Here is a 72,089-nt window from a genome sequence, read left to right as displayed (position 1 = left end):
GGTCAAAGTAATTACATGTAAATGTGTCATACATGTTATAACACCCTACAGAAACCAGTCAGGACTCTTGAAGGCCAAACTGATGAGGACTTTGTAGGGAACTGGAAGAAGGTCCATCAGAACCTTTATAACCTGGCTGTCACCTGCAGACAATTCCCTTGGAGACCTGCAGGGTTTCAGGCTGCTGAGAGGATCCTGAGAAAACAGAAAACCCCTGTTCTGAAAAATATTTTGTGTTTCTCGCCAGCTTCAGTAATGAGATTAAATTAAAGAAAATTTTAAATTGAATACCCAGGGCAAGAAACCAACTTCCTGGTACTCTGATGTATTGAGCAACGTAATCTCCCAGAGGAAGCAGCAGAGCCCAGATTGCTCAGAGCCAAACAGGGCCAAACAATTAGTTCCCTTGTCCTGAGACAGACAATTTCTCACCTGCAAATGGGCATTTTTCCAGCAGACAAGCTCAGCCTTTAACAAGATAGGATTTTTTTCCCCTTTGTACACGTACAAAGATGAAAAGGCACAGCCAGTGGAATGGAGACAGGGCCGCCAGCAAGGATCCCAAGAGCTTTCCCAGCACACCCACCCCAGCCCTTAGCAGGAGCAGGTGGATTCACACACTGGGAGGTGGGACAAACTGGTCAATAACAGAATTGACTAAAGAAGTAAAGGAAATCCACATAACCTTAAGTGAAAAATATCATCTGTTAGCTGCCTCTGTGACTGCATGCACATAGCCAAGCGAGATTATTCTACACAACTTTTATTTACTATTCTTGCCAGATTTAATTAAAAATGCTTTTATTCATCCAGTTTCATTAAACTATCCATTACCTAAGAAAGGCCAGTTTAGACTTACATTTCAGTTTGAAAGCACAGAAATCTATTTGTGATCTGCTAGAGCAAGCAAACCAGTGGAAAAAAGTTTCAAAATCAGAAGGAAAAACTCCCCAGTGCTGCTTATTCTCACTCCTGACAAACCCAATATATTTAAAACACGTGCAGAAATTCAGAACTACTCACAAAGTGGGTTTGAGCTGATGCTGGTGAATATCAAATGAACAATGAATGGTTTTGCAATATGTAAAAGACATAGTGGGAGACTGGTACGATCTGCCAAAACCAGCCTTAGTAAAGTGATCTCAAGAATCTCAGGGACCCAGCTGCAGCACTAAACCCCACAGAGCAGTGTGGGTCCTGTTACACCCAGCTGAGAGGTTGGGGCTTCAGATGTTTGGTCTTGTACAAGGTTTTAGAAACCTGAAAGAATTTCTCAGATGCTTTTTCCAACAAGAGTTTTCACTGGAAAGGAAAAGAAGGGAAAGCAATTTACATGATGCTACTTGGTTGTTTGTTTGAACTTAAAAACAGTCCTTGTGCATTATTTTCCACCACCTTTTAATCAAGTTTTGTCACACCCCTTAGTCCCAAGCCACAAGGACCCTTGCAGCAAAGGAAGCCTTTGCTGGAGAAGCATGCATTGCCTGCACTCCCACGTGCAAGCTCCTGCAGAGGTGAGTCTTGTTTGGGGACTGAAAGGAGAGGAAACGGTGCAATAAGACCAACTGTGAGACTTAGAATAATTTTCTACCATGTTATTCTTGGTCATATTCCACTGATTACCTAGTCAATCACTCTTTTACTTTAAAAAAAAAATCACTGTTAAACGGCAAGAAAGTTCAGAAACTAAAGCTCAGAATTGCAGAACATCCTGTGTTGTTGGTGTCCAGCCTGACTGGCAGGTCCTCCAGTCTGCTGCCAGAAAATATCACCTTTTCCTCTGGCTAAACAACACTGACTACATAAAGCCAAATAAAACGTGGAACCAGAACCTGTGACTACAAATAACTTTAGTCAGACCAGGAAGGGGAACCATTGGGTTTGGCAACACAGACTATAAACATGTCCTTCACATGCAGGCTGTCTAAAAATGGCAGGTTGCAGCAACAGGTCTAGTGGCACTGGGGACACCTAAGTGCAGTAAATTCTCAAGGGAGGATTCAAGCAAATTCTCTCTCCCTCATTGTGTTCTCATGAGACCCCACCCAAAGCACTGTGTCCAGCTTCGAGACCCACAGCATAAGAAGGATGTGGACTTGTTGGAGTGAGTCCAGATGAGGGTCATGAAGATGAGCAGAGGGGTGGAGCAGACCTGTGAGAGAGCTGTGACTTCTCTGGAGCAGAGACAGCTCTGGGGAAACCTTATAGCATCTTCCAGTACCTAAACGGGCTCCAAGAGAGCTGGAGAGGGTCTTTAGGCAAGGGCCTGGAGTGATGGAACAAGAAGGAATGGCTCCAAACTGACAGAGGGCAGGGTTAAATTAGATATGAGGAAATATGTAGAAGGTGCCCATGGGCAGGGGGAGTCAGAACTAGATGGTCTTTGAGGTGTCTTCCAACCCAAACCATTCTAGGACTACTCATGAGCTGCTCAAAGTTGAAGACTTAAGCTGGATCATCAGCCCAAACGGTCATATTGTCTCTTTTCCCCCATGGGCACCTAAACCACTCCCAAATCCAGCAGACAGGGCTCTGAAATTCCTTCCCATACTTTTTCACCTGCCTGCCAACAGGCTACATCCATGGTGTTTGCACAAAGGCCAGGGACAAGGAGGTGCAGCTCTTCTTGTAGCACAGTCCTGTCTCAGCCATCCCCCCTCATGGTGGCACCTGCAGCTTCTCCTGTGCTTGTCCATGGGCTGCGCCTGAGGCACAGGGTGCTGCAGCATCAGGGTTATAAATGCAGCCCAGCTGAAGGTACCTTATCCTAATTCAGACTTTTCTCCTCCAGAGAGCTCAGCACATGTATCCAGATGCTCCAGCTTCACTTTTCCATGGAGCTCACTGCAGGGTTTATACCTATCCAACAAGCTATGGGTTAAAAAATCCCCACGCCTCCTTCCTTTCCCCAACCCCAAAACAAACCAACATCAGAAGGTGATTCTGCATGGCTTCAGCAGGTAACCCAGATGCAAAAGTCCATCCAAGCCCTCCTTGCAGTTTGCCAAGACTTCATCCATTTCATTGCCTTAAACCAGGCTGGTTACATGATTTCAGCTTTTTCCAAGTTCAGCAACAAATGTGTAATGTTTCTGTCTATCAAGCATTCCTTTGCTGTATTGTGTCTGATGGGTCAAACCCCTAGTAAATCAAGCTCATCGTAAAGCAATACTACCACACATAAATTTAAGCCTTTTAGTGCAGGCCTTTCATCAAGTCATAATGCTGTCCATGCAGGAAAATCTAGACACTTTGGAAAGCCTAACTGCAAGTTCAGACTATGAAATGCTCATTTTTCTCTTTAAACCTCTTTTTATCACCACTTCTTGTTGCCCTATGGTGTATATTGATTATATATATTATACAGCAAGAGAGATAATTGTGTGAAAAGAGCTGTGTGTCATTTGAGAAAAAGGAAAATAAATAAGTCTATTTGGCAAGACTGTGAGACACTCAGGGTGAGTAGATGTCACTCTTCCTACAAAAACACACAGTGGTTGCAGGCGCTGCTGTAACCTAAATTGTAACAATTACAAAAGTAATTGTTAAATTACAAAAAAGACATCAAAGTCGCAGACCTCCCAGGGACCCTGTGCATTTGGCCATCCTCAACAGTAAAACGAAAGGTGGGTGTCCCCTTTGTCACTATATCATGAAAACTGGACCAGGTGGCTAATCCTCCTCAGGGAACTCGAACCTTGGCAAAGCATCTACCAGAGGCTGAACAGATGCTTAGGCACTCATTAACCAATCCATTTCATCGTCACGCACACAAATGGGAGTGTAACACTGAGAGCCTCAGAACTCTGCTTCCACCCCCCCAACTGAGACCCAAAACCTGCCCCTCGCTCATTTAATGCGGCCCAGGTCAGTAACATGAGTTTAACTTTTCCAACTGCCTGGGAACATGTAGGTCAGCAACGCAACGCAGCAGGAACCCAATTTCAGAGATTTTTGAGCAGTTGGATGTAAGTTTTTGAATTATTTTGGGGACTAGCTTCCATATTTATAACAAAGCAGTAGCAAAGCCCTTGGGTCCCAGCCTGCAAGCACTGTTAGATGAGCTGCCACTGCCACAGCACTGGTAGGGTCATTGCTGCAAGCAGGACACCTGACAGCTCCCATCCCTACGGCACTGGCAGGCTCATGGATGTTAGCAGGAAACCTGGCAGCAGCCTCAGAATCGGGTCCTAAAGACTGCAGAAAACTTGAGGACGACTTGAAAGTTCACATTACAGTGGCAGGGTGGCTCTAATACCACTAGCAACTAACTGAGGATGGGATTATTAAAAAGAAAAAACCAACCAAACAAAAAAGCCCAAACAACACAAGAAGAAGAAGAAACCTCCCCCCATCAAAAAAAAAAAAAAAAAAAAGCAAACAACTTTCAAGACATTCAATGAAAGCCTTAGGAGATATTCAAAGATCTAAAATACTGCAGGGGTGTGTATATACAATATAATTTCAGTAATATAAATACAACAGGGGATATGAGCAACAAGTCACAAAAAGCAAAGCAGATTTTTTCTGAGAGTAGTTTTAGAAGTTTATGCCATTAAGAAATGAGGCAATATCTAAAAGGGACAGAGAAAAGAAGTTAACCCTGCCTCAACACAGTTTTAAACAAAAATGTAGAAAAACTCTCTTGTCCAGCTACTTCCTTTTCATGCTAGACAATAACCGAAAGAAGAGCGTCAGTATCAGCAGAAGCAACAATGTAAGGAGAAACAACAAGAAGGACTCCTGTACACAGCCATACTTTAATTTCAGGTCATTTGCTTTCTCCTAGCATAGCATCAACAGAGAACTGCTCCATTACCTGTGGAGCTGAAGGGAACAGCATCACAGAAATGCCAGGCAATACAATACCTTGGTAAAGTCAACAAGCAATCAGAGAGTCATTCAGTCAGGGCTACAGGAAAACTTGCAGCAGTGCCCAGATATTTTTGCAGGTAAATCTGATTTTTCACACTAGGTTCACTAGTCTAAACAACAGAAACATCCATCAGTACAACGCTGGATGTTTGGTCAGTTAGGTGTCTTCAAAAATCTTGGCTATGACCAATACCACACATTTGCCTCTGGGACTTACAGCTGCTTTAAAGAGGTTAGTCTGAGTTCATATTAAAAACCATACATTGAACATTATTTGCTGAAAAAATTATCTTAATTGGTGAAATGTAATGAAATGTGCTAAAACTAAACCCTGCCTTAGGCATCAGGAGCTGTCAGAATGGCCAAAGCTGGACCAGAAGAAGATCCCAGGGAAAACTTTTGTTTCATCTCTGCCTGTCTACCTCTTTCCTGCCTGCCAGAGAGCTCAGAGCACACTGTCGTACTCACCAGGCAGCAGTCAAGGCTACGGAGAGCCTTAGAAGTAACTTTAATGGCCTTTGGCAGGATAAACCTTCTCTAAAGTTTGTATTTTTAGTCCATTTTCTAAGGTAGAAGTTAGTGATGGCGTAGCTTGTAACATGCCTCTGAAGAGGAAATGCTGGTGGATTTTGGAGCCAAAAAGGGAATTTTATCCTCAAAGGACAAGAAACCAGCAAAGGTCTGAGACTCCCTTTGTGTGCTTTACAGCACTGGGCACAGGGGGTACAGAGACTGGAAGAAGAGATGCCCAAGAACAAAAATGCAGCAGAAGGGAGAAACGCCTTTCCAGCTGCCAATCTCCAGGCAACTAAAGCCCACAGCCCCCCTCCTTCCCCATCCTCAGGGAGAGAGAGACCAACTGCTGCAGGACTTACAGGAACTGATCCTGGCAATGACAGACAAGACCCAAGCCTCAACAACCTTAGGAAAGAGCAGCTTTGCAGATGCACACTTAAAAAAAAAAAAAAATCTCGTCCCAGGCTAGAGTAGAGACTTCTTAGACCCCAGATCACTGACACAACAGTCAGCAGTGGTGCTACTGTCATGTCAGTGCAGCTGTTGGCTCATCCACAGGAGAGGCTCAGCACAGATTTTAGATGCCAGGACAGAAAGCTCAGTCCAGGTGCAGCTCATCCTGCTGCGAGTCAGGGCTGCTGGCAGGACCCCGGCTCTATTCCCAGCTCTTCTAATTGCATCAAAGGGAGGCAGAGCAGGAAAATGCCACAATTCTATTTACAAAAGTAAGAGCTGATGAGGATTATTTACACACAGCAGTAATTCACAGTTACATCAAACCCTTGGGTACCTTAATTCTGTGCATCACACACAGAGCACAAAGGGTTTCTAATTGCAAGTCGCTGGTAGCCAGGAAAAAGCCCTGGGAGTTGGATCAAAGTAGGTGGGATACAAGCACCTAGGGAAGCTCAGAGATACCCCACAAGCTTTCACTGTCCTCAAAAAAATGCTCCTTCCTATACTTTGAGCCCAAATTCATAAACCTGTTAGAGGAAAGCTAATTTACTCAGAATTTTTCACCTGCTCAGGAAACACACAAAACTGAAGCTCCTGATCCTTGGGACCATTACTGTACCCCAGCAGGTCATCCACAAGAGAGGTCTGCCTTCATTACCCTATCCTTGCCCATAATCATTCTGCACTCACCTGAAAAAGTCACACAGGTTTTGGTGACTGCAGCCAGGTACCTGCCAGGTCACTCCCCATTACACAGCTCCATTGGTGGTTCATCAGTGCTTCACTAAAGTTCAAGCAACTTCAACTAAAACCAGACACTGAGAGGAACCTTCAGCCAACAGGTCAAAATTATTTCTGAAAGCCAGGCTGAAGAAAGAGCACTGTACTTTTGAAACAACCTAGGGAAGCCCTTTCCTCACAAGCTTCCCCCATGGTAGGGGCCCAGGGTGTGCTGCCAGGTACCGCTTTATGCCCCCAGGTTGTGGGCAGGTGTGCTGGGGATGAGTGTGTACCCCGGGGGAGAGGCTCAGGGCTGGCCAGGGCTGATGGCAGAAGCTCCAGCATCTCTGCTGGCGCAGCTTCACCCCTGGGGCCCCTTGTTCTGTAACGATTATTTGAAACATGGCAGTAAAAAGACTTAAAATTTCAGAACCAGAGACACTCTTACAGGTTTTGATACCGTTTGCCAAGTTTTAGCGTCATGCAAAATCGTTTGTTTGCTGGGTTTTTTGGAGGGAGGGAGCAAAAATAAACTTTCTCTGCAGAGTGACCTGCAGCAGAAAAAAGTGCCAGCGAAGCAGGAGAGCAGCAGCTGGGGCACTGCTGCCTGTGCTGGATGTGGCACTGTGCAGTCCCTGCTTGCTTCTCCCAAGAAACAGGCTGTCCTGGGCTAGTGCCACCTAGACAGCACATCCTTGCTACGCGTTCAGCTCGAACACGAACTCTATCCTGCAAGCAGGTGCCAACTGGAACAAAAGCATCCTCAAAAACAAGTATTCCATCCCTCTGCCTGATTGTCCTATTTCTGGGAAACAAATCAGTGCTTTAAGAAGGCCAAAGCATGCCTTGACCAAACACAGCTTTTTTTTCTATTTAGAAGATACACAAGTGCCTTCAAGCTTTCCTCCTTCCCCTGCCATTCCAGGGGGAAAAACCCCAGCAAAACAGAAAAGAAATGAAGTCAAATATGCTTTATTACTTACTAGTTGGTAATGTAATACTTGTGACAAGCTGAACAGTTGTAGTAGGTGACTAGTGGAAGTCACTACACTGTTTAGAATGAAAACAGGAATGAGAGACAGCTCTGAAAGGGAGATTTTAAGCACAGCTCAGCCATCCTACCGTGCCCAAACCAAGTACTGTTATCCAGTTAATTTAGTGAATGAATCCCTCAGGGTCTCCAGCCATCTACCACTACAGCTCATTAGAGCCCAATATCCGACTTTTCATGTTGTATCACTGAAAGCACTTATGCTTAAAATGTAATTAAACTTAAAACAAACAAGGCCTTGTTTCCCCCCTCGGCTGCCCTGGGACGTGCCCCAGCCCTGCCTGCACGGCCAAAGGCACCCACCTCTGCTGTGTTATTCGGGAAAACGCCGCGTGCTCCCCACACCGACGGCTGACATTCGCCTGGCTGTTCATCCTGTGAGCAATTAGAAATCTAAATACTGGGTGTAATGCCTGGCTATTGGGATTTAGACTCTTACAAACGAGTAATGCAGTAAGACTTGCTGTCCAACGAGGTGTCTTATTGAAATATCCCAGGCTGGTTTGCTTGTCACAGCTGTCGTTTCAGCCATTTGCACTTACACTGTATTGCTTTCATTACAAAAATAGAAATTTGTGTCCTAAGTGCTGTTACATTACTAATGCTAAATATTTAATTCCCCGGGGTTCTAATTATGGTTGAGCACTGGCAACACTGATTCTACTTTTTAATAACAACTGTAAAAGCAATTTGAGCATTTTTCAATTAATTAAATACATAGTGTACGAGTAACCTCTTGTCATTTTGCCCTCCAGGACCTGAGCTAATTTGCGTGGAATAAAATGTTTTGAAAATTAACTGATATACTGGTCTGATCATTGTTGTTCTATTAAATTATAGTCTGCCAAATGAGTGGTGTATAATAGTTACATACTGTACTGTTCCCTTATTTATGATGGCGTGGTGGTTTTTTGAAAAAACTTCTCCAGCACATTTCTAGAGAGCATACTGGAGAGGACTAATTAGCAAGCAGGAGATGGTCTGTGTACCACGGGCATCAGCAGACTTACAGTGCAGGGAGACTTCAGCGATGAAAAATAAAGCCTCTCTCCACTCTCCAGACCTCATTTTGAGCTTCTTTCATAGCTGAAATTAAAAGTGTTAATTAAATGACTGCATAAACTTCTATGGATTAGTTCGTAGTTTACACTTTAACATATGGGAATTGACTCAGAATATTAAGACACATGAGCAGTTTAGAAATGTTTTTGTCTTCAAATTGCAGAACCCAATAGGAAAAGCTTTGTCCATAAAATGAGTTTGTTGCACTACAAAGACAGTTAAAAATACCTATCCTGCTCATGAAGACAACCAGGCATAAAACTAACTTGTACTGCATGCCTAACACAGTACTAAAATTATAAAGTGCATTTTCCATTTACACAGTCCTAGAAGTTTAGAACACTGACACACAAGAGCACCTTATGCATCCTGGTAAGGGAAACTAACTTCTTTTCCAAGTCCCACATTAAAGACAATACAAAATCAACTGGGAAGAATTTAGCAAAAAACCCTAAAATTTTGAAAATCATTTTTCCACATGTTTATTCATAGCTGATGAATAATGTTCTTTCAGCATGTATTTTAATATTGTATTTTATTTTACAGCACGCAATAATGGTAAGTCAAACATATTGCTTGAAAAGTGCTTAAGGTCTAAATACTACAAAATACACAGGTGAAAGTTTGCTAGTTTTAGCCAAGTAATTTAACAGTAAGGACAACATTTTACTCTGAAGTCATATGAAATATGAATGATAGATAAGCAAGCCTATTTTTTCACAACTTGCAAAAGTATCACACATGTGGAACATTGCACTCATCATACTAGTTAAAATGAAACCCAGCCTCAGTTTAAGCTGAGTAAGATTTCTTGCTTGCTACCACGACACTCACGCACTAAGAGCTGCAATTCAAACTAAGCAGGATTGTATTTCAGTTAAAAAAAATAAATTAATTAAAAACTCCCACAATATACTGCAGATTTCTTTTGGTACCAAGCAAATTAATATTCTCAGTCAGCATTAGAACACTATTCTTTGCCAAATAAATACTAAATAGAATATACAATCACTGTCAAATAAAAGTGCTCAGGTCAAGCATTTGTGTGTAGGTGTATAAGTACATACATAAAACACATACATGGACAAAATATGAACACGAGCAATGTATTGCAATAACAGCTCTCTTCTTAAAGACAGATTTATGTAACAGCATAAAACTTGGAAGTTATCTTTACAACTATTAAAAGCTCTCCAGTATCTCTAGACGTCTGCCTTCAATAAATCCTGGAAACATTCTGCTCACATACTGAGTTTTAAGGAATGTGAAGCATATGTCAGCTTCAATAAAAGCAGTACAGTTCTTTAATTACTCCATTCACCCAGCAGCTGCTTTAATGAAGTATTTTTCTGAACATGTAAAAATGTAAAATACCCAAAAAACCAGTCATCTATGTTCAATGACTACTCAGCATCTAACAATAATGGATATACTGGAGGACAAAAACGTGAGTTGTGCCAAGTCCATAATTCTCAGTGACTGACTGTAAAGCACTTAGAGTCAGCATTAAGCTTTTAAAACTCTAACCCTAATCAATCGTAAACAAAGAAATAAAGATCTCACAGTTATTTTTAAAATCTTTAACACTACCACATAACTTTAAATAATTTTTCTGCTTTTTCTGATTTGCAAAGCATTCTTCCCAAGTCAGTATGGACTTCTGCATGAAAACAGGCTTGTACATACAAGTTGAAAAATAACACTACCTATTTAAACACATGAGCTAATTATACCTAGCATTTTGGACTTTGGTGGGAATATATTGATTGCCTCAGAGCAGAACACATCCCTGTTAGCCAAAACCAAAGGTGCACAAGATTCAGAAATCTATGTGGAGACAACCTTTGCCCTTCTCCAAACACTTCTGCCCACAAGTCTTTTCACGGTACAGGACAGCAAACACCATCTCCCCAGGCTGTAGGGAACTTGGAAAAGTATGACTTGCTCACATTTATTTCAACCTTGGTGACAGCACAGCAACAAAAAGCCCATTAAAAAGAAAAAAGGCAGATAACTGGATACAATCAACTTGCAATAATTTTCTTGCAACATGTTAGTGAATGGGTGCCAGCTGACTAATCTTAGTAGAGAACAAACCTAATTTACCCATAGCAGGATGTTGTCAGATTATTTTCAATCTAATAATTATTTCTAGCAGAAAGGCAACATTACACTTTGTAGAAGTAGACACTCTGTAGAAGACATTTGCTATGAAAAAATATGTTCATGTGCTGTCTGATTAATGTGGGTAGGAGCAGGATGGATGAACCAGAGAAACCCACCTAAGCCAACGAAACACCCTACAGAAGCAAGCAGTCAGGTGAAAGAGGATCTTTGAAAAAGGCATGGCATTAGGAGACAGGAACACTATCAACGTCCCTCCCAATCCTTTTTGAAGAGAAGCTTAAATAACTCTGAGTAACTTTTCAATTGAAGCTGCTATTCTATGAAGGTATTTGCTACGCTGAGACTTCTCGCTCCCTTCCAAACCAGAAGGATGTCTAAGATGACCCAGTCTGACCCCAAGTGTTGCAAAAGCCACAGAAGCCTGTGAAGAATTCCTCTACCACACCCAGCCATTTGTTCAAGCATATACCTCTATAAAAATATTTCATCCTCATTCAAAAGATAGAAAATCTAATATTCCCTTCCTTATAATTTCTAATGAATCATTGCTCTTATTAAAAGTTTGCTCCTTAGTTCATCATTAACTGATTTTTATCTCTGTATATTGTCAACACATATTGCCTTAAAAATGTTGTGCTATGTCTGGACTATGAAAAGAGTCATATAAAATCAAGTGTCCCATTACAGATGTAAAGATTATTTTCAGGAATGCATCTTTTATTCAATCAAGTTAGAACTGAAATTAAAGAAGTTAGAAAGTAACCATATCGTACCAGTTAAGAAGGTAACTATGTTTTATCCAACATATTTGTGGAGAACATATATAGAAATCATGTGTTTATAATAATAAACACACCATTATGAGTGGGATTCCTGATAGATTCAGACTAATGCAGCAATCACTGAAGAGCCAGGAAGTCTACTTGAAACCAACCTATTATTTGGAATATTTATAAGAAGAAAATCTACCTTCCCTGAAGTTTTATTTTGTTGTCTTTTTAGCACTACATAAACAGTATGGCAGTCTTAACTGTAGTATTTGTTCATTTTAAGTGCTTGGATGCAAAATTTTATTTATCAGTTTAACATCCATGACAGAGCTCTACGCAAGATGTTATTTTGCAGTACTTGTTTACCACTTAGGCAGGTAAAAAAGATTCCTCGGCAATCACAAGCATTTCATGAAATATTTCAGTCCCACTACTACAATAGTCCATTTTAAGATAAAAAGAGTTATATGAATTATGGGCTGTCTCAGAGAGCTGTGGAGACTCATTTGCACTTAGTTCATGGTCAGGGAAGACATGTGACAGTCATTTGGAGGAGGCACATCACTTCTGAAGCTAGGACTGAGAGCTCAGCCATGGCTTGACACTGGGCTGCTGGAACAGGGCACAGCTCTCACACCTGGAGCTGCACCCACCTTCACTGTGGAGCTCAGACATTGGATCAGGGCAAGCTGAGGATCTTGGAAACTATGTGGCTGGCACTTTGCCTCCTTGACCTATGCACACATCAAGCACTTCACTGCAAGTACAGGCTAACAAGGGTAAGAAGGAGTTTGACTGAGGAGCCCAACATTTTCTCAGCATACTGCAATACAGAGCCAAGTCAACTCAAAACTTGACAGAAGAGCAATAGCTTTCCCACTATGTCTTATCATAACTACTTTGTTTTCACACAGAATTATAAAATATTAGCAAAGTCTAAGTTTGTGCACATTCCCAAATGTCTCTTTAAACCTTAGTCCTGGGACCCACCCTGCCTCATCCCTTCACATTACTATTCACATTACTATTTTTCAGACCCACAGTTCAGGGAACAGCCGATACGGGCCCTGATCTGAAGACACTGTGACAAGGTAGTGCTGCCAAGGATAAACAGCCAGGGCAAGCAGTCCTGTACAGTGCCTTCTGTACAGTATGGCCACTGCATATTTCCTCATCCTTTATCATAAGGCCAAATAAAAGACAATGGATGCCACACAAACTGAGCTGGAAGTTCAGTCCTTTCTGTGACTGAGCTGTGTTCTTTTCACCTGGCAGTGCCCCGACAAGAGATGTCAGCAGAATTGCTGCTCTCAGGTTTCTGACAGATCAGAAGGCCTCTTGCTCTTTGTATGCCCAAGCCAGCTATAGGAAGGCACCTACAGTCCACAGCCTTCACACAAGGGTCAGTGCTGAAGGAGCTGTTTAGCGCACTGTTTTTCCTCAGTATGTCTTTCAGTACTAAAGATTATCCATACCATTCTCATTTTGGCACAGGGAATATCAAGAGCTTGGATGCCTCACCAGACTCCAGCATCTACTGATTCAACAATGTAGAGAAGCAACAGCAGCCACTCCTGCTGGAGGTGTTCTCCCTTCTCCAATCAAGGCAGCCCATGTGTCAAAAGCAGTTCTCCCGAGGCATGTGTTGGCTGAGGCAGCCTCGTTGATGAGTGAAGTAAACAGTGTGTTCTCTAGGTAATGGAAACGCTTGTACCATTCCCACACCTTGACCAGATACATTTTCCTGAAGTAGGTGTCTGTCATGCACACACACTCACACCAGGTCTCTCCCCTCATACTGGCACACACAAGGAGTAAGTCAAACAGCACAGGTTTATTTTGCATTATCCAGGATGACCCTGAAATGTGAATATTATGTGTGACAGATCTGCACAGCTTTCTAACACATCCAATTTTTACCACATCCGAGAGATGTAACTGCACCTGCTGAAAAGGCGACACACCAGGGCCAGTCCTCAACAACCCTCTTGTCAACACACCACCCTTCCCAGACATGATGTCTGCACAGCTGGTCCCTGTATGCCCTGTCCTTTCATCAGAGTGACCCAGGGTGCTGGATAACTAATATTTGATAACACGATTAACTTTCGCTGAAATAAGTCTGGGTGTGCTCAGGGAAACAGTTCAGTTCGCTTCCCTAGCAGGGGCTATAACCTTCGGGAGAGAAGGAGCAAGCAAGCGTGTACGAAGCCTCCTTCCTTAACCAGCACAGCTGCTGACAAAGGAGCCTGTATCTCTCGCCTTCTCTGAAGTTAATCCCAGCAGTTTAAAGCTGACTTGTGAAAAAAACATGAATCTGAAGTTACTCTGAAATGCTACTCCAAGGACACATTAGTTCCACTAGAGTCAAAGTATACACCAGACGCAATAGGTCGAGCTCTAGTCGAAGAGATTGAACAGAAAGTAAGAGCTAATAATTCTTAATTTGGCATAACATGACATTCCCAACAGCTTCTCTCTCTCCTTCCAGTAATTGTATCTTGGCAGTATACATATTAAAAAAATCATTGCACAAAAGATGTGCTGTTGGGGGAAAAAAAAAACCAAAAACCAAAGCACCTTTCTTTGTGTTGTGTCATTCCAAAACCTGAAGACACTTTCACTGAAAGGCAAAATATGCTGATCAAACCACAAAGGGTACAAAACCTCATTCGTTCCTTATTTGTTTAAGAATTACTAAAAAGAAACATTTTTGCAGGAGGCTAAGGCAACAGTAATTTAGACAATAATAAATTGAGCATTGTAAGAATAACTAGTCCATTGAATAAAAGAACACTGGCAAGAAACTTTTCACATGGCATTCAACAGACATTCAAATAAATTAATGAAGCATGCAAGTTAAATTACTTCAAAAATAAAGACTTTCCAGCAGTTTACCATAATGACAACGTTCTATAGCAAGATACAATAGCTCTTTGTAGCCTAAAAATTGTCAGTTTTATTTTACAAAGATGACTTCCAAAAGCATCTTGTCATGACAATTGAGTTTTTAGGAAAAAACAACCTGTCATTTGATAAATAGATGAAATTAACTGTCATTAAAACCACTTAAGCACTCCTCCTTCCTGTTATCCTTCTCATCTCGGCAGTAACTGATAAGAAGATTTCAGGGAGGCTCAGTCATTGATGGCAGGATCTAGAAAAGAAACAATTTTGCATACAGTTATCATTCTCATTCACAGCTTCTAGTTATTGTATTTCACTAACGTGCACTTAATTGGCTTCCTTCTGCCCCTGGCATGAGTACAGTGAACCAGGTACTTCCCACAAATCACTGCTCACTGTTAACACCTTACACCATGAAAATATTGAGGTGGTTGCAATCCTACGGTGTTAATATTACATATAAAGGTAACAGTAACAAAATCCTAGTAACAGAGTCCCATTATCCACCAACTGTGAGTTGCTAATACCAGCCAGTGCTTTAGCCAGTAGGGACCAGACATTACTCATTATCATGCAGTTCATTACTTATGGGACATGGTTGAACTTGAGCCTGTAACTTCTGGAAAATGTACCACTCGTGCACAGGAACACACCAATGAAATAAATGAAGGACCAGATGCAACAGTTACAGCAGAATTAGTGAAGAGGCAAACTACAACTGCACACTTCCCCCCTGTTCCCCTCCCAAAAACATTATCCAAGATTTTGTCTGACTAAGCAAGCAGCTTCAAGAGGAAAGGAGGACGTGGACTGGGTAAAGAAAAAGCTCTGAGCCTTGCATATCCAGACTAACTCTCGTGCAACCCCAGGAGGTTGTGTGCATGGCAACCCCACTTCCAACATACAGAGTAATTAATTGTATTCCCACACTAAAGCTACCATGGCACACCTCCACCTTGGCAGATTTCTAGCTGGCTTGAATCCTTTCCACCTTCCACATGCCAGGTTCCTCACACCAACTGGCCCTCAGTGACAGCTGAGTTTTTAATGCCATACAATACCTTGATGCAAATGGGTTTTGCCCTTTTTCCCACCTTTTGCTAGACTACACTGCCACTTAGTCACTGCACTGACATAACAACTCCACCTTCTCTACTGCAGCGCAGCTGTACATCCACTGACGTGACAATGGGAAGTGAGGGGCTTCATCCCTACAGGAGCAGAGCTGCCTTTCAGTTTGCAACCTGCATCATTTTCATGCCGAGGACAGAGCATATGGTCCTTCGAAGGGACATCAAAATAAATATGACAGGTCAGTGCAATCATCATACTGAATGAATTCAAATGATGCCATATCTAAAATGAAATGTGTGCACATAATAAAGATTCAAATGACAAAAAAATTCCCCTACCCTTTATCCCTCTCTGAATTATTTATGAATTCTGCAACTCCAGCTGTTGCCACCAGCCCAAGGACATTACTTCATTTTGGGAATGACACTTCATATTAAAAGATAAGTTAACAAAAGAAAACAAAAAAAGAAAGGAAAAAAAGGACACTGTGGGCTTTTAAAGACCACAGAAAAGCACAATACATCTTTTCCCAGCTTTTACAAAGGAAAATAATCAACAATCAATTCTGTTCATGTTTCTCAACTTGTTTCCATAATTCCAGACACAGATTTCAACACTCATGCAAGTCAGCCATGCCTTTTTAACCACTGCAGTTAAGCAAGACCCTCAAAGCATCTTGGATCCCTCACATATTTTTATAGGGTTATCTCAGTCTTACAGTTCACCATAAACCATATGCCAACACACCAAAGACTGTGATACTATCAGCACTACTGACAGCTTTTAGTACATAAAATGGTCCTTCCAAAATAATGGAATATTTGCATATATGGAATAGCTTTTGAGAAAAGCAATAATTTGTTCACAAATTTAAACAAAAAGGAACAACACCTTCAAAGTGTAGTTTAGGGCTCAAGTAATCATGACATTTAGATGATCAAATTCTACATAGGGCCATCTGCCCACTTGTAGACTGCTCTGATTTGGGTTCTATCACATATTAGTTCTTAGATTTCAAATAAGTAATTTGGCAATGGGAAGGAAGCAGCATGGAGAAGGCTTAGCCAGTAAGCCCAATTTCCATCACCTCTATCAACATGCTCTCCTCCTTTACTTTAAACTATGAACTTGTTTTAGTTGGCTGGTCTGTAGAGCAGATAGATAACACAGAAGCTGAGTAAATAGGAAAAAAAAAAAAAATCCACCATTGGTTTTGGTTGCTACTTTATTCATAATGGAATCGAGATCTGAATTGTTACACAAAACCACCCACTACAAGAACATACTGATGCACTGTGTTCCCATCAGGTTTGAAATTAACTGAAATGAGTCAAAATTTGCAAGTTGCCAAGTGCTGAAGGACATACAGCCCTTAAATATTAACCCTTAATGACTGACCAATAGCCTCATCTCAGCCACAAAGGATATTATTCTGTTCTCTACCCATGATCTTAATTTCACAGCGTTTTCTACTTTTGCCTAACTGAACAGCAACTGAGCTTGTTCTAGTCCTGGGAGATCCCAAATGCCACAAGAACTTTTAACCAATTAGTGATTTAGGATTGTTTTTTGTCTGAGGCTTTTATTCTCCTCCATAATCACCTGAAAGTGGACTAACAATTGTCACAGTTCTAACACCAAGAGATGTGTGAACAACAGAGCTTCCAAGGTAACATCATCAGACATCTCCACTATCACCCAAAAAGCCTCAAAGCCAAGAATGCACCATTTGCCTTTAGTGCCAAGCACACAGTTCAGGCCTGAGCTGGAATGCCAGATATTCAATAAACAAACTCATCTTTGGGAAAGGCAGCAAAGCAAGAGCTGTTACCTGGCTTGCAAGTGAAAAACGCCAATGGCTTGAAAGCAGAGCCCACTTCGGTTTCACTTCCAGCAGTACCTCCAGCAGTATCTGCTGTTACTCAGTTTGGTACCATGAGCTCATGCAGTGTTATTCAGGAAAAGGAGATGTTGTTAAAACAAACATTTATTTGCCCTTCAGTCTGCACCAGAGCTGGCACCCAGCCCTGAACAGTCTCCCTCTTCCTCGCTACTGTGGGAAAGCTACCAAACAAGAATCCTCCCCTTCCATCTCCTGCTGTTGGCCAAAAAACATAAAGGTACAGAAACAAAGAGAACAGGAAGAGAATTTGAGGTGTGTAAAATGCCACTGAGCAGGAAATTAAGGTTCAACATTGTAACATTTGTAGATTTCTTGTAACATTTAACAAGAGACCCAAATTCTCCTGTTGCCACGGCTATATATTTCAGTTTATTACTGCCTCACCATTAATAATTCTCCAATATTTTGGAAATCCCAGGTGCTATGCACAAACCCTCTCAAAACTACAATTATTTACAGTTGCAACCCACTCAAATGTACATCACTTTTTTTTTCTGAAAACTAACAAATTAAAAACAGGAACATACCTCACATTCCAGGGTTGCCATTTAACTCTCAATGCCACAGGTTCTCAAGTGCTTCCTGAAATAGTTTCTAGCTGTGCTAAAGGAATGACATTTGGAAAAAATCACCTGTGTGCTGATAGGAAAACATCCTTCTGAAGATTTTCACAAGCTAGTTGCATGCAATTGAAGTTAGTCCTCAGAAAATAAGGAAAAGTCGCCTTCATGCCCAAACATGCTCACTAAATGCTTCTGGCTATGACATTATTTTCTAATTGACATATTATACACAACACCTCAAGAAAATATCTTTTTGTCTATGTCTGGATTACATGGCTATTTATACCCAGTGCTTCTGCAGAGCCTTCCCAATGTTGCACAATACTCTTGAATACAAATGACCAATTGATCCTTTCACATGATAGGGTGGGGGTTTTTTTTAGCGTTCAATACTTTTAATGTTAAAAAAAATTGTACCTCAACATGGTCTTTAATCGAATCCTTACCCTGAACAACTGAAGTACATTCGTATTAATCTATTAGATGCTTTTCCACACCACACCTATGGCACTGCATAAATTACTGTAATTTAAATGAATTACTGCTTGAGAATTCTCATTTGGTAAAAAACATGCGGTGTTACATGTTATGGAAAGAAAAACATGCATTAGGGTAACTAAGTTTTATAACACAGTTTATCTAGGTGCTCATAAACCAGCCATTCTAAACTGTTGAAGGACAAGAACATTAGCTGATCACACAGAAAACACATCAGTATGTCAAGAAGTCAATAATATGAAATTAAATCTACAGTTTATTTAGATATATTTCCATGCTCATATTCAGAATCCACATTAAAAATGCCATTAGGCAAGCCAGAGAATATTACTGCAAAAGACATTTACACCAATAGTAATTCTATCTCTGCCCTGGATAACTTGAATTTTCCTCTTTAAGCGTTTGATCTACTGAAACATATTGAAGAAAAAGAACTTGGAGGAAAAACAAAAAGAAAAACATAAAAATCCACTGAAGTTCTTTTGTTACGTTATTCCACATATTACTAATGTTTAAGGATGATTTGTTTAAGACTGCACATTTCAACTACCTAACAGTAAAGAATGAAAAGCTTCTTGCTACAAGCTAAAAAGAAAGTCTTTACCATGCTCCTTGAAGAGCTCATTTTCACATTACTCAGGCTTCATTATGCTGAATCAATATTCGTTTAGTCACTGGGTTATTGACATATTTTAAAATAAAAGTATACCCTTCAGCTACTGCACTCATTACGGGTAATTTGTCTTGTCAGGGAGCAGGGAATATTATCCCAGTCTTTCAGGGGCTGACAGCCCATGGAAATACCTCCCCTTGGTTACAACTGTAAATAATTTTAAGGTAAAATATTGAAAAATCAATGACTGTTTCCTGCAATCTGTCACAAACAAATCAATCATAATCTGCACAGCCAGAGAGTATGATTTGAAGGAGATGAGAGCAGATGTAATTCTTGGCTGGAATCTCTCATTTCAAAATCACTTCACATAATGGTATCATCATTTAAACACTTAGCAGTCACTGCAACTGCCACTCATAACATCTAGTTGGACAAAACCACAAGGAAGAGGAGGAGAAATGCCACTGCTGTTATGTAAACAAACACTTTATTTCAATGGCTGCAACATTAGCGAATTTCACAGATATAACAACAAGGCTTGCCCCTCCACTAACGTCCCAGGTGCTTTTCCTTCCCAGTGGAAGACTGCCTATAAATTAGCCTCTCAAAATGCAAAGCATTACAAATTTTAAAACCAAACTATGCTTCACGAAAGGTGAGAAATAATATCTGGTACTAATACTACTTCTAAAAATATTTTTCATTCACTCCAAATCACGCATAACAGAATTACGTATCAAATTCTTAAGAGATTAAGAAAGGAGAATTATCTGAGGTACCTTTGTCTTTTTAAGAGCAATAAGGATTTCAATGCTTCTTTGTCTTCTACATATTATATTTCACATCTAATTTTCATTAAGCACACACCGACTCAACTTTAGGGTAGGAACCACTGCAAAGTACATGGGAAAGAAAGTCATAACCTACATAAATTAATTGCTAAAATATTTTCAACTTGCATTCAAAGATTAAATGTTGTATATGGAATTACATCAGTATAAAGGATCAATTTATACATAACGAATTAACTACTGCATTCAGAATGCTATAAACTGACCTTTGTACATGCGAATAAATTGTGTAAAACTAATCTATTTTTATGGAGTAACACTAACACTTAGACTAAAATTATTTCCTCATTTGTCCCCCCAACTCACTACATTTTCACCACAACACTACAGTGTTTAAAAGAATTCTCTGCAGATAAAACAGGATAAAACTGTTGTGTAACTGCAACCATAGGCCTAAGCCTGCATTTCTTGCACAAACAAAATTTAGAAATGCTCATGGAGTGTTTCCCTCTGGAGTCTGTAATTTGAGCTCTTAATCTTTAATGTGCAGAGCCCGTTATCACATACTAATTTTAATCACATTAACCTTAGCAACTCCTAATTCTGAATATTTATCTTACAACTGTGAGACTAAGAAAAAATTGCAATCAAAAACATTAAATTATTTTCTCTTTTCTTGAAAAAAATCCCTTAATGCTGTTCGTAAAAATGAAAGAATAGGGCATATTGTACATCTAAGTAAACCTCTCCCAGGTTTGCCTTCCTTTAAAGCAAGCTTTAAGTCTCTTTATCTTCTACATGGAAAACACACATCTCTAACTCTTTATTGATACACATCAAAACCATTATTGTTTGTAACAGCTGGACAGATTCTCTTTCTTAGCAAAATAAATTATTTAAAAAAAAAGAAACTGAAGTCTTAGGCCAGAAGAAGCAGTTAGTGCCTTAGAGGCTAACTAAGTGTAAGTGTAAATATCAGCCATGAAGAGAATCAGCTTATTGTGGGGAAAGGCCACTCCACAGCGAAAGGAAGCGGGAGGAGGCAGTGGGTGAGGAATTGCTAAGAAACAGAGTAGCTCCTAGAAACGAGTTGCAGCTCCCCACTTTTTACCTGGATGAGATCTATAATGAAGCAATCCAATAGACAGCTTCAGGCTCCTCAGCCCTTTCAAATCTCCTCCCTGGCCCAGTGACACTCACAGAGGGAAGCCCTGCTCACTACACTAAGCCATTGTGTGAGGGAGAACAGCAGCGTGTACGGAACGCGTCGGCAGCTTCCGCCTGTGCCATTCCCCTGAGCCAGGTTCTCATTTCTTGTGACAATCACCTAATTAGGTGGGTCAAGAATTGCAGAAGATAGAAGAGATTCATTCTTCCTACATGCCAGTTCTCCTATTTGTAAAAATGAAGGCAATGGCTCTTCCACTCCATTGTAAGGCACTTAATAAATGTTAATAACAATTAAGTCAGTCACATCTCCCAGACAACACTGTCAGATCTTTTTTTGCAGTATTTCAGAACTATTGGGCTCAGGAGGGAGCTCCCACAAGCTCCAGACAGAAAAGGACTCACGAATTCCATCCTTCAGTGCAAGAGGTCACAGAGGGCTGTGCCACAGCAGACATTTCACAAGCCCTGAGGAGCAAGAGTAGCACATGCCGCTGCACTGCAGATGTTTATGGGTCAGCACTGTGAGTGCAATTTCCTGCTGGACAAAGCATTAAGATGCTCTAACAGCTAGTAGGACCGTGAAGTCTTTCTGGTTAAGAAGTTGAACTACATTCAATCTTTTGAATGAAAACATATTTTTCTTTATTCCATCTTTATCAAGAAACAAAACAACTACTGGTTACGGAAAGAGCTGTAAAAAAAAAGACACTGGCTTAAAGAAAGCTACTAACATTTCTTCTAGTACCCACCTTCTCCATTTACTGCTCTCACTCATAATGTTCATTTAAGTCACTGGCATATGTTCATTTACTTAATGAAGCTCCACACAGTCACCAAACAATATAGCAATGCCATATTACACCATGCAACATTACTGATATTACACTATTAGCAATACTCTACCTAATGAAGTTTATAAAGTCTTCACGTTTGGGCATTACGGAAAGATGAAGAATCCTGCTTCGAAATAGCTCCTGCCTTCCAATTCTGCTCTTCCCTTCTTCAGCATTGCTGAGACCATCTCACTGAGCTCATCTGGGGAGGACAAAAATAGAAAGAAAAGAACATACTTATTACAGTTCTTGTCACCTGCACTGCGTGACTTTCTCAACAGGAACGGGAATAAAGCTGACGTATCTGGAAACATTAATTCTGCATTTTGTAAGTGACTGAACCCAGCACCACAAAGGAAAGTGCCCCTACTGTAATGCTTTGCTTAATGAATCATATCATACTCACAGCAGATTACTTACCATTAACTCTGAACAGGACTTAATATGGTTAAAAAGACTGCAAGCCTATATGCATTCCAGCTTTGTACTAGGTCTCTTCCCATATTCAGGCAGGCACAAGACAGGATGGACTGCTAGGTTCATTGTCCCTACAGTGGGCCTCACTGCTTCTCTCTTGGATGCAATCTATAAAAATTAAAAAAAGGGACATATGGAGAATGAGGGATGGAACAAAAATACAGTATTTGTCACTAATTCAGACAGCATGTTTCTCTGACAAACAAGGATTACAGACTGAGCAATGCAAGGGTTTCTTCACCCATTGATCCAGCACGTTTGTTAAATCCCACAGACACTGTGTTAGTATCACATCCCACTGGATGATGTTCAACCATGCATGTTCCAAGAGGCACACCACAAACAGGTGCCTATGGAAATCAAAGATCTGAGGAATGTGAAAGTTTAATGGCATTTTGCTAATGAACCAGTAACAGCATTAATAACCTGCTCTTGGTCAAAAGCACAACAGTCTAAAAATTATACAAGCACGAACACTGTTTTACATCTGAACATTTCTGAGACAAGCAGAGCTCCTGTTAGGTAAACTGAGGCTGAGGTTACATGAACAAACCTAGGTCATAGGATGTGCCAGAAATGCAAGAAGAAAACAAACTCAGGTCTAGCCCCTTGCCTGCTACCAAGTTTTCCCATCCCTTCTCAGCCAGTCTAAAAGTCTCTCCACCCTTCTGCAGCCTCCACCCTCTCAAAGAACTACCTGGATGACCTCAGCTTAAGTTTTACTTAGGGACACAGCAACACAGTGTATACTACAGGAAATATCAGCAGAATTTTAACTAAAACAATAAATCAAATACTGAAATAAACTTAAGAAAAAGCATAAAGGAAAAAAATACCTTTAAAATTACTTTTGAAACTTAGGCTCTACAGAGCTGTCCTCTTCCCAAGAGACATTCATGGAACTTAATGCCTAGAGGAGCTGGGAGACAGCAAGGTCCTTCCTAGATAAAAGCCAGAAAGCCAGCACAAACAAAGTAATTCTTGCACTGCCAATATCATAAAGAAGTTGTAGGCACCTCTTTATAATGACAGAGTGTTCTTAATAAAAGCTTCAAGCAGGTTTTACAGCTGCATATTATCCAATGAAACCAGTAATAAACAGCACTGTAGAATTATTTAGTGCAACTCCAATACGCTGAGAGTCTCAACCTCGGTTTTATTTATCACACAGGCTAAAATGTTAGTTCTTGTCTTTAGAGTAGCAGCCAAGCCTGTAGCTATCTTTTATCCCAGCACACTGCCATCTGGATATTGATACTTTGCTCTGGGATATGAAAGAAGAGCATAGTTACCTAACACAGCTTGATTGAAAACACAGGACCTACATATTATACCATGCATTATTCTACACAAAATTAAATCTGAAGGGCAGGAAAATTTCTGTAGATGTCATCAGAGAATATTTCAGAAGTAAATACTGTGTTCTTGATCCGCACTAGAAATGCTAAGAAATACTGTGAAAAAATATGTGCTTACGAAAAGAAAAAGCTCGTTTTTGCTCTGTTGGGGAAAAAAGAAATTGCTCAGGAAGGTGCATCTCCTTCTGGAAGAGCAGGAGAGTCATCAGTCACATGTTCATTAGTACAGTAAACTCTGTTATGGTGATCCATATTCACCCTGAAAGGTCCATCCGGTTTGTTTTTCTCCTCAAGCAGTGATTTATATAATAATAAAAAAAAAATGCTAGTTCTACAAATACATTCACATTAATCTGCAAAAATCAGCTTCAAGAATCATCTACATCTGCATTACCGACATTAAGGAATACAGACTAAAAAGCTCTAATATTAATAAAACCCTGGAAATGATAAAGAATTCCTTGGGTGTAAGGCCAGAAAGGCTACCTGGCTTTATGCTTCAGAGAGGTACTGCTGAGCTCTTGCAAACACTGGTCATAAAGACTGCAAATATATGTAAGTAAAGCAGATAAAGAACAAAATCTTTGGAACACAACACTGCTATTAAGTCACCCACCTCTAACACCCACACCGAAGGCCAGGTTACAGCTACAGGAGCTCCCACCATGCTGCAGCACCTGCAGGCAAAAGAGAATTTGCCACCATGAGGGAAGCTATGGGCTCATGTACATCCCATAAAACGGCACAGGGAGCCACAGCCATCCTTCCCACTGAGCTGCTCCTCATTTGCTGTAGGAGCCAACTAACAGTAGATGTGGCTTGCTTTAAGTGAAAAACTTGTTTCAGACATGAAAGAGAGCAGTTTTTTTATTTTTTACTCAGGGTCTATTTTCTGCATATGTCCATGGAACTGTAAGTAAAATAAACCCTAAAGACATTCTTAACTTAGTCCATACTATGCCAACAAATTCAAGCAAATAATGGCATTTAAGTTAATTACAGGAAACTTCAAGGAAACTGAAATACAGTTTCAGGTTCTCCCATGATACTGTCAAGATCTTTGGAGTTACATGCTCAATACAATAACTAGGTGCTTGAAAGGCTTGTCAGCTGCACTTCCGTATTTCATTCCACACACCAAAAAGGTTTGCTGAAGCAATTTAAAAAAAAAAGACTGGAACTGATAATCAGGTTTTCTTTTAGCAGACAAGAAGAGATTTAACATAGACAGGCTTGGAGAGAAAAACAAAACTCTAAGCTACCTAATACCCAAATGCTAGGGACGGAAGAGTTGTTCTTGGTGTTCACGAGTTTACACCTCGCTCTCAGACCACAAACACAGAGAGTGTGAACAAGGAGCATCTCAGGCAAACGAAGCGCAGGCAGAAAAAACAACAGAGCATCTGAGGGTGTCTTGCCCAGAGAGCTCCTTCAGAGACCCCTCACCCAGGCTGAGAGCCACAAACACTGGCACTTCCACTGCGCTGCCTGACCCTGGAACTCCCAGCACTGCACCTGAGGGAAGCAGTGTCTGTGGGAAAGGGCCCCTAAGTTTTACAGCCAATATTTTACATACGATTTTTTAGCTCTTGCCCAGTTAATAATGTATTGATTTAACACACAAAGACACAGGCCCCTCCCTCCTCTTTGCAAGCTAATTAGTTTTACTTCTATGATAGTGCAAAGATGAGAAAGAAAATTTTCTTTTCTCTTCGTGCCTAATTTAAAAAATGAATATTCACATGTATTTATTTTCCTCTGTTATGAGTTATTAATACTTTTAAATATACTGTACAAAACATCTCTTCTCAGATGTTTCCAGCAGCAATTTCCACTACCGAGTCTCACAGTTTTTTTTTTCATAGGACAGCTTTAAATGAAACAAGATATCTTGTAGGGGAAATACTTTTTAATTTTTTTTTTCTTTAAGAGGATTCCCTTTAGCATCACATACAGATCTCCTGGTAATATAGTCACAAATTGAACTGGAGAAACAAATTATTGAGTGTCTAAGGTCAGGTATTCTGATAAAGAAATATCAAAAAGGTTTCGACAAAACAGCCTCCTTCTCATCTACCCCTGTAAAAAGAAAAAAAAGTTGAAATGATCTCCTAATGCATCTCCCTTCATAATTCATGCTGAAAGATGACATTTTCTCAGGATCTTAATTAAGATAATGATGAACACCTGTGTCGGCATTCTTTGGCAAGACAGCATTATCCATCATAATCTTTTAAGTACTCTCAAAAAAACCCAACAAAATCGCATGACGGAACCAATCTGTTGCCTCTCCTCGCACTAAGTTTTACATCTCAGACACACAGAAGAACGATTAGATCTTTAAAGACTGCAATAAAAACAGGATCGTTAGATTTTAAAGTTTCAACAGAAAGTAGCTATTAAATTAATTAAATTAAGGTGTATCATATCCAAGATAGCCAAGTTTAACTCCATTCACTACAAGCCACCTGGAACCAAACCACTTACAGTTAGAGCCTACCAATAGCTGTACTTTTAAAATATAGTTTGCTGTTACTTTCAGGAACATAATGCCTCTTTTTAACCTCCCAGAAAGAAAATATTCTCAGCTGATCCCTACTGTACATTCATGCACTAATTTATTAAGCCATTTTATGCTGTACCACACATATTTGCACACCCTCAACGAAATTATGCAAAAGAAATCAATGTAGAAAAACAAATATGCAAGTTCAAATATTGCTACATTTTGTGCAGTCATCTCAAATCCAAGTTCCTCTCATGCCAAAAACCCTGCTGGAGTCCAACTACTAAACTAACCAAAGACCTTTTAAACAGCTTTGTGGGATCAGCCCATCAGATTGAAAGCTACAAAAATAGTGATTCTAATTATTTATTTATACAAGCGGAATCTAAATTCACATGCTGGAATTTAAATAAAGTGAAGAGTGCATAAGCAGCCTGTAAATCCTTCCCACTGTTAAATAAGATTTTAAGGGCAAGTGTTTTCTCTATTACATTAACAATTTATCTTCCAAAAAATTATGAGAAAAATATACAAAGTCCAGAATTTTAATATCAACTTGCACTGATATAGTTTCACTGGCAGCTGCAAAGTACACAAACTCCTGACACGAAGAATCCATCCATACCTTCAAATGCACATACCTTCAGCAAAAATGAAGAGAAGTAGCAAATGTATTCTCAAGCCCCACATTTGTTAACAGAACTAATGAACAACATAGGAGTCTTGAAACAAACTTATTTCCCTTCGATCAAATGGCTGAAAAGTCCTGCAAAGCAGATTAGTCTTAGGCTTTCACATTTTAATATGCTGCTATCAGAGGAAAACGCTGCTGTGACTAGTCATTCAGTAGAGCTATCAGTGTGCAAATAAAGCAGAAAATAGAGACATCCTTAAGAAATGAGTCTCAAATTTGATATAAAGTGAAGGTGACAACCACAGCGATAAAACTATAAACTAAATGTTTCAAGATCTTGAATAATTATCTACAGTTCTTTTAAAATTGCAAAGAATATAAAAGTAGCATAATACAGTGAGAATGTCAGTTTGATAGGCACTTACAATCCTGATGGCATAAGAGTCCTATCACTACGGTTTATTAATCAGCTCTGGTATCATGTTGCAATGCATGAAAGTATGCATGAACTCACCACAGTTTCCAAAATGTATGCCTACAGAAGAAAGATTAGTGGAACATCAGAAATAAAGAGGGTAATTTTACATGATGTTAACCTTACCTCCTCTTCAAAAAAGTCAGATGCCATGAGAAGATGGTTAAAACTTCTGCTTCTTCCTACAAAGAAAGGAGCACGGAAAAGCAGTTAGTTATTCTAGTCACATATAAAATGAATGTTAAATGTATAAAACTTGAGCAGATGATATCTCACTCCCCGAACAAGGGGAATTGTCAGAGGATTATGACAGAGAGCTTTTGAGTGGAAAAAGAAATGCAGTGCTCCAGAGCGATCGCTAAAATTAAGCCGGGGACAAATACCGGTGACACCGTGCAGCTGAAAACTGATGAAAGTGCACACCTGTGTGGATTGAGCATGTAAGCGTGCGAGCCGGGGATGGACCCGTCCCGTTTACCGGGGCAGAACCACACAGAGTTTAAAGAGAAGAAATTCCGCACACCGCACATTAAAAAACTAAATTAAAAAAAAAAAAAAAAAAAAAAAAAAAAAGGGGGGCGAGGGGGGTGCAAGAGGATAGAGGGAACGGCCAGACCGAGCGCGGCTCGGCAGCAGCGCCGAGGAGGAGCCGAGCCCGGCGTGGTCTCGCCAGGTCCCGACCGGCGCGGGGCCGGGGCCGAACCCGCAGCGCGGCGGGGCCGGCCCGCGCCGCCCGTCAGGGGGCGCCCCCGCGGCGGGGCAGCGCCGCCTCCGAGCGCCCGAGCGGCTCCGCGGGCCCCGCTGGCCCCGCTCCCTCACCTCGGGCCGGGCCGGGCCGGGCCGGGCTGTGCTGAGCCCAGCGGGGCTGGTCCGGGCCGGGGGCGGCCCCGCGGCCCGCAGCGCCTCCGCGCGCCGTCCTGTCAGCGCCGCCTCCGGACTCCGCCGCCACCGCGCCCGAGCTGCCACCGCCCCTCCACACCCCGCGCTGAGGGACAGGTCCGCGGGCCCGTGGAAGAAGCGGAGCGCCCGCCGCCGGCGGGGGGACAGCCAGTCATGCGCCGGGACGGCCGGGGGCGGGACTGGCGGGGCCGCGGCCTGATGGGTACTGTAGTGCAGGGCAGGGCAGGGCAGGGCAGGGTAGGTTACTCTACTGTACGGCGGGCAGCGCCCGCCCAGCGGGCCTCCGTCCTGCCGCGTCCCCCGCGGAGACAGCGGGGCCAGCGCGCCCTGCCCGGCCGGCCCTTCCCGCGCAGCCCCGGCCCTGCAGCGCGGCCGCTCGGCAAGTCCCAGCCTGCGCCCAGCCGGGGGGCTGTGGATGTCGCCGCCGGGACGGAGCCCCGGAGACGGAGGGAGGGAGGGAGCGGGGCGGCGTCGGTGTCGCGACGGGGACACGGGTACCTCCTGCCCCGGCCTGCCCGTTTTAAAACACACCCCTGCTCCTCGCGTCGCCGGCTACGTCCCGCGGAGGAGCGCGGCGAGAGCATCAGGGTCGGAAAATGCAAAAGTTACAAAATAAAATCAATTCTAAAATGATAAATCTAATGATATCGCCCCCCTCCCTCAACCGCAAAAGGCATGGCGGGTCCCGATGGCCGGGGGTCCGCGGCCGCTGGAGTAGCTCCTTTCCTCAACCGCAAAGGAAAAAAAATGCGAGAAGGGAATAAATCGGGATATGTTTCTGCTGGGAAATCTATCTGGTGGAATCACAAGAGATTACATCTTCTGATCGGCAGGGATTTATCCCAGTTCATATGGTTTTAATCTGCTTTCGCCTCGACCCTTCAATGAGCCGAGGGTGGGGAGAGGATACCCTGTGTGTTCCTTAGATCCGCGGGCAAACCCTCGCTCTGAGCGGTGTCTGCGGACCTATCTCAGCCCCCTCCGCTCCCCTCCGGATCGCCCTTCTCCCGCGACCGGCGCTGGGAGAGACTAAATCCGAGCCCCACGAAGCTGATCCCCGCTCCTGGCCGGAGCCCCACCGCCGCTCCGGCCGCACAGCCGCCGCAACAGGTCCGGCGGCGAGGCGGCCCCTGCTCGCGGGAGTGACCGGCCGAGCAGCCCAGCGCTGCCGGACCGGACCGGGCTGCGGCTCTTCCCCGACGAAAATCTCCGTTTTTGTTAAGGAAATCAAAACTAGCATCAGCAGCACTCCGCCGTATATCCCACCTCCAGTGATTTAGCGGAGGGAGGGGCAGGGGCAGAGAGCACGAGGAGGGGTGGCTGTGCAAGGGGGAGCCGGGCGGCTAATAAATCTTATTAAAGATCTATTTTTTTTTCATATACTGATTGGCTTGCATTCCGGCGCAGCGCGGCTCCGCACGGTATTTAGCACATGCAGAAAGTTGGAGCTGATCTTAAATGGCTCGGAGGTGACTGCAATCCAGGAGCCGGCGCACTTGAGCCTCTGAGCGCTGGGGAGGGCCAGGGAAGCGCGGAGCCCTCCCGCTGGTTGGGCCCGGCCGCGGCAGCCCAGCGGGGTCCTGCCAGTCCTTCCACTGACAACACCCCGCGAAGGAGGAGCCTCGCCGGGCCGTGCTGAAGGCGTCAGGAGCTGCAATTTCCAACTTAGCATCTTGGCAGGACCCTTCGGAAAGCGAGAGCGAGGAGGAAGGGGAAAAAAAAAAGCCCCCCAGTGCAAGGGGGAGAGAGAGAGAAAGAGAGGAGGGGGGGAGGGAAAGAGGGGAAAGCAAGGGGGGGAGAAAAAGGAGGAAGCGGTGCCCGGCTGCAGGCGAAAGCGGAGCAGCGGCCCCGGCGCAGAGCAAGGTGCCGCCGCTGCCCAGCGGGCGAGGGCGGAGAGGCGCCCGCGAAGCCCCGGCCGCAGCCGCCCCAACCCGGCAGCGCGGCGGCTCCCTCCCGGCGCCTTGGGCTCCCGGGTATATGTGTGCGCCTGGCCATGTCGTATCCTCAGGGTTACTTGTACCAGCCGTCTGCGTCCTTGGCTCTCTATTCCTGCCCGGCGTACAGCACCAGCGTGATCTCCGGACCCAGGACCGATGAACTTGGGAGATCTTCTTCGGGCTCCGCTTTTTCCCCTTATGCCGGATCTACCGCCTTTACCGCCCCTTCCCCGGGTTACAACTCCCACCTCCAGTACGGCACCGACCCGGCCGCCGCCGCCGCCGCCGCCTTCACTTCCTACGTGGTAAGAGCAGCCGCGGGCAGCCGGCACCGCGCCGGGCACGACGGCATCCCGCGGGCGCCTGCCCCCCCCCCTCCCGGGCCTGCTTTTTGTTCCCATTTTATTTTTGAGATCTCGGGGACAAAAGGGAGCGCGGCTCCCCGCCTCGCCGCCCAACTTTCCCGCACCGCCGCCGTGCGCTGCCGCACACTGTTGCTGGCGGCAGCGGCTGGCAGGGCCGGGCGCGGGGGGAGCCGCGGCACGGCTCGGGCGAGAAGGACCGGGGCAGGCGGGGACTGGTTTCATTCCCTATTAAAAGAAAAAAATAATATGTATAAAAAGCACCAATCGTAGTTCTGCAACAATTAACTTGTTGTGATTGAAAAGGGAATGAACCCAGGACCGGTCGGCGAGGGGAGAAATCCGGGCGATAAATCCAGGCAACTTTCTCCTGCACGGCGATAATTAGGTTTAAATATTGCAGAGCTCTAATCCCATGGCCGCGAGCTGCTCCGCGGGGCTTTGCGGGGAAGGGAAGGGGAAGGTAGGGCACTTAGGGCACTGCGCCGCCGTGCGCGCCCGCGGGGCACCGCGGGGCCAGTCCGGGTGCGGGACATCCACACCGCAGAGCTGCGGCCACCGCCAGCGCCCCGCAGCTCCCCCAAAAAACCGGCGAGTTTTGCTCAGCTTCTCTTCTATGTTTAGGGCATAGTTGCACAGTTCCTTCTTCCCTTTTTCTGTATCCTTTTCTTTTCTCTTTCTTTTCTCTTGCCTTTCCCCCCCCCCCGCCCCCTTTTTTTGTTTCTCTTTTATAGTCTTTTTCTCTTTTCTCTTCTTCCCTTTATTTTTTCCCCCTCCCGTCCCTGGGCAGGGAGGAGCGGCCCAGCCCGTCCGGCCGCCTGGGCCCGGCAGGTTGTCTGCCGCGATCGCAGGGCGGGGGGGAAGGCTCCGGTCCCCCTGCCTCTGTCGTCCCCCACGCCGCGCTGCCCACTTGCTTACCCGCTCCTGTATTTGGGGCAGAGCCGCTGATTGCTGCAGGCAGCCGGTGGTCTCCTGGGCCGGAGACTACGGGCCCCGGCGAGCCCTCAGGCCCTTCCTCCCGGGAAAGAGCCGGGGAGAAGCCGGGCCGGGCCCGGCGCTGGGGGAGAGTCGGCGGGGCGCGGGCAGGGGCCGCGGGCAGGCCCTGGCGTTGCCTTTGCCCTGTCATTGCCGCCCCGCGGCCGCCTGACCTCGCCCCGCCGGGCCGCTCTCCCCTCTCTCCCCAGGGCTCGCCCTACGACCACACGCCGGGCATGGCCGGTTCCCTGGGGTACCACCCGTACGCGGCGCCCCTCGGCTCCTACCCCTACGGGGACCCCGCGTACCGCAAGAACGCGACGCGGGACGCCACGGCCACTCTCAAGGCCTGGCTCAACGAGCACCGGAAAAACCCCTACCCCACCAAGGGCGAGAAGATCATGCTGGCCATCATCACCAAAATGACCCTCACCCAGGTCTCCACCTGGTTCGCCAACGCACGGCGGCGGCTCAAGAAGGAGAACAAAATGACCTGGACCCCACGGAACCGCAGCGAGGATGAGGAGGAAGAGGAAAACATCGACCTGGAGAAAAATGACGAGGACGAGCCACAGAAACTGGAGGAGAAGGGGGACCCCGGGACGCCGGACACAGGTAGGACAGCGGGCTCGGCCGGGTCATCGCGGCCGCGCCGTCGGGGCTGCCCCCGGCCCGGTGCGGGGCGGCCGTGGCCTGGCGGCCTGTTCCCCCGAGCGGGCAGCCGGGGCGGGGGGAGCCGGCGGGCAGCGGTGCGGGCCTGGTCACGGCGGGGACCGAGGGGTGGGCGGCGAAGTGGGTGGGCGGGTTTGGGGGCGCAGGGCGAGCCCGAGAGCTGTCCCCCCACCCCTGTCCTTTCTCCCCCTACCAGGAGCGGCGGATCCCAAGGCAGCGCCGGGCTGCGAGCGCCTCCAGGAGTCCCCCGTCCCCCGGGAGGCCGAGAGCGGCCTCAGCGACTCGGATTGCAAAGAGCTAGCGGAGGAGCGGCTCGACGGGCCGCCCGTCCCCCACAAGGCGCCCGGCGCTTCGCCGCTGGGACCGTGCCCGGGGGGCCGCGGGCCGCCGCCGGCGGGCGGCGAGGAGCCCCCGCCGTACCGCCCGCCCTCCGCCGCCGCCGGGCCGCCGCACGCCGCCGACCTGCACCCGCTGCTGCCCGCCGCCACCGGCGCCTCCGTCATCCACTCGCCGCAGCAGGCAGCCCTCGCCAAGCCCAAGCTCTGGTCGCTGGCCGAGATCGCCACCTCGGCGGACAAGGCTAAGGAGGCCGGCGGTGAGGCGGCACCCCCCGGCCCCGCCGTGCTGGGCGGCGGCGGCCCGTCCCGCTCGCCGCCGCGGCCGCGCTCGCCGGCCGCGCAGTGCCCTTTCCCCAACGGGGCGGTCCTGCCCCGGCCGCTCTACTACACGGCTCCCTTCTACCCCGGCTACACGAACTACGGCTCCTTCGGGGCCCTGCACGGGCACCCCGCCGGCGGCCCCGCCGCCGCCGCCCCCGGCGCCCACTTCAATGGATTAAATCAGACTGTCCTCAGCAGAGCCGAGAGCCTGGCTAAAGACACTAAAATGATCAGGAGCCAGTCCCAAGTAGACCTTTGCAAAGACTCACCTTACGAACTGAAGAAAGGTATGTCCAACATTTAATATCGGCTTCTCCTCCCTAACCCCTCCTGGGACTGTGGTTTTGTTATTTTTTTTTTCATTTTTTTAATTTATTTGAGAGAAATAATAAATTGCTTTGGCAGTTATTTTTCCAGTACCAAAAGAAAAACAAAACAAACAGAAAAAGACCAGCTTCCCCTCCCTCCCACCACCCTCTTCAAAAGTTTATAGTCTATTTGAAATGGCTGGGTGGAAACTGCCCAGAAATGTCTTAAGCAAGTGAAAAGCAAACGAGTGACACGCTCTCTCTCACACACACAAAGAAGAAAGATTTGTATTAAATCTTATTCTGTATATTTAATGTAGCTTTTTTGTATTTAAATTGATAATACAGTATCTTTGAAGTAAATTATGAAATCAAGACAACTGTACAGGCATTAATGTTGTTTTCGTAATATAAATATATACATTTCTGTGTCTTTTTCCGAATTGTTTCATAGTTTTAAAATATATATATACAAGTTTAATTTAATTTTTTATGCCTATTGTTTTTTTTTCCTTGGGTGTGAGTTAAAGTATAATGCAAAAACAAGACAAAAAAAAAAAGGAAATAGGTTATACGTATTAGATTAAAAAAAAAAAAAAAACAACCCTGCAGCCGCCTTTGTAAAATGCAAATATTTAATTAAAAGAGATTTTTAACAGAATCAAAACCACTCTCTTTTTGCAACTGTTAGATACGTGCATAGCTGCGGAAAAATAAAAGCACGTCTTAAATGAGACGCGGGGCTCAATTTTGGATCTCACTGAAGACTTTTTGGGAGTGACAGGCAGTTTCTAAAAGGTCGGGGGGCTCCGGAGGCGAGAGCCGCCCGCGGGGCCAGGAGAGGCGAGCGGCGGCGGCAGCGGGACGGGGCCGGGTGCGGGAGGGACGCTGTTCCCGGAGGTGAAGGCTTAAATCAGGCCACGCACAAAAGCACTTGTTAGAAACACCAAATCGAAGCGCAGTCCCATCTTTTAACCTAATTACTCCCAATCAGTGTCGTGTTTTATGCAAAGCAATCAGCTGGTGAACTTTGCTAATGAGTTCGATTTTCTGCCAGATTTAGCCCGCGTCGCTGCAGCAGCGGTGCTGCGGTGGCAGCCGGGGCCGCCGACTGCACGGGCAAAGGCGCTCGGTGAGGCGGGGGCCGCCTCGGCCCCTTTCCCTTCCCCGCTCCCCAGCCCCGGCGCGCAGCACCGCTGCCCCGGCTCGCGGGATGGGGCTGTTCAGGCGGGGCCCGCGGGCGCGCAGCCCCGCGCAGGGCCGGCCGCGGGCGCGGTGCTCCCGGCGCTGGCAGGTAGGTGTCACACTCGGCCCGGGTTTGGCTCCCGCCGCCCGCTCGGCCGTGCGGGAGTCCCGCGGGGCCGCGCTCCGCGCTAAGCCCGCAGCGCCGCGGCTGATGGTGGGACAGGGGCCGCGCCGCCGGGGCAATCCCAGCCACCACACGTCCCTTGGGTGCCGGGACAGAGAGCGCCCTGAGCCTCCTCCGCGCCGTTCTGCCGCTCCACAGCCCAAGGCAGGGAGAAGCAGGTCCCCGAGCGGATTAGGGGCACCCCAGCGCGGAACCCCCAACCAAAAGTCAGTCCCTGCCGGTGCGGCTGTCCCAGCAAAGAAATAACGGCGAGGACTGTTCCAGCACCCAGCCTCGGGGACGGGTTTCTCCTTGTTCAGTGTGGATTTTGTGTGTGTCAGCTGTACGCTGACATAGACACTGCTGGTGTGATGGGAGTATGACTGGGACCTCTGGGGCTGGTGCCCAGACACCCCTCGGTTTGCTTGGATTTTTTTTTTTCTTTACGAATCATAATTATTTTGTAATCTCTTCAACTTTGTCAGAGCCATTTATTAGCTGTAACAGGTTTATTCATGCATATTTACATTTTACGGGATTTTAAATAGTAGTTTGTATTTTGAGTTTTAAAGATGCAGTCCATATTCGCTTGGTTATACAATTTTTTATGCATAATCTGGTTTAAAATCAAAATTGTTTCAACTGAATGTGCGAAGAGTCTAATATTCCTGGGATAATAGTATGTTATTTTGTCATTCTTTAATGATAAATGATTTTTTAAAAAACGCTCGAATTGCTCCGTTGGATATTTCATTTCCAGTCGGTGAGACCTGCGGGCAGGCGTATTTTTCGCGCAGCAGTGAGCTTTACTGGACTCACCTGCCTTGTTTAAAACGGGATAAAGTTCTCGCGGCGAGGGACAGGGTAGAGCTGGGCCGGGTAAAAGCGGCCCCGATGTGCGGGGCTGGAGGCAAAGCGCCGCGGGCCGCCTCCCGCCGGGCTCTGCCGTTCCCGTCCCCCCGGCGGAGACCGCCTCCGGCTGAACTCGGGGGAAACTCCCTAGCGCCCTGTGCTACAGGGAGCGACAAAGCCTCTCAGGACCGCGCTCCCGAGACAACAGGTTCCACAGAGGAACGACTACCTCAAAATAAATAGGTTTCAATTATTCATCTAGCTATGGATTTTTTTTTTTTTTAAATTGTCGTTCTACCTTTCCGCAGTTGATCTTCCCATCTCTGAAAAAGCTATTTTGCAAAGCAGCTTAGGAGCTTCGCTCGTTCAAAAGCCCTATTCCTTATACTCCGAGCTATTCTGAATAGGTCTATTAGCGATCTCAATACGGTTTTCGTTTGATGTATAAATTCCTAAGGGAATTAACCGTTTCCTTTAGTTTGCAGCCTGTCGCCTATTTTAAACCATAACTATTATGGTAGCCCAAACGATTTCATACAACAATTTTATTCATCACCATTTTCCCCTGCCACAGGAGATATACTGTATAGCCATTCTTTAACACAAGCACGAATTTACCAGTTTCTTTTCCCGTAAGAGAGTAGAGGGGAGGGGGCAGCGTTCGCCTTTTTTGCCCCTGGCATGTTAATTTGTTGTTAAAAAAAAAATAAAAAGAAGTGAGGATATCTTAAAATAAAAATAACGCCTGCTGCCAGTCAGAGCTGCCGTAGGTTACTCGGGAGCAGCCCTCGGAGCGGCCGGGAGCGACTCTCCCGCTGGGAGCGGAGCCCTCCTGGGGCGCGAGCAGGGTCGCGGGCCGCCCCGCGGAGGTTTGGGGCAGGAGGACTTCGCTGCCGCTGCGAAGCGCTTTTTGGGGAGGTGAGGGGGAAGAGCGGGCTTGGCGGTGGCGTCCTCCAGACTGGGCTTTCATCAGCGCGCCTGGCAGCAGGTGCTTGCCCAGGGGCGCAGGTGGGAACGGCCCAGCCACCGCGAGGCGCAGCTCCGCTCCCGGAAGAAACCGCTCGCCCCTTTCCGTGCCCACTCCCTCCCCTTTCCGCCCCGGACCCCACGGCAAGGCCCTTGATGGGGCGGGGAGACCGCGACCCCTACGCCGCCCGCCTCGACGGCGCGGGTCGAGCGGCGCAGGTGGCAGCGGGATGCGGCACACGGGCCGCCCTCTCCCGCAGGTGACAGTCCAACATCACCCCCAAAACCTTCCAGGGCGGCCGACAAGCGTGTTGACCTGACTGGCCCGGCAGGGCCCACGCGTGGGGCCGCAGGAACAGCTCAGTCTCCAGGTCGACGCGACCGCGGACCGAGGATCCGGGACCCTAGAGGAGACATGCGGGGGCTCCCGGCGGAAGCGGCAGCTCGCCTCGGGGAGCCGGGGCGGCGTCCCCCGCAACGCCCGTCCGAGCCAAGCGCCGTGTCCCCGGGGAAAGATGAGGCTTCCCCGGAGAAACCCGGGCAAGTGTCCCGAGGTCAGCTGTGTCCATTCCGATGGGCCTACCGACACCTCAGCGCGCCCGGGATGACAGGAGCCCAGGCGGGCTGCTAGCCCAGGGCTGCAGCCATCGGTCCCATCCATCCCATCTACGGCAAAATTCTCTCTGTCCTGGAAGAAAAGAGAGCTGGGGGTGCAGTCGGCAGCCAGCACAGCCCCCGAGCTCCGGCTGGGACCCCCCTGTACCTCCAGTCCCGGTTCTCAATTGCGGGGACGGAGGGCGAGAGAGGCAGGGAGCCTGGCGCAGCCCTGCTGCTTCCTCTTTCACGCTTAAAAACAAAACAAATCCTAATTTAGACCCTCAACACCCCGGACCGTGTTTACATCCCCCCCGCTGCTCTCCCCGCCAGTGTTGCTTTTCCAATTGTCACGATTAACCTACGGGGCTCCCGCTCGGCGCGGAGCCTCCGCGGCGGCCGGGACGGCGCGGTCGCGTCTAATTGGCTTATTGGACCTCCCCCCACACACCTCCCCCGCCCCGGCAAGAGATTCTGAACAGCATCTTCTCTTGTCGTGCCTAGGAACTACGTGAAAGCCCCTCCGCCAAGAAAACACGGGAAATCACACGGTCAGCAAGTTTAAAGGAGGTGAATAAAAAATATCACAGGGGGTTGCAGTAGGGAAAAGTACAGGAACTTCAACCCAAAACTGAGATGAGTTTAGAAAAAAAAAATCCAAAAGAAAACAAAGGAAAACTCGTCCCCACGGCCCGGTCCGGTCGGCGCCCAGCGTCGGTGCGCAGCCGCGGGTATTCCTCAGCCGGCGGTGCGGTGCGCCCGGCTCCGCAGTGTTCCGCCCGTCCCAGCGGCAGCAGCCAGGCTCGGGACAGGCTTGGAGCGGCACGGGAGTGCCGGGGAGCCCGCCCGCCTCCACCCCCACCATCCCCCCGCTCCCCTCTTTCTATGACCTGCCACGATTATTAGTAAGGACATCTGTGGCTGGCAAGGGAACAAGTGTTACCAAAAACAGAACCGGCTGTTTTTCCAAATGAGCAATATGTTAATTCCTCATCCCCCCTCTGGTTTCTTTAAAACCTGGCACAAATACATCAATAGCGGAGAATAAGGAGCCTTTGCAGAGAACAAGTGGCAGTTTTGAATTTACCTTTTGTGTGCGCCTCAGATGCAATCTTGAGGCATTTTTTCCCTTCTCTCCCACAGAAAGAGAGTGTTAATCTGCCCTGTCTTAGGACCCAAAAGGATTGGAGTGGAGTAGATATTCACTGGAATCACATAGGGGAATGAGGGTCTTGCTTTATTGAATCATCAAATCCCAGGAATGAAGCTCTTAATTAATTATGGGTGCTAAAAATTCAGGCCAGCTGTTTCTTTTTACTTGGCTCTGACAGAGAAAGACAAAGTCTACATCGAGATCTTCTAAGGCGCATTCAGCATAAATCAGCGCCCTCGGCGGCGCTCCCGGCCGCTGCGCGACCCGGCGGTGACAGATGGCGCATTGTCCCCGCATTCCTCCACCGCGCCTTCGCGGGCGCGGAAGCGGTCGCCCGGCGGCGCGGCCCGACTGAAACCGGGGACCTTTCTCCGCCAGGGAAAGGGCTCTCCCGGGACGGGCGAGGGGTGAACGGGCCGCGCCTGGCCGAGGTGCCGGCCCTGCCCGACGGGGCGGCCGCGGAAGAGGCTCCTGCGCAGGCTCTGCCTTCTCTTGTCCGAGAGCGCTCCGCAGGCGCCTCCTCCACCCCCGGCAGTCCCAAAGCGCCGCTCCCACCCCCTGCCCCTGTTCCGAGGCTGCTGCTGGATCCCCGGCAACTAAGCCCTCCTCGGCTTCCCTCGCTGCACCCAGCACCCTCGGCGATACCTCCACGGCAGCACCTAGCGCTGGCGCGGGGGACACGGGCCACCCCAACATGGGCGCTTCTACTTTTCCCCCGAAGGCAGCAGCGTTTCCTTGCGCGGCCGCGGAGTCTCCCGGGAGAGTTACGCCGGAACCCGCAGGGGCAGGAGGCAGCGGGGGTCGCAAAAGCGCAGAGAGCCGCGCAGGAGGTGCGGCTTCAGGGCCCGGCCGCGGCCCGCCGGCTCACCTACATCCCGCTCGCCGCCACCCTCCCCCTCTTTTGGGGGGCGGCTGCGTTCGCTGAATACCCCGTACCCAACGGGAGCAGCCCGCGCTATTTTCATGGCCAGTTTGCAGGCGAGGGGCGCCCGCGGCGGGCGGGGCTGCCCGAGTCCCTCTCGCCTCCTCCTGCACGTTTTCTGGCAGGGAAATCTCTGCCGGTTCACCTCGGCGGGGCCGAACACGGCGGGAGGCTGGAGCGGGGGTGCTCAGCGACTCCCCGGGGTCGTACCCGGCCGGGCGCTTCCAGCCTCCTCAGCCGAGGATCTCTTCACCTCCAACTACCAGAAAATAAATGTCCCCCGCACGGCTTTACTCATCTGTTATAATTAGAGCATGTGCGAACTCGCAGAGCGCCGGGAGCCCGGCCGGGGTTGATGCAGGCATTTGTGAAATAACCACCTCTTTCTGCCGCGGCGGTGCTGCGCGGGCAGCCCGTCAAGGGCCGGCTGGGGCCGCATCCTGCCCCGGGGCCGCATCCTGCCCCGCGCCCGCCCTGGCTCGGCTCGCCCCTTCGTCCGCAACGGGAAGGGAGCTGCTTCGTCCAGATACCGCTTTTCCCCCGAAATTGGCTCTTATTTGCCTAAAGCTAACCACAGACCTCTCCACGCTCATGGCTGATGGATGCAAATGTAAATGTGCACTTATTTAATTGGATCAGGTCCCAAGATAAAAGAGATAAACGGCTCCCAGTTTGCCAAGTTATTTTCAGAGGCATGCAGTGATGTGTGGAGGGAAAGTTAATGAAGAGGAGAAGAGACACACTGTACTTAAAATACCTCAGGTCTAGACTCGGGGAGAGGGAAGCATCGAGCTCCGCCGCGGCGGATCTGCGGGGGGCTCCGCGCCCCGGCCCCGCGCAGCCCTGCGCAGTGCGGCTCGGCGGAGCCGCAGGTACCGCACGTACCTCCTCACCCAAGCCGCGGCGGGCGGGGGTAGGCTGCGCCATACGCGGTAATTAATGCTCTTCCCCTCTTCCCTCCACCAAAATTGCTCTCCGTTACTGCCGTCTCCCCTTGTTCCTCCCCGTGTTCTACATCCGTATGCATGAGACATTAACAGACGGTTATTGATACAAACATAGTTTTTGTTGCTAAAGGCCTTCCAAAACAAATTCTCCGGCTGAATGCCAATGTATGCATGTTGGCTGGTGACAGCTGATTAGTGAAATGATTTACGGCCAAGTTAAAAAAAAATGATACTGTCAAAAGCAGCAATTTGAAAAAAAGATAAGACAGTACAGCCCCAAGGCTTCCCACTGTAAAGCCACCCAACAAATCTAAACCTACACTACAAATACCTGAAACAGTCAAGGAATCAATTGGTCGCAGATTAAATACAGTCTGTATTCTCACTCGCCCTGGTAATCTGTAACTCTCCACAGGAGCAGCCCCTCGATTTATGCCTCTTGCCTCACCTGCGGCAGGGCCGGCTCCTGCCCGAGCTGCCCTGCCGGCCTCCCAGCATCTCTGCAATTGGAGACTTAGGCCTCCTTTTTGTTTCAAGACTTTTTCTCTCATTAATTGATTAAAAAAAATCCCCCTTCCCTCATTTCTCTGTAGCTCTTCTTCATAAAGAAAGCTTTTGCTCTGCAATAAAGTAAGAGACTTTGATCTCAGATCATCCTCTTAGGCCTTCCAGCTGAAATCAGCGGAGAAACTATGTGGAGTTATTGTTCGCACTTGCTGCACTTCTGATTCAGAAAGGGCTGATTTATTAGCTTGTCAAGGGAAGCATTGTTCAGGAAGGCAATCAAAAAGCACTTACCTAGCTAAACTAAAATTACTGCCTTTTCAGTGGCTAATTTGTATAACTCCCATGGAGGAACTTGGGTAGTGTTTGATGAGGCATAAAATGATGATTAATGAATTTATTGGCCTGCCGCTCATCAAATAGGAGTAGTATATCTTTCCTCTATTGGGCGTTGGGTCTAATGCTACATGTCTGTGTAGAGCAAGTCCAATATGATCTCCTTTTTAGCCCCCTTTTAACCCCCATGACCTGAAGAATATCACTGTGTAACAGAGGCAACATCAGGGGACTGCAAAGACAAAGAGCCCGTTTGATAAAATGGTAAATGAGAAATGCGAGGAAAGTTGCTGCAGGGACAGATCTGCTCAGTTTTCGGCTTTCAATCACTTTGACTAGTGAAGTGGGAAGAATGTAGAAACTAGATAAGGTGTGAGAAGCGAAAAGAAAATGACAAACCAATTTTAACTTTCATAAAGGATCCAGCCAAACAACTTCATTGCTACTTGAAAGAATGAATGAGTGCGGGAAGTGCTGGGATTCCCGAGCAATCAGGCACACTGCAGCACCTCACCACCCAGCCATGCAGGGAGAGACAGGGAATATGCCTCCAAACTGGCCATATCCAGGGCCAGCATGTAACCTGCTTCATACTCTGATCAGACTTGGTGCAACCATTTTGAGCCCATACATTTTATTTCCTTTTTCCTCCACCAAAACAGCTTTCTCCTCTGCTCAGTGTTTAATGCTTGAATCACTGTTTTGGAGCTAAGGGCTTCTGAGACAAATTACATACTTTTTCCTCTTTTAAAAGCCCATTACTAAATTACTTGTGATTCAGTGCCCATCTGGATACATATGTGACCTACAGGGTATCTTATGCACTACATATTGCTGCTTTGAACAGGTTAAGACCCCCAGAAGATCAGAAATGTTGCTGACATTCTCAAAAACTTGTTAAAATAACTTTGCCTGAGATTTGGAGTCAGAGATCTTCCCAGGGTTGAATCAATTTAGCTCTTAGCTTCCAAGCACAGTTCCCCGTTCCTGCAGCTTTGAAGCTTGTTGAGAGATCTGCAGCTTGCACATCTCCCAGTGAAGATGCACATGCCTTAGCTGGAGCCTGCTGCCAAAAAACCTTTTGGGGTTTCACTGAAGTACCCTCAGGCCTGTGTGTCAGCAGCCCACCGTGCTGAAGACTGAGAAGGTACAAGAACATTTTGCAGAACTACTGAAGTGATCAACACTTGCTAGATGATGTGATGTTTCAGGCTCCAGTAAAGCTTGGAGGAGCAGGAAATGGTAACATGGAGGTGCCTGGCAATCCCAGCAGCCTGTCTTCCCTCTCTGCCCCTTCCCTTTGTGCCTCTGCACGCAAAGCCAGAGCACGGCCTGCTCTGCACTCCTCCAGAGGGGAGTCAAGAACTGAAAGCAGGCTGTAGGTGAAGTAGTGTGAAACTCCTTCCCTTTGCTCTCTCATGTTACCATGCGGTCTCTTCTGTATTTTTTTCTTTCCATGACCTGGTCTGTTCTGGGCTGTATTAGATGATGTCTGTTTTTGGAAAGCTGTTTGGGAATTGATTGAGGCAAGTCTAGATCTCAGCCCAGGAAGGCAGGAGAATTGTTCTCCTTAATTTTAAGGAGACCTCAACTCATATCCTCTGAGAAATGCTCAAATTTGGCTGTTCCATATTAGATAATAATTGTGATTTTGAACATTCTTGTTTGCAAAATAAAAGGTATTTCAGATACCAAGAATTGTTCATTTTTCAGATCTGTTTAGAAATAGTTTCTGGAACGGTAAAAGGAATATACTCCTGACCAATCTTTCAGCTCATCAAAACAAAACTTTCCTGAGATGACACACTGGCTTCCTTGACAAAAGGAATAAGGCATCCACCTTACGTTTACAAGATCAGAAAACATTTATTTCGATTCTACCAATTGGTATTTGTCTGAGACACTTTTAGCTGAAATGATCCTCTGGAAAATAATGTTTATAAACATCCCCGAACAAATAGTATTCTCCTGACACAAGCCTACCATCAATGTACCTATCAACAAGTTTTATCTACAAGTCCTTGACCTGTGACTGCTTTTACAAAGGCTCTCTGTTCATTAGCAATTTAAGGTCACTTTAAGTACTTGTGTCATGAACACATAACACAGCTGTAAAATATATGTATTAAATACCAGCTGCATTAATATAAGGCTTTATTTTCCTCCACTTGGCTCCCCAAAGCAACATGATCTTACACATTGATGAAAAAAGACATAGTTATATTTGCATAATTACAGCAATATCGTAAGTCTTCAGTGCAATAGACCTAAGAGGCTGATTTATCATTAAATATGTATGGCTAAAAGTTACCATGCTGGGTAGTGTGCATAGCATTAGACAATGACAGTTTTGGGACATAATTGCTTTAATGTGGGCAATTAAGACTAAGTGCATGTGATTTTAGTGTCTGCCCTACATTCCTCTGAATGATTACAATGATCAATACACATGATTTGTAAGTCGCTTCCTATTGATCGAATGGTAAAATGTTTGACCTTCCTTTGAGGAAGTAATTTGCTAAATTATGACACCACGTAAAGTCTTTCTTGGTTCAGAGGTGAGGGGTAATGGTGCTCAGAATTAGAAAAAAATAAAACCATTTTTCCTCCTTTTCCTGAAAGTCAGTGTCTGTAATGTCTCCACCAATTTGCTGACCTCACCTGTGGAGGGAGGAGTCTGGCACCTTCGTCTTTGAAACTAGGGAAAAAAAGGGAAAAAAATTGAACTGCAAACTCAATCCATCTTTGCAAGAAATCTTCTTCATGAACTTTATCTGTTTACTCTATGCCAAGTCATGAGGAAGTTCTTGACCACAAGACCTCTGTTGTTTGCAAGCAGCTGTAGAAAAAGTGCAGCAGCAAAGTTGGGGAAGCGGAGCACACCGTGAATGCTGTGAGCAGCTGGGACACGTGGCAGGGCTTCCTGGGCTGCCTGCCAGACTTAATTTAGCTTTGCATGCACAGTACCAAATAGCCTTCACTATATCACATTAGCAGGTAGGAAAAGCAAACCAACAAAGTGTTCATGAAAACACATTTACCAATGAACAGTAACTTAGTTATAGCTGAGGACCTTCCTTCCATGCTAGTAATGCCATCCTAAATGTACAGTTGCAAATTAGATCAAAATTAATAGATACCAATGTGCTGAGATGTGTCCTGTTCCAGGGGTTCACACAATCACAGAATCAACTAGGTTGGAACAGACCTTTGAGATCGTGGAGACCAACCTATAACCTAACACCACCTAGTCAACCAGACCACGGTGCTAAGTGCCACATCCAGTCTTTTCTTAAACACCTCCAGGGATGGTGACTCCACTACCTCCCTGGGCAGCCCATTCCAACACTCATCCTGTGAAGAATTTCTCCCTAATGTCCAGCTTAAAGCTCCCCTGGAGCAGCTTAAGACCGTGTCCTCTTGTCCTGTTGCTGGTTGCCTGGGAGAAGAGGCCCACCCCTGCCTGGCTGCACCCTCCTGTCAGGGAGTTGTACAGAGTGACAAGGTCTCCCCTGAGCCTCCTTTTCTCCAGGCTAAACACCCCCAGCTCCCTCAGCCGCTCCTCACAGGACTTGTGTTCTAGACCTTTCACCAGCCTTGCTGCCCTTCTCCGTATGTGTTCGAGCATCTCAACATCCTTCCTAAATTGAGGGGCCCAGAACTGGACACAGCACTCAAGGTACAGTGCCAAGCACAGGGGAAGAATCACTGCCCTGATCCTTCTGGCCACACTATTCCTGATACAGGCCAGATGCCATTGACCTTCTTGGCCACGTGGGCACCCTGATGGCTCACGTTCAGTCTGCTGTCTAGTCTCCATACTCCATCTCAGAGAAAGCCTTCCCAACATAATCCACTCTTCTAACTAACACTGCCCTCACCACAGCCAGAATGCTCCAGCCACTTGTGCAAAGCTGCAGTTGCCTGTGCAGATCAGGCTTCAAACTTCAGTTCTTCTCCACCTTACCCAGAACTGGGGCACCCCCAACCTCCTGTGCTGTGCTCAGCCCCCCCTTCCCCCAGCTTCTGCCTTCCCAGTGCCCCGCACCCCAGCCTAGGTGAGGAAAGTAGCTGGAACACAGCAGATCCTTGTGTACAACGTGCTGATTCCACACTGCTGGACAGAGACACTTAAAAATTATGATATGGAAGACGGAGGATGAAACATACCACAAATCATGTAGCTAGCAAGAAACATCCTATTTACTGGCTCTTGTGCCAAGCACACACACTGTTACACAATGCCCCACTCTTAAATCCTTTTTGTAAGGAAAAGAGAGCATCAAAGAATTCATAAATTTCCCAAAACAGCAGTACTGAACAATGAATTAAACTACAAAGCAGTTGGAATTCATGGTTAGAAAAAAGTTCAGTCAGACAAAGGGCTGACTTGTTGGGAAACTGAAGGTAAATCTGCTTGCCAGACCTAAGAGGACAGCCCTTCTTGGAGCTCACCAGCCACTGCTGAAGCATCCTGGGAAAAAATCCTTTTCTTTCTAGCCCAAGATAATGCTTGGACACCAGTTACAGACAGACTTTTTGGGATGAACAGGACTGCTCTGAAAGTCCACCCTTCCCCACCCCTAACTCTATGCCAGTCCTATGCCAGGAGCGAAGTGTACGGCTCCAAATCATAATCGTCCTGTATCTAGATTTGGAACATTCCTTTTGGTTTTCTTCCAGGTCCTTGATGACCCTCACAGAGGCTTAAGGTTCCCCAGACGTTTAATTTTTGGAAATCTTACAGACCAAAGCTGTAACAGTACACAGCATACTATAGTCACTCTTTGGTGCAACTAAAAAACCCAAACATAAGACACAGCCATGGATAAATACTAAATAAATAGTTTTACACCCAAATTTCTATTTTCTTATTCACGGTATCATTTCCTTGGCAGTAATCCATTCTCAACAGGTTCCCATGCAACTAGTGCACAAGCATTTAGGTCCCATTTCTGGATGACCCAAGTTGAGCTAGCTGGTGATTATCACTGGATAAGAGGACAAGATGGAAAACTGGTGGTGGCAGTACTAATCAACTATTAAACATGAGAAGCCCAGGCAGGGTACTTTGGTGCTGAGAAAGCTGTTTATGCTCCATTTTGGAAATCTTCCCAGCACAATGTATTCAGATAGATGTGTTTCCATTACTTTTCATTTAAATTAATTCTTCTTTGGCTACCTTTTTTTTTTTTTTTGAATCAGATGAGTGGATTTACCCTGTATTTGAATTACATGTTACCATTCTTATTCTAAAAATGTGCAGAGACTGAGATATCCATCATCTCATTAGAAGCTCCTTGAGGAACCAACACGAGAAGGTGAAAGCTGCAGACCAAGGCACAGGAACCGTGTCAGTAAGCACCCCTACTCAAACCATCAAGATAAATCTACTAGAGGAGGACAAGTCAAAGAGGGATAGAAGTGCATCTTCGACATGCACAAACTGCAGCTGAGCTGTAGATTGGCACAGGGGCTGCAGAAGGCACAAGGGTGGTACCCAGGCTGGGCAGAGCCCAGCACTCTGGGACCAGTAACAGCCTGTGAAAAGCAATGGCCAGAGACTTGGGGGGGAACTCCTGCCACGGGCACAAGGCCATCAGAAGGCTGGCAGTCCCCAGCATTGGCCAGGGCCTGGGTTGAACAGGAACCACAACGCACAAAGCAGCTTACACCACCATTGTGTACCGGATAAATCTGTGGATAATTGCACACAGGGTACCAACCTGCTGGCTGCCAGCACAGCTGTGCACACCAGCAACAGAGAGAGCCTGGGGGTTCACTGAGGGAGGCCTCACTCTTGGCCACTGAACCCCGCCAGTGGAGAAGCCAGGAGAACTCCACAGAGCAGCATGGAACATAATGGGACAGCAAGAGATGTTTGTGTTGTGGTCTCACCCAGGGTGGGGGGACAGGAGGTGAAAACTGACTAATTAGTCACTCCGCCTTTTTTCATTGTTTTTCTGTAGGCAAAACTGGGACTCACACCCCTCAGTAATATAGTTTTCACCAATTTTTATCTTAAAATTTTTTGTCTTTAAATTTTTAAACACACTGTGCAGTGGAAATCCTGACCTTCAACTGGGAATCAAGCCATTGGATATTCTTTGCTCAAACTCTTCAGCTACTGAGGTCAGATGTCAAGATTTAAAGTTTAAAAGATAAGAGCTGCTGCCACAGTTTTCTCTGAATCTTTTTCTCTGAATCTGGGGAACATGTTCTCAGGTTTTGTTTGGCCTAAATCTCCAGCCATTGAATATGCTCCATTTTCTCATGGGCCGACTATATAGATTCCAACCTGGAAGTAGCACCTGCATCTGAGCTGGCATGTAGCACAGATTCAGTCACCTAAAAAGAGGCCTCTGTGGCATCTCAGATTCCTCTGGGACATCCAAGCTATGCCCATAAGACACAGCATCTCTGAGAGGCCTGAACTGGGGCAGCAGGGAGGTCAGGGAGGTACTGTAGGGCACCTCAAATAAAAGAAAAAGGTGTGAGTGAGTGAATCTCAGCCCTTAACACTTTTACAGTCCCTAGCAAGAAAAGGCACTTTACAACATGATTCATTTCCTCCCAAAATCAATGTCTAAAACAAAGCAGAGGAGTAACACACTGAAAGTGCTGATCTTGCTCTACTGCCTGTTAGGAGAGCCCAGGGGGACTAAAGCAGGTGCCTGTGCTGTGGACATTTAAAGCCAGGTGAGAGGACTTCCCCCAAAGCTACATACAGTTGTGCCTCTCCCTGCTAGTTACCTGTCTTCAGAATTATAAAATCGACTTCAGTGATCTGAATCTAACAAAACCCAGATCTATCTACTGTAAAATATATACACATGAATTCTTCCCAATTCTAGAAAAATGTTAGTGAATACTTAAAAAACAATCACTTGTGAAAATCTTTACAGTCCAACTATCTGTAAGACATGAATTTAAGTACCACTATAATACACAATTAAATTGTATAGTGGTTGCTAAAATTAATGAACAACTCTTACTCAAAACTCTTACTTACATTGCAACTTTACACATGAACACTTCTCTTGCTATTCCATTGAAATATTTATGGAATAAGATAAAAATCCATGACCCTTACTCAGGAATGATCATAATCACATACTTAGCTTTAAACATAGAGCCACTGAACTTGATGAGACTTCAACACATAATTAAAGTGCATAGTTCAGCCAGGACAGGTTCCTCACACCACACTTTATGTAGGAGAATCAGGTTCAAAAATCTGCTTCTTTAAGGTGTGAAATAACATCAAATATATGATTAATCAAATGACTACATTAAAACTAGCTTTTGCACAACTAAATTACTAGATAAGATGAGAAGAGAAAAAGGGAAATATTAAAATGGGTCAATATAGGAATGGAAAAAGAAACTTTAAAAGCAAAATTAGTAGCAGGATTTGCGGTATTCTGCAAGTCCAAAATGTAACTGACACATTTCTTTGTTGCTGTTAATTTTGTTTTGCCTTCATATTAACTGCATCTCTTTGATGAATATTTTTAAAAATAAAATAATGGCTATCATTCAGGCTGCTTTGAAGTACTTCTGAGTTGAACGACTGGTAGCATTTATTGATTTCATAGTGTGACACTAGAAGTTTTGATATGGGATTTTAAAAAATGATATTTGAAGTTAAAAGAAGACATCTTGATTAAAGCCAGAACAAATTGTTTGGCTGAGATTCAAACTCTGGTTCACATGCCTTTCCAAGTTTGTAGATTCACTTGTTTGCTAGGAAAAGCCCATATGCTTTCAATGGATGAGTTCAAAATCCATGCCATGGAAAGGCAGGAAACTGCTTCAAAGTTGGGAACCAATGGACCAGCTTAAACTAAAGGAAAAATATATTCATAGACACTAGATATAAGAATGAGGTAGAAAGGACTAGTGTTTAAGGGGTTCAGTTCTGAGACACAGACAGCACGACCTTGAAACAAATCCCGTAGTCTTCTGGGCATCCGTTGGCCATATGCAAACTACTGATAACATCATTCTCATCTTCTGTGCAGGAAGCTGTGAGGATGAATACCAGCTATGGTGCTGTAAGTCATATGGCTGGCTGGAGAGATGATCTGGTGGGTTATCACTTTAAGTCTCAACAAGACTGTGATGAATGCTACTGATCTGGTGGGTGCAATCACTCACTGCCAGCAGCCTGGGTAGTTCTAGTTCAAAAGGTACCTCAGACTGCACCACACGGGGCACTGAGTCCTTGTGCTGGCCACTTCTCACACAGGGCATTGAGTATCTGTGCTGGCCACTTCTCACACAGGGCACGGAGTCTCTGTGCTGGCCACTTCTACTGAGATACTTGATGTGCTTGTGGCTTCTCCAGGTGAGGGAGGAACATTTAAAAAGGACTGGCACATACCTGAGGGCTGCTCAGTACTTAAGGATGAGCAGAGCCCTGCAGCTGTCTCCTCTTGTACAGTCCAGTACACTGGGTATTGTCCTGTGTGGCTTAAAGAAACAAGAGTGGAACTAGCTCTTCAGAATGGACCAAAAGCACTAAACCTTTACAGAGATCATCTGTGTCTCAAAAGCCACCTGGGTCCTTTTTCTTTAAATAACTGACCTAAAGCACCTGTTCATAAAGAAGTTTCTGCATCTTGGGAAATGATAATCACTTCTTTTCTTGACCTTCTTCCATTGCTGGTTTCACGAGGGATGAGACTGACTTTTAAAAGAAAAATTCACTAGTGCCATTTGGGAGGGTCATGAAGAAAAAAAAAAGTTGTCAGTTTCGCAATGGAAAATGTAGTAAGTCACCAGCAGGCTACTGACCGAGTTGTTAAACTCAGGGGGGAAAAAAACTGTTAGGTGAGCTGGTTAATATCAAGGCTCACCACTCACTTCTGCATGCTACAGACCATGTCAAAAGCTTTCCAGTAATCAGTAGAGCTTAAGAAAAGTCTCTGATTAACTTTTCTTTCATCTTTCTCTTTTCCATCTGGTGTTAAAGATCAAACATTCAGTTCCTCTATTCTTTTAAGCCTTGCCTGTTTGACAGAAAACTTCTCATCCATCTTAAATCTAGTGTGGGCTAGAATGTCTTTCAGCAGTGGCTAGAGGGTAGATATATTATCAGATAGTAACCATATTGCTTCCTCTCCTTTTACTTTAGCTCTGTATTTGTTATTATAGGATATATCTGGGGTTTGTGAGTGTTCAGCCTCTATCCCTCTACTGCAGGATAGTGCTGTGCTGCTAATGCTTTCCAAATCACTGCACTATTTCTTTCCAGTTTAGCAATCTCCTATCTGTGCTTTGCATAACTTCTTCCAATTTTACCAGCAGCCCAGAACACTTGTCTCCCAGGACTTGCAGCATCTGTACTCTTAAAGACACTATGATGGGTGAGTGATGGTGACTTTGAGAGTGCTGGGGCTGTAACTTTCAAACTGCACTGCTACTGATTGTCTGCTGGGTAAAAGCAGCATCTTCCCCTTCAACAGAGACTGCAGGAGCACAGGGCTGCTCAGCCACCCCTTTGAAATAATTGTCTTCTTGGTGGGATATGGGTAAAGACTGCTGCAACCACTGGGATTGACTTACACTTGCCATGGCACCTTCCATGGCACTCTTAGAGGCATTTCTTAGCACCAGAAAAAAAAGAAGCTCTAAGTATTTGCTGTGTGACTTACCCAAAACAGAAAAAGAGGTCACACCTCCCCAGCACACTGGGGAACATCCAGGGCCACGAGTTAATAATATAGGTACTCGGATAACAGTGAATAGAAGATCATCAGATTATATTTCTCATTATTTCAAAATCAGGCATCTTTTCAGGAAGAGAAATTCCATTTTCTTCCTGGCTCCACCACCTAACATCACTTGTAAGCTATGACTTCATAGTCCATATGAATTATCAAATCCACTTGAAGCATATTTTTCAGGCTAGCTATTGTACCAGAGATTCATAAAATGTCTTAATCACTTTGCCGAGGGAGGCAAAACACTTGAAAATGAAAGATGCTAAAAAGATGTGGGAAAAAGAGGAAAGTGCCTCAGGCAATTTATACTGGGGTGGTGATCACCACTTCATAAAACAGCAAATCTGTGAAGGCCAAGTCATTTTTAGAGGACAGCACAGCCAGCAGTAGCCAATCTGCAGACACTTGAAGTGCACAATACCAGGGCATTGACTTCTGATTAGCTCTACTCTTGTCCTGCAAACCAAATTAACATATTAGGTGTAGCGCAGAAAAGCATTTTCTCCTGTGGTTTCAACAAAGGGAACACATGCAGTTTGTGTGCCATCAGATCTCTCCATGATGTAAACCACTGAGTAGCAACTGGTAATAATCAAGAATTTTTCTTCAGTGGTGCCCAAATTACATACTTTTTCTGTCATACCTATCATGGGATTTATTAAGTATCTGTGCTCTATAGGCATGACACACTATTGGGTCAAAAGATTTTTCATGTAACCTACCCTCTCTCTCAAAGGTGTTGGCCTGCAACTCCATACCTTCATAAATCAGAGAGATGTAAACATGCTCTGCAAACCAGTCTCAAATCTTAAATTTACTGAAGAAGTAATCAGACTGAACTCAAATCCTGCCTGTCTGTAAGGAAAGTTAAATGGGATCTTGGGGGGAAAACCAGTATGATGCCATATGTTTGCATATCTTTCTGCCTTGCTTTTCTGAGCCTGGACTAAAGAATTGGGGTGCTATTGCAGTGGTGTGAGCAACATCTTCCTGCAAGGAAGAGTATAAGGAAGTGCCTTTGGAAACAATTGGTTCTGTGTCTGAACCAACACAGCTCTTGCCTGATGCTAATCAGTACCTAATATATCAGGAGATATGCAAAAGCACATTATCAGGCAGATGTAAGCAGCTTGCTTTCATATCCTGCTCCCCAGTAGTTAGAGACTGATTTACGTCCTAGAACACGTGGTACAATATCCTTTTCACTATGTGTTGTATTATATATAACATTAGGTATTTCTGATTTCAATATAAACATCTAAATCTGAATCCTAAATCTCGGTCTGAACAATTTGCTGTGGCAGACAGGCCCACAGTTAAATCATGTGTTGTGTAAAAAAAGCATTTCCATTTATCAGTGCTGAATTTCATACCTTTAACTATCAATTTAGGTGACACTGGAATTCACTTAAAACATTTCTTCCCAGTGTAATAGATCCTATATGTGAAGTTCATGCTCATATGGCAATCAATTGTATTTACTGTTATAAACACAATTACTCTGCAGTACCATGCTACAGTTCCTACAGCTCGTGTTAATGTGGATACAAGGATTAATATTAATGAGGACTGAGAGATGGGTGAAAATAATAATAAATGCAAACATTCTGGTTAAATAGGAGGAGGCTGCAAAACATTAAACCAGCTTTGGAAAGGAGAAACTCCTTTCAATTTTCATTGGCTCATATCATTAAATTAGGGGCATGACTCATCCATCACTACAATATTTCAGATTTAAAGCAGCACAACTATGATTGCAGGACAGTTCTACTGATAGAAAAGCCAATACAATTGTGGGACAGATTTCTCATTTTTAAAAATTTCTTTGTTCTACGTTACAGATTACAGAAATGTTTTATGTTACACAGTTTGCCAGACTATATTTTATTTGCTGAAGGGAATTAACTGTGAAATTAAATGAGCTGTTCTGAAGTTGACAGTGTGCACAGGCTCCTGCATAAATGCTTTGAGAATACACTACCTTTCCATACTAATTTTAATTCTCTAGATAATATTTGCTAGACAAATTTAAAATGTATATTTATCATCTCAGGAAATTTACATGACAGCACATACCTCTTCTTTTGGTCATATGGTAAGTACTCATTTTGATAAATCTAAATTTCCTGTAACTGGTTAGCATATTTGTAGCCAACATATTTGTCTCGCAAAAGTGTTTTCAAGATTAATTTGTAAATTAGTTTGCACTTCTGTGATGTGTGCAGTCCACATAGTTATTATAACTTACTTCACACATTAGATAAGAGGCTAAAATACTCTTTCCCCCAATCATACAAAATGTGAATTCTTTGGTTGATTTTTGTATTCTTATTTTAAAATTTCTAAACTATAGTTCAAGTGTAGGGAAAATCCGCTTCATTCCTAAAAGCATGGAAAGATGTCAAGCTTTCCAGAGCTGCTGTTGATAGCAGCAAAACCAACACAATCTGGGCAGAATTATCATCATCATAAATAAAAGAGTAATGTTTTGATTTTGTGCTATAAATAATGAAATAAGCACCTGATTTTTATCCAAAAAATTAAGAGGCGTAATTAATTCAGACATGCTTCAGGGTAATTCTAACATGAACTCTTTGTTCTCGTGTTTTATGTTCTATTTGACTCGGTTGCTAGGATGTTACTGCAAAATAATACATATTGGGATCGGTATTGCTGGGTGCTGTGGGTGTGACGCGGTATCACTTTGTGAACTTCATTTCTCCTTCAGAACCTGATAATTCTGCCAAGCTTCGTGTGATCCCAGCCTCCCACACCAACATATTTTTATTAGGTGGATTGATTGAATGAATGAATGAGTGAATGGGAGACTCCAGCATGCCTGGAGGGAGAGCAGAGGCGCGGGAGGCCTCGTTTCCCTGGCACGGCGCGCAGGCAGCACGGCTGTCCCCAGCCCGGGACAGGGACACAGCTCCCGGGGACACCTCAGCAGGAAGCAAATGATGCCTGCACTTCTCGCAGGGTGAAGGAAAAGCAGCTAGAGCTGAGGTTGAAGGGCCAGAGATATCTCCCTGATACCCTGAAGCTTTTGTAAAGGTCTACCCTTTGGAGAAGATGCTATGATATAGCCAAGAGCAGGATAAGTGGCCTGGACTCAGAAAGTTGATCGACCAATTTCAGTCCTTTCTGAAATATAAAATACTCCATTGTCCTGGAAGAGAGCAGCTTTGCTCCAAGAACTCTGTTTCCTAAAAGCTTCATATTCCCTCCACCATATGGATGCCATCTTTAGGTCAGTAGGAGTAGGTAAATCTCCAATTTCAGCCAACAAATTTCATTCATCTTTTCCTTTCCTGTTTGCAAGGGGAAAATTCATTATTTTATCAACTTTTACTTCTTTGCTAGCATTCATGAAGCTGATGAATCAGTTGCAATCTACTCTGACTCGTGCTTACTGGCAACTGCAGACCAAGTCCTGAGGAGCACGAGGGATATGAAGCCTCCTACAGTCTCCACAATTATGGATCTCTTAGCTGATGAGTTAGGAGGGAAAAAAAATATCTGTCACACAGAGGCAGTTCTTTTGTGGCTCTTAAAACTAATTGTGCCAAGTCAGATTCACACAGGCATCAACAAACTATAAAAGTGGCTGATTTTAACTGTGTCTCAAGGAAACTGCTCTTAATGTAATAGTCCCACTTCCAGAGCCCGCATGAAGCAAACTAAGTGCAGAGAATCTACACAACTGATTATATTAGATGGTTTATCCTAATCTCAAAGTGCATCAGGTAGGAAACAGACACAATTTGTGTGATAAAATTATCAGCAAAATTTAATCTCTCATACACGCACACACACATGCACAGATGCATCCTAGGATCAGTCTGCACAACAGCAAACAAAAGCAGCCAGGGATTACAGGGCAAAGCTTTGGCCATCAGATGTAGCTGCAGCTTCTTGTGTCCATGAGAGAAAACCCAAGCACTCAGGAGGCACTTGACCTTGCAGCTGCAAGAATAACTGCTGAATACTGCAGGTTAGAGCACTCCAGCTCAGTCCACAGTCCCTGAAAATACCATCATGCACCACTGTCAAATCAGTCACAGAGTTTACTCCTCACTACATACCTGGTATAGTATTCCCACAAGTCCTGTCACAGGAAGACCAAACCCCTCCGATTTAATGCTCAGAATGCATGCACAGCACCCTGCTGTTCTGAGCAACTCTCTTTACCTTACCTTTGTCTCATCATCTTTACTTTTAGAGTAACTTTCAGAGCCAGAAAAGCTGAAAGCAGTGCCTTGCACAGATGGCCATGCTCAGATCTCTCTTGTAACTTTGCCCCTGCAGAGCGGCTAAACTGATCAAGCTGGTCCCTCATGCACCGTGTGGAGCTCACCTCTGTGCAGTGGGAATTAACAGTAAAGAGGCCTTATGTCAGAAATTGGATATATTTCTTCTAAACATACCATGTCTCTATTCCTCTTTAACTTACTAAATCTACTTTCCATACGAGCTCAAGCCAATTGCAAGGAGTCCAATCTTAAAGTTTAACCATTCATTGCTGTGTCTAGGAAAGATGCTCTTTTCTATGATTGCTCCAGTTCAATCTCATCTCTCATTTATTCAGTCTAGTTTCCCCTCTGACCCATGTTTTGTCTATCATTCCAGTTTCTGTCTGCATACAGAAAGTACCCTGGCATGGAGGCTCTGCTCTTCAGGTATGCCCATGGAGGGTGTGCTGTCTTCCTGTGAGCATGCCTTTGCAGCTCTGGGGAAGTGGGCACAGTAAGAACACCCTCTGCCAACATCCTGGGAGCCAACCCCTGAAAAATGTGCCACTGACTCTCAGATTTATCTCCCGGGCATTGCCCTAAACTCAGTCTCTCAGTTTAAGGATAAAACTTTTCACTCAAAGAAATGAATCCACTACTTCAACCTAACTTTTCCTTGATTGGGTTGAAAGGTTAAGTGGGAGCTGAGCGGAAGTTTAACCTGAGAGACTTATTATGTACTGAAAGGTACCTATTATATGTCATTTTAGATATCATGTAAGAGAGACTTTGCATTTGCTGAAGTCACCTCCTTCCTTCTCTCTGCTGTCAGCCAATATTTTGAGCAGTCCAGTAATGGTTCAGTCAAAACAGAGTCTTTAAATTGTAAGACATATTTTTAATGCATACTCTACTTTCCACTTTGAAATGACAATATAAACCTCTTTCATGTAGCTGAAACATACCCTCTCGTCTCTATACTTAACTCACCCAAATTATACCTGAATGCTTGCAAAGAACTTTAGGAAGAATATTGGTCTATTCTAAGACTTGCAGGAAATAAATATTGTGAAATATGTTTTTCATTCCCTTTGTTCTGAAGTTTTATGACTAAATGCTGTGCTGGTAACAGAGGTTTATCAGGAATGCCTGACTTGTCCAGATCTTGAACCCTAATAAAATAATTCAACAGAGCTAGAAAAGGGGGGAAAGGGGTAGAAAAGGAAAAAAAAAAAGTAAGAAAGAGTAAGCCAACTACAATATATGAAAAGTCTAATTGTTGGTTGTAACATACGGTCAGTGTTTCCATCACAGCTGTAATATAAAAAAAGCTGATGTTGAGATGGTAACATCTGCTGTGTATCCCATGATTTCTATATTCCTGTTCACACTAGCTAAGGCTCTGGCCTTAATTATTTAGGCTTGGATCCTACTGGTTTTGCTTTTTTTTTTTTTCTCTAAAGACAGATGCTCTTATTGAAAAATACATCTTGCAGAGTTGATTGACATGGACAAATAAGGTCCCTAAGACTGCTACTACAGAACATAGTCCTTGGTTCCTATTTTACAAAATACACCAAAAGAGGTAATTTGCAGTTGAAATTCTGTAGGTTATTCCTGATAATATGATAGTAAGTCATTAATTATAACAGTTTGTAACAAAATCTCGAATGATGGAAGTCTAATGCAACCTGGAGCTTTATTTAAAGGACACTCTGCTAGTGGCCAAGCACGTCAAAGCCCTCCCTGCATGCTCCACTGGCAGGAGTGCTCCCAAAGGACACAGTACTCACTTCTGAAATCTCAACATAAGAGAGGCAGGAATAAAAGCAGCTCAAAAAATAATACCGCAGGCAACTAGGCTGTACATAAATAAATATTTAGCATAAGCAGATTCAATTGCAGTAATAATAAATTAACTAAATTGAATAGTGAACTCCCAAGATCTTCTTGTGTGGATAAAAATATGCCATGCCTTGAACACCTAATGCACTTGCCTCTTTTCCTTGTTGACAGGAAGCAGCTAACAATTAAGATGTGTTTGTCAAGCCTGTCCGCTTATAGGTGCCCTACCTGAAAAGGTGCTCGCCCCATTCTCCATCTGCTCACCACTTCCCTCTGCTGCAAGTTGCTATCCCTTCTCATCTGCTTGCTCAGCTGCTCACATAATTGCTCCTCACCTCATTTCAGCCACAAGGAACCACATTAATAAGGATCTAGTACTGGCACTGTTAAAGTAACTTGCCTTGCTCCAACTGAAAGAGGTCAAGGCAGAAGACAAAATGTTGGAGGTGACAAGAACTTCGGGATGGGGTGAGGGAGCGTGCACAGGACAGCAGCTAAAGACCATGTGTGCACACACTGATTAGAAACAAAGAGATATATAGCTCAGGGAACGTAAACAAATTTCTCCCATTGTCCTTAGCAGCGCAGAAATGAAAAAGACTGAATATATCGGTCACTAAACACTCACAAGACTATTTACATAGGGTAATTTGGAAAATGTATCAAGCCTGGGTACCTATCTTAAAATGAAACAAAACAGTATCTTTGCTATCCCTAACTGACCTGTTTTTCTTACATGGTGAACTGTTACTAGAACAATGTCTTTCAGTGCATCCATTCTGCAAGTAATCCTGCATCCTCCTCTGAATTTCTAAACTGGTTGAATTGAATGCCAGCAGAACACCAGCCAAGAGTGCTACACATCATGAGGTCGCTATATTATAAAAATAACATTCAGTGGGAATAGATTGTGAAACCAAAATTAACAGCTGGACTGTGTTTTGGTTAATGTAACATTTTTAAATATGAAAAACTGGTAAAATTTAAACAATATGGATTTTATTTTTAGGGGTTTTTTTTATTCCAAGTGTAAGCATTCAGTTGCTGAGGAAGTCGACCTGAACAACTCCAAGTAATAAGAATATGTTCTTCTAAGATGCTACTGACATATCACAAATTGGTTTAGAAACCTGCTACCTTTTATATTGTATAGGACATCCAGGGTGTTTTATGAACACACCTCTAAGAAACTTGGCAGAGGCTTTGAGAAGCAAACAGAACGTTACTTGGAAAACATTAATGACCTTTATAATATCTGGTGTTTGATCCCAAGATAAACTTTGGGCAGCATCCATCCTTCAACTCTTCTAGTGCTGTTGGGAGAGGGGAGGGTTTTCTCAGGTGGGGGTGCCAGGTGGTCTGGGTGCACTCAGGGAGAAGGGCTGGCCTGCACCCACTGTACTCCCAGTGCTACGCTTTCAACAGCTGAGCAGGTTGTGCCAGGATGCACAAACCAAGGCTGGTGGGACTGTGCTGCGATGGCTGCTGCAACCGAGGTGTCTCCCTCTGGGGTGTGGCCACAAATCCGACCATGTCTGACCTGGTGCAGTCAAAACTCCAGGAAAGAAATGACAGTTTCTCCTTCTTGCCCGAAGCTGAAGCTATATTTCATAGGACCTCTGCCTTACAGACCCCATTTGGCATGGTTCACAAGGCCTAGGCATGGAAACAAAAACTTCAGCTATGTAGGAAAGTCTAGCGAGCCTATAGGAAAAAAACCCAAAACCTGGGAGACCACTCTGTACCTGTGGCTCAGGTGTACTGCAGCTAGACCAATCTTTAAAGAGAAAAAGATTGACAGTAGCAGCTTCCTTATCACTTTCAGCCATCCAAAGCCCACGTACAAACAAGAAATCTGCCATAATGAATAAATCTTAGATGGAATAAATGAATGAATAAATAAATTAATAAATTAATTAGTAAATCTTAAATCTTATCCAGTTCAGGCTGGCTCTTCATCCTTCTAGGTGAATGATCTGCTAGTGAGCTACACAATTACTGTTCCAAGTCCCCAATTCCAACATGCAAGATCTCTTCAGTACTGTCCTACAGAAAGAGGGCGAAATGCTAGGGAAATCAGGTGCAAGCCACATGTTTGATTGCTTTTTTGCAACTCCTCTCTCAAGGATTTCAGTTCTTGCTGTGAAGTGGAGGAATCTTGCCCATACAATTGGATGCACCGTTCACAATAGGTCATTGTCTCCTTAGGTCATTGCTCAAAGGCTTGTGTGCCTGATGCTCTTCAGCTCAGGAGCTGCCTCTTACACCGTGTACTGTCTCCCACAGCTTTTAGGCAGGCAAGATGTAGCCCAGGAAAATTCACCTAAACTAACATAGGAGAAGCCACTCCAGAAATGTGTATGCACTAGATTTCCAAAATGATCTTACAGAAGTACAAAGCTGGTTTAAAGCCAATCTGTTTTGTCTCTGCAAAGCTCATCAGTGGATAATAAGTCAGTGTATTTCCACTGCCACTTGGTGTCCCCAAACCTATTAGCAGCTTGCACAAGCTTGGCAGGACAGGTATAACCTGGATGAATAAATGTGATCTGATGCTTATATTTTGTTTTGCCAAAAGACTATGTTGACACCAGCTAATCTCAAAATGTGTGCCAGGCTCAGCCTACACCTCCTGCAGAGGTTGCTAACTGCAAGAGTTACACAATGCCTTTGCACTGTACAGCCTGTTCCCAGGCCCACCAGGCCTCCAGAGGATGGGGAAACCCTTAAATATCAGGAATACCTGGGCTTTTGTGTTACACGCCCAAATAGAAGGCTCAGTCCTCCAGCACTCCCTCCTCATTGCCCATCTATACTGCAGACCTAGTTAGAAGCAGTTTTAGTATCTCTGGGAGTAACCCTTAGGATGTCTACGCATTTTATGACAGGGTTGACTGCTAATCAAAACCCCTAAGATTCCCCTTTTCCAGGATCTGCATTTGCTCTCTGCACAGCTTCAAAACACTGAAATGTCAGTGTCCTCAGTGCTCTGAACACCAGGGAGGCGTGCAGCAGGGCCAGCGCTCCCGCACTTAACAAGCATTTGGGCTCCAAATTCCACAACAGGTCTCACGTATCACACTTCCCTCAAGAATGTGAGCAGGCAAGCTGGCCAGACAGCTTTGGCACTTGGACATGGGTATCGCCTGATCGACAGCTGAGTGGAGTCAGAGAGACTCCTGTTCATCACAACCAGTTATAGAATGGGAGCCTGTGCAGGACAGATTTAATGCCATCTTTACAGAGATCATCCCTGCTGGTGTTAGCATTCATCACCCTCAGTGACTAATTATGCATTCTGTGAAACACCACTGCGTGTGCATCTCATCCTGGTGAATTACTGAAACTCCCCTGTACTGACCGATGTTCTCCCACCCCAAACCCCCCCAAACCAGCTGGAGCTACCTGGTGGCTGGGACAGGGAGACATCAGGAAGCCCCTTAGGCTCTCCCTCCTCCACTGAATTTCTAAAGGGCCACTCTCTGCTTTCCATTTCTCATCAGAGATGTGCACCTCTGTGTGTAAATGGAAGCACTAAGTAGTAGCGATTAAGGAAAAGACAATTGTAGGGAAGATTTCCTTCTGGTGGGTTATTTTGTGTAGCTGGCAGGTTCACTCTGTATTTTCAGTCTGCCTTCACTTTGGTTCTAGTACTTCTCTCTCTCCTGCTCCTCCCCTATACATAGTGACAGAAAAGCCTTAAAGAATAATTTGTGACCGTAAATGATCAGGAAGCCTACAGGTAACATGCTTTTGTGAGTGGCTGGATTGCAAGTTGACTGTGCTCTTTTAGTACAGTAAACTGCAAAACAAAATCACAGGTGCTGTAAGAGCCTATAGATTGTTTTCTATAAGGCCATATTAATATTTTATACCACTGTCATCTCTGAATGTTCTTGGCTGACTTGTTATCTTGAACAATCTGGAAGGAGTAGTTTGGCAATAAGACAGATCAGTGGGAGCAATGTGGAACAGCACTTCAGCAAGAGGTGTTGCACTCATTATGCAAATGAGTCTCTTGACCTTGAGCTTCCCCAAGTGTGTGGTGTCACTGAGAGGGTTCATGACAGTGTAACACCACACACACACAGCAGGGCTGGGATTTGGCTGAACAGAAAGAAATACTCCTTCCTATATATTCTTTAAGCACAGAAGCCTATCTTATAATTACTAAGCACATGGCATTTTTAAGGCAGCCCTGGCTCCAAAATATGTTATTCTGAGATAACACAATATGACTCAACACAGCAGCATGAGACAGACGTGACATGTGCAGGTAAGTTGTCAAAACAGGTGACAGATGGAGTTGTGCTAAAAAACATTCAAGATATTTGCTTCTTAGCTTTTCTCCAACATGCATCTCCCACACAGTTTTAAAAATTTACCTTGAAGTGCCTCTACATAATCTAATGTGATGAAAGAGAGAGAACACGAGTGAAAGAACGAATTGCAGAGTTGTTACAGATAATATGAGACATATAGCAGATACCAGCACACAGCAAATAGCCCTGTTTGCTGACAACCTATATTGCTTTGGAATAGTTTGGCACAAATTGCCTATACATGTATGATGTGTATTTTCTCCTTTTTCTTACAGCTCTAGTGATCTGAAAGGCAAACTCCTCAGTGATCAAGGAAAACGAAATAAATCAGTTCATTACAACAGTATGAGATTTAGCCCAAATCATCAGTGCATGTTTGCTTGTAGGACATACATCTGCCCTTTAAAAGGAAGTGACATGACCCCCGGCTTATCTGATTGACATGATTTTGATATATATATGTATTTCATGAATACACCGTACTACACTATTCCATTTCTAATACACACATCAAAAGGATGCTTTTCCACATTTCTCCATATCTGGAAAAGAAATACTTCGAAATGGGATGTAACATAACCCAGGACTGTTTGTAGCTGTAATAGACCTTCATATGTTCTGCAGAAGCACCTGATATTGTAACAAAATTCACCCAGAGAGGAGTTCAACCAGCATCAGGGAAGCAACTACTGCAGGATCAAGGCCCAAAATAGTCCAAAATACCTAGGTTAGAGAAACTTAAAAGGTTTACCTAAAGCTCTGTCTCATCATGGATGTTTTATTTATTACTTTATTTATAACTACTAAAAGAAGATACCCACCTCAGGATATTTATGCATTTCAGTACAGATTTGCACCTAATAACATTTCCTGCATTTGCAAATTTGAAAGTGGGGACTGGGGAAGGTGGTATCTCCCTTTAAATAATCCAGCAGCTCTTTCCTGGTTCTCACAATGTGCTGTATTTTGGGGATCTCAGTTACACACCATTAGTGGCTGCATTTATGCCATTTGAAGCCTGTCTGTATATAAAGAAAAAGCAGCAACAAGGATGACATCCTAACTTAGAGGCATGGCAAAATGGAAAGTCTATTGCTGTTCAGGAGATGAAACACAAAAGCTGTACATTTAGTGAGCAAAAGAAATTGACTTTGGAAAGAAGTGTTGCACCTCAAGGAAACAGTATATCCTTGACAATGAAAGAAACAAAGAGCCAAAAAAAGGGATTTCAGTAAAGTCTGTGTGCTCCTGTCCAGGTGGATGTGTATCTGTTCATCCTCACGCCACCCCATTTAATATAAACACTCTGTAGCCGTGCTAATACAAAACAGTCTGGGCAGGGTTTATGAGCTCATACTCAATTTTATGCTGACCATGGCTTTCTGCACAGTGCTGTGGCATCTGGCTGGCTTGGTCATGGAATCCTGGAACCATCCAGTCATTCCCCCTTCAATGAACAGTCAGAAAAGGCAAAATACTGCATGGTTTGATGAACCCTGTTTTAACCACCCCCAGAAGGAACACTAGGTGGGATGTTGTGAAAAATTACCTGTTCCCAAAGCCACTGGCAATAGTTGTTGTCAGCGAACTCTTGCCACTAAAAACAGAAGCAAGGGGGACAATACTGCAATGTAATTTCTGGTATGTGGCTCAATTATGGAAAATAACAAACATGGCAGAGAATGTGAGTGTGCAATGGGCAAAATGGAGCAATGTCAGAGCAATTGATGTGATCCTGCTCCTGCACACTTCCATGACAGAGCCTACGACTGATGCAAATCCAGGAAGCAGGAAGGAAAAGGCTGCTTGTGCAACCAACATCTGCCAGGCTCCCATATGGCAAGTTCCAAACTCACCATTGCCAGATGACAGCATGCAGATTAGGGCATCAGTGTGGCTTGAACTGGAACTGATCTTTCACTGACTTTTGAATAACTTCATGGCATGGATTAAGAGGGGCGTAAAATTCATCTTCACATCACTGTTGGTCCCTTGCCCATAAAAGTTATTCCAAACTCAAGAGCACGAAGAAAGGGTATTTTGAAAACACACATAAAGAACTGAAACTATTTGGAGGTTTTCTTTATACAATCCACACTCAGCATAGTGTTAGATGCTTAATTCAGCTCTTTTGTAACTCTGGGCCCCTATTGCACATTGTATAAAGATGTATTTCAAACCTTGGATAAGACTACCAATAGCATTTTTTAACCCTTATAGCATTAAATCCATAGCTCTCAAACAATTCTTTCCATCTGTTCAGCTCAGAGCACTCACAAGGGCAGGGAAATGTTCACCACCCCACTTAGGGAAACCAAAGAGCAGAAAGGTGATTGGGAAACCAAGTCCCCTGACTCCCACACCACATCTACAAAACCATTCTTTTTATGGACAGTCTGAGGTACTGACCCCAAACACTGATAATGTAAAACCTATTTACATCTCATGTTACATCTACACTTTTAGTATGGCCAAGCAACCTGCAACACCCAACAGGGGCATGCAAAGCTTGTCTGTCATCATGCACGTTCCCCTCAATCTTTCATTTAACTTTCCCTTGCCTGGGAGATTGATAACTGGTATTTGTGCCGCTCGCAGGGACTGGAGTTCCACAGTGTTATGTCAACCAGAGACAGGCAAACTTGCTTGGCATCATTTGGTACTCAATGAAACTTTGTAAGTTGGAAAGTTTCATTTGAACTAGAGCATAACTGAGTTTGTCTTCCCGTAAATAAGGGCTGACAGAGAGAGTAAATGGAGGGAGAAGCAGGGGAAAAGAAAAGACAAGAAAGAACCCACCTAGTCTGCAGACCTGATGGTCCTGTTTGGGTGTTTTTTCAGGAGTCTCTTGCCAAGACTTGCTGATATATGAGCTCTGTTGAGTCTTACAGTGGTGATTTAAGATGTTACTGCATCCCTTGCTCTCCCCACAGTTCTGCTAAAGGTTATAGCCTACAAAGGAAGCTATAGGCAGAAAAGAATATTTTCCTCTATCTTGGCCATTCCAGTTGAAATTCTGGCCTATTAGGTAAAATATTTGGATGCAAGGCAAAGAAGGATGGACTGGAAAGACTGTGAAGGTCACCTAGTTTATGTTTCTGCTGGTAGGCTGGATCAGTTGTTGTGTCCCACATGACAGATTTGTCTGACACTGTCTTAAACACGCCCAGGGTTAGAGATACTGCAGCCTACATAATCCATGCACCTAATGAAAATACTGAGAAGAACAGGGCCTGCAGCAGGCTTCCACAAATGCCTGCTAGGGGTTTTTTGCTAGCAACTACAGCTTTTCAACTTTTTTCAACCAGTTTCCTAGATTTCAGATGCACATAGCACATGGGACGATGCAAAAAGCCTTCCTGAAACACTTCAGGCCTAGTCCTCTTGAGAAAGAAACCATATTTGCTAAGCTGTAGCCCAGTGACATGATCTTCACTCCCAGAAGCCCAGTGACTACTCTAGTTTCTTACAGGAACTACAAGGAAATTTGTTAGGCCACTGATGTCCCACTTGCATTGCATTTTCTGCATTGGTCTGTCTAACTGCATCCCATTCCACTCCCAAATCATAAATGTTTGATCTTAAGGCTATTTTCCCTTTTTTTCCCAGTGTTTGAAGTGAAACATTTGTGATTTAGCTAAACTGGACTTTTACTATCCTTCCTCTCTTTTGTTTGCACAGGAACTCTTTGCACTTGGGCTCTTAATACTTTCTTAAAGGATCTCCTAGATCTGTTTGACTTTTTCCTTGGGCAAGATTTCATGACCACACTAATGTTTACCTTCCTAAAACTTTACTTTGAGGCTACATGAAGGAAAGACAGTTCCTGTCCTTTGGCTACAACTCATGTATCTGTTCTATTCCATGTCCTATACACAGAAAAAGTTACAGCATCTCTCAGTACCTGCCTAAACCATCCGCTTCCTTTTTCAGTGACTGGCTAAGTGTGTTACTTCTCTGTTTGTAACAGAGCCTGTGCTCTAGAGGTGTTAACTGGTTGTTCATGTAGAACCTTATATCCTGGATCTTCCTGGTTGCCATTGCAAGCTCACATGGCAACTGCATCCAGATTATTTTTCCGCCTGGTAATTTTAACAGGTCTCTCACTCTCTCGAACCCAGCCCGGAGAACAGCTGTGCACATCCTCGAGCCCCAGCACATCCCATCTGCCCGTGCTCCTGCCGACACGTGCTCCCCCTTGCTGGCTCTCTGGGTAACCTGGAGCAGCCACAAGCCACCGGGGCTCTCAGGGTGTGGGGAAGTGAGCCAGGGGACTCACACCCCTTGCTCTGTAAAAAACACGGGGCTCTTTGAAACTAAATCTTCCTTGACAGAGTTTGGGCTAAATTAAAGGAGTGAGATCTTGACAAGAGCCAGGATGCCCTGCAGCACTTTGTGCCTTGCGCTTCAAAGGCACATGGCAAAAGCAGGGGGACGGGTGGGTGGGGACAGGCAGAACCTGGGTGTGCCCCTTTCCCAAGGACACGTCCCTCCTCTATTGCCCAATCCTGTACTCAGCTCCCTCCCTTGTAGAGGCGTCTATTTGGGGTCACACGAGTACCTTCCATTGTCCCCATAAGAAGACCCTTAACTGTCACAGGAAGCATCCTTTCCCTGGGGTGACTTTCCACCTAATATTCAGACACGGCAGTCCATGTTTATTTCCCAGGCTCTGGGAGCTGCTCAGGTGATTTCTGGGTATTTTGTGTGCTGCCACATTGCAGGTTTTTATTAAATGCCAAACAGAATTTGCCTTCCCTGGGAGACGAACTTAAATGATCTCTAGAAGTATTGGTATGCACAACAAAACTTTTACATCACCATTAGCAAAGCAGAATATTTCTGTTCCCATTATTTCAAGCTGAATAATTTAATGCTCACCCTTTTTAAATTTACCACTTTTAAATTAAAAACTCATTAAAATGTTTCAATAACAGTTAATATTAGCATAGCAATAAGACATACCAAGTGGGCATTACCACAAGATAATTGACCTGATCTGTAAATTGGTGCCCTTGGCTTTACCTCTGGATGTCAATCAATTAAAGCAGTCAATCATCCCTGAGTAGTGCCTGCCTCAGCAGGTCTTATTGCTTAATCATATAACTGTTGAGCTAACACCATTCATATTTCTGGACAAAAAATTCCACTAGGAATTCCCATTCATTATCACATCAAAATTAACAAGATCTTGAAATGAATATTATATTATTCATAGCATAATACTCTGCCAAATGGAAAACATAAAAATATATCTCCCCCTCTTTTTTTTTCCCATTTTTTTAAAGCCTGCCATTGCTAATTAGCCATTCTTTAGGGTGATCAAGTAATTGAGATACAGGTTTTAGATCAGGTTCACAGGGAGTATGTGGTCAAGTTAATGAGTCATGAAGAGACTAAAACGTCACTGTATAGAAAACTGACTTGTGCTCAGCTGATATTAATTGCACTGGCACCGGTGAAGTCAATAGCTCTACGCCAATTTACTGCAGGTGAAGATCAGGCCTTATGTTTACAAGAGTGTGGAATTTAGTGAATGACTTTTAATCTTCTATATAATGAAATTTAGTACATGTAATTTTTTTAACTCTTCAGATTCTGCCTAAAAGCCTTTGCTTGCATGAATTGTTCTACTTAAGCTAATGACTTGGCAAAATATCACATGGATAGAAAATTAAATGGATCTGCCTGTGCCAGTTAAAGCTAACAGATTCAGACCCTTTGTGAGTTGAAAGCTGACTATATATTAGAAAAATCCTTGCCTTCAGGACAGCTATGCAAGTAAATAGAGCACAGGACCTCAGTCCTACACATATTTATTCATGTATATTGTTTACTGGAAGGGGCTGGTGAGTATTGAGCTAATCACATACACATCACCAGGATGAGGGCCTAGCTTCCTTTTTAAATTCAGAGATGTAAATGTGCCTCATTTTGAACAATAAATAGGGTGTAAATCAAATAGGCTTGATCATTATTGAAGTGCTGAAAAGCTATCATTTTGAAAGGAAGCATCTCGCTATTTTCTCCATAATGAAGCAGCAGACACAACATTATTAATGATAACTGTGTCTGGATTGTGCATTCAACCAAGATAAGAGTCAACATGTTTGGTAACATCAAAGAAAACCTGATACCTCAAGTATAAGAAGATTAGTATTTACAGTGATCTGTAGGGTTGGCAGTTCCAAGAAGTTGAACAGACAATGCCAGGAGGGACAATTAGTAATAAATTGGCATTGGGATTCTCTCCTGTGCTTGAAATCTGGCACTGAGCATAAACACACGTTTTAACATTTTGTTTAGAACTTCCTGCTGCAGCCAAAGTGGGGCTCAGCAGAGTGAGAGTTGTTACAACACGCTGGGAAAACAGACACAGCTTCTCCCATTGGCACCGAAAGGTGTCAGGTATTTTGTTCAAAGGCTTCAAGGACAACATTTCCATCACGTTCTGTGAGACTCACCCAATCCTTTTGGACACGTCACTGCAAAGCTACCATGTGAAAGTTCAGGGATCCAGAGATTATTCCATGGAACATACAGTTAGACAATAAACCATCCTAGAATCACACTGTACATACGCCCAGAATAAAGGGCTCTTCATGTTAATCCATTTTTTTTTTTCTTTTAGAAACACAGTAAAATAAAAATATCCATTTTATTGCATTCACATATACTTCTAATACTTCTGCACTGGCCTCAACATGAAAAATATGGATAGATCCCAAGTCACCCTTATGTGTAGCTGTAGTTGCTGAAATTTACAGCCCTGCTTGGAGACGGGAAACTAGCTAAATACTGCACATTAGATATTTTTTCTTTATTTTGATTTAAGTGGCACTAGCAATGGTGAAAATATTAAAATAATTTTGAAAGTATCCAGGAAAACAGGAAAGAGTGGAAAATTCCTACAACTGACACTCACCTTACTTGTGTTTGGCATAGCTCACTGTGAATGAAGTCAAATCATCATTACATGTTGATAAAGGTGAAACTAACCCACTGGAGATGGAAACCCAGGAATATTTCCACTAAATTTGACATTTGCACCTCACATAATTATTGAATGCTTTTATTATTGGATTACTTTCACTGCATACCTCACTGAAATCAATAGGAGGTATTGATGGTATCGAGCCCTGGAAATTACCTTTTGATGGAACATCTTTACAACATGAAATGGATCTTCATGATATATCTCTACAACAGATAAGTGTCACTGGATCCAGTTACAGATGAGAAAAGAGTTTAAGTGACAAGGACAAGGTACATGCTAGAAGTAACCAAATGCACATGCTAGAAAATTCCCTTTTCATTTAAGGGTAAAAGTCAATTAATTGGTAAATACATAGCATTGATTCTCCTTTTCATGTCCCTTCAAATATAAAAGTCAAACTATAATGACCAGATGTGTCACTGTGAAAGCGAGAAGCCTCTAAAAACACTGGCTGCGCTATTAGCAAGCCATATTTATTTCCAAACCCCCCTTTCATCTAGGTCAACATTGCCAAAGTTTTTCAGTACAAAACCCTTCACAAGAAAGAAATTATAAAGAAGTAGCCATGGGTTCATGAGGTTAATGGAGTATGGGCCCATAAAGGATCACAGGTCCCTACAACAATTCTGTGTTGGAGGAGGACTGATGTATATAGTTGCTTTTAATATAATTTGCAGACAGAAACAAGGACATTACTAGTTTTCAAAAGCATTGGAATTCAGAAATTTTCATATTAGATAAATATTTTAAATATACTTCATGAAGAGACTGTTGATGTTTCCTTTTTCACCAGCAACTGAGCATGGAGAACAGGAACAAAGTTCATTTAAACTGTGGCATAGCACTAACTTCAGAATGCTTCAAAGGTTTATATCAGGTTTCCCAGATTATATAAACTACAAAGCCACAATTACACAACTCACGGCTCTTTTCAAGATGATCCTAGTTACACAGTTATTACACTTTGCTTCTTTTTGGCTGAAACATATTAAATATTTGCTGGTGTAAAAGTTTTTATCTAGAAAAACAGCTACTCTCATTATTAAATAGAAAAAAATAAAAAGAAACTAACCACTTATAATGGTACAATTATTTGCTGACAACTGAAATATAAGATTATGAGTTTGCATTATTAAAAAGCATTCTGAGAAATTTCTCTTGAAATACCAGTATAACATATAAATTTTTGGATTTGAAACTCATGTATCATGATGTGTGTTCATCACACTGTAGCATTAAAAGCTCCTGGGAAATGCAATATTATCAGCATCACTGCACACCATAACAACTTGGTCTAGGTGTCGGGGGGGGTGATGGGTGAAACATTTGCCACAGTTGAGATGTCTGGGTGAACAGCCCACAAAATCAATATGAACATTTGGGCCATATCTGAACAAATCAGCAGTAGTTCATTTGCAAAACTCAGCTGAAGGAAATGTTAAGAACAGTGTTCCTCACATGAGGTTTCAGTAGTTCTGCCTTTGTTATGGATACGTCTGCAACAGCCCTTTGGTATTTGGGTAGAAATCCAAGTAGAGTATTCAGAAATGTGTAGCACTTAATATGAATCAAAGTACTCCGATAAAAAAATAGTTTGGCCCTTCGCTGCTTCTTAGGTTTCCATCTGTTAACTGACCAGGTTTCTCCAGCTGCCAGCACAAGTTACATTGTTCAAGTACAACAGAACATTTCTGGGGAAATCTTGTGCTGCCCACCTCAGCAGGTGTTAAACCTCCTTGTTGGACAGTCTAGGAGCTCATCACATTTGACCATTGGTTATAAAAGATAGACCCAGTGTCAAAATGTGTGACTAAAAACTCTTTCAATTAATGAGATAATAATACAAATCCAACTCTGAACTTTACTGCTTGAACCTTTCCCCATGGCAGGGTCAAACCAGAACTCAAACATCCTCAGATTTCAAGAATACTTGGATTCAGCTCTTTTGGATCTAAACTGGATGGCTTTGATTCACTTGTTATGAAGTATGATCTCATCCTGGATAAGAAATAGAATTACTCAATAAAGAGAGTTAATACTGGAACGACATTGGGAGAACCTGCTTGACAAGAAAGCTTGTTTAACCAACAGAAATGGGTTGCCAAGATCATGAGCCAGGGAACAGTTTAACAAAAATCAATGAAGAAATTACAAGTGACTAATAAATTCACACAATGAGTATAAGCAGCTGAAACTAGAGAAGAACCAGAGACAGAGACAGTAAACATTTTGCGCAGAGAGTGGAATCTTGCCATTGCTGCACCCGTAAAACCACAACCTCATTGGCTCTCTTAAAATGATTGGGTTCCACCTTGTTAAAACCCAGGGGATAAAACAAAATCTGCAGTAGGTTATCTTTGATTGTTTAATTGCTAGTCTACTTTTCTTTACAGTTTTGACTTTAATCTGTTTATCACCACCCAAATAGAAGTGTCTGACGGAAGGTCCCTCTTTTTAATACCACAATTGCACCACACGAAACCAGAGCTTGAACACAGTAAGTCAGAAGCAGCAAGGAATCATAAATGCCCTGATCCTGAGCAGAGAGGTGATTTACTAGAAAGGCATTGCACAGATGAAAAAAGTAGAAAGTTAACTTTTCTTTAGGGGAGTTTGAGGTTTTTGTCTTCCCACAGCACTCAGGGAAATGGATGAGCAACAGCTATGGCATGAGCCAAGGCATTTAGTTCTTTTGTCCTGTTGGCAGGTCAAGGTGTGAGCAGTGGTTAAGAGTGAGCACTCTTCTGTCCTACAGGTGTTACAACACAGTAAGTTGGATTTGTGTTCCTGACCCTCGTGTCTCTGTGCTGTAACAGATGTTGCGTGAAATTTGCCGTGATTGAAAGGACGGAGAAGGTGACCACAACAGACAATTTTCTCGGTAAAAACACAGTATTCCACGCAGAACTCCATTAAATATGTGATTACTTTTTAATACTGTTTTTGCATCCACTGCATCAATACATTTCACCCTGAAGCAAGGCTGTGCTGTCTACAGTTACGCGGCCCCTCCCTTTGCGTGACCCGCGGCGTGCAGGGACCTGCCCTGTGGAAACGCTGTTGTCTCACCCCATAAGGACACAGCAGTTGAGTGGTGATCCCTGCTAACCTGTTAGGTCAGCATTATCCTACAGCAACAGGAGGGCTGGGACGGTCATGTACCTGTTACTCAGCAAGCCACACCACTACAATTAATACAGAACAAATCAGTGAATAAAATGACTGCAGGCACTAAAACACAGAATGAGGTAAAAAAAAGAAGGCACTCCGGTTGCAGCACACTCGAGCAAAAGAAAACTGTTTGCTATATTTAATACATTTAAATGCATTCTGTTTAGATTTCCCAGCCCCCAGAAATTTGAATGAGCCGTATGTCAGCTGTTTCCTGAAACTCTTAGTACCACTGGATATACCCACTGCATGCTCTCCTTATCTGGACACTTCCATCTCACATACCCAATGCCATCTCTGGAAGCTTTCCCCAGTTGATTTAGTAACAGCTGAAACTTGCTACCAGTCATCAGACAAGTTTGTTTGGATCATATGGCAGAGTATGGCTCAGAGCTGTCTGGAACGTGTTCAGGGATGCACTGAGCCTGCAGGGCCTTCCCCAGATCCCACTGAAGGGACTGGGGACCCGTGAACAGCACTACCCATCCCTGAACAACACCTACTACATGCAAGATCACTTGAGATTCAGAGAGTGCTGCAATGAACACAGGCCATAGTCGCTTCTCCCCTACCTTACCAAAGTGTTATCAAAGGTTTCCGATTCTCACCATTGCAACAGCACTAACAAAAATGCCATTTCCTTGCATTTCTCATCAAAGGCTCATTTTCAAATAGAAGGGGAAATACTCTCTGCTTGGGATGTTAGAATGACAACAGCAAGCATATACACAGCTATAAATTTGACTCTGAAACATGTTGAAAGGTTAGATTTGTAAAAATGCAGGCAATTTGACACCTCTAGATCACAGCAAACACAAGGCCACAAAACTGAGCTTCCAGACTGTCAGTTAATTCCAGGCTCACAAAAGTGTCTCTTGGAAACTATTTCCACAGGGAGCAAAATAACTAATGTAATTGGAAACACTGGAGAATCAATGGGGAATGAAAGAGGATAAAGAGAGGCGGAAAATACACAC

The 72,089-nt window shown here is 44.4% G+C and overlaps 2 protein-coding genes across 2 annotated transcripts; one reads left to right on the top strand and one right to left on the bottom strand.

The window, feature by feature from the left end:
• Window positions 1–13,004: 13,004 nt before the first annotated feature.
• Window positions 13,005–30,277, bottom strand: LOC116450116 (translation initiation factor IF-2-like). Its single transcript, XM_032122176.1, has 8 exons — window positions 30,101–30,277; window positions 28,202–28,834; window positions 27,509–27,564; window positions 24,384–24,444; window positions 23,246–23,350; window positions 22,353–22,517; window positions 22,003–22,134; window positions 13,005–14,734 (listed from the first exon to the last, which is right to left on the bottom strand). Exons 1-5 carry the CDS (start codon window positions 30,275–30,277, stop codon window positions 23,267–23,269), a joined length of 1,011 nt encoding a protein of 336 aa, XP_031978067.1. The 3' UTR covers window positions 13,005–14,734; window positions 22,003–22,134; window positions 22,353–22,517; window positions 23,246–23,266.
• Window positions 30,059–33,856, top strand: IRX5 (iroquois homeobox 5). The gene is made up of 3 exons (XM_032121723.1): window positions 30,059–30,524; window positions 31,766–32,171; window positions 32,425–33,856. The coding sequence occupies exons 1-3, from the start codon at window positions 30,276–30,278 to the stop codon at window positions 33,189–33,191; spliced, it is 1,422 nt and encodes a 473-aa protein (XP_031977614.1). The 5' UTR covers window positions 30,059–30,275; the 3' UTR covers window positions 33,192–33,856.
• The last annotated feature ends 38,233 nt before the right edge of the window (window positions 33,857–72,089 follow it).

This window comes from Corvus moneduloides, chromosome 12 (genome assembly GCF_009650955.1).
Source record: "Corvus moneduloides isolate bCorMon1 chromosome 12, bCorMon1.pri, whole genome shotgun sequence".
NCBI classification, from domain to species: domain Eukaryota; kingdom Metazoa; phylum Chordata; class Aves; order Passeriformes; family Corvidae; genus Corvus; species Corvus moneduloides.
Note: the sequence above shows the minus strand (reverse complement) of the source record. Positions and strands in the feature narration are given on the sequence as shown.

Bases quoted from the DNA above. Each gene is read 5' to 3' on its own strand.
- IRX5 (XM_032121723.1), top strand. From the start codon at position 30,276: ATGTCGTATCCTCAGGGTTACTTGTACCAGCCGTCTGCGTCCTTGGCT. The intron at 30,525-31,765 runs GTAAGAGCAGCC...CTCTCTCCCCAG, and splicing joins CCGCCTTCACTTCCTACGTG to GGCTCGCCCTACGACCACAC. The intron at 32,172-32,424 runs GTAGGACAGCGG...TCCCCCTACCAG, and splicing joins CCCCGGGACGCCGGACACAG to GAGCGGCGGATCCCAAGGCA.
- LOC116450116 (XM_032122176.1), bottom strand. From the start codon at position 30,277: ATGGCCAGGCGCACACATATACCCGGGAGCCCAAGGCGCCGGGAGGGA. The intron at 27,565-28,201 runs GTGAGGGAGCGG...CTTTCTTTGTAG, and splicing joins CCGGCCCGGCCCGGCCCGAG to GAAGAAGCAGAAGTTTTAAC. The intron at 23,351-24,383 runs GTGGGTGACTTA...GCTTTTATCTAG, and splicing joins CTTCGGTGTGGGTGTTAGAG to GAAGGACCTTGCTGTCTCCC.